The sequence below is a fragment of the Ptychodera flava genome, chromosome 2, assembly GCF_041260155.1.
Source record: "Ptychodera flava strain L36383 chromosome 2, AS_Pfla_20210202, whole genome shotgun sequence".
In the NCBI taxonomy this organism is placed as follows: Eukaryota; Metazoa; Hemichordata; class Enteropneusta; family Ptychoderidae; genus Ptychodera; species Ptychodera flava.
Genome location: NC_091929.1, coordinates 34287174 through 34349773, shown reverse-complemented (window position 1 = coordinate 34349773; position 62600 = coordinate 34287174). Strand labels below are relative to the sequence as shown.

The 62600-nt window shown below is 37.3% G+C and overlaps 1 long non-coding RNA gene across 2 annotated transcripts; it reads left to right on the top strand.

The window, feature by feature from the left end:
* The first annotated feature begins 11325 nt into the window (after window positions 1–11325).
* Window positions 11326–56147, top strand: LOC139119576 (uncharacterized). 2 transcript variants are annotated; one of them, XR_011548950.1, is made up of 5 exons: window positions 11326–11638; window positions 21710–21840; window positions 30778–30909; window positions 55373–55477; window positions 55949–56147. It is a non-coding gene; the product is annotated as an uncharacterized lncRNA (long non-coding RNA). The 2 variants fall into 2 exon arrangements; XR_011548949.1 differs by lacking the exon at window positions 11326–11638 and adding an exon at window positions 12725–12920 and having other exon boundaries at window positions 55949–56144.
* Window positions 56148–62600: the final 6453 nt, after the last annotated feature.

The following is a 62600-nucleotide window of genomic DNA, read 5'->3' as shown; positions in this document are numbered from 1 at the left end:
GCGCAGTAAGTGACAAGCTTTTCCTGAAAAAAGAAGCCAATAAGATTTTTTTTTATGTGAGGGAAAACCGTTACGAACACGATTATTAACCCTCTTATCAAGCTCGTCTTTATAAGTTCAATGTCCACTTATTGTTTTCTACGTTTAAGCTATTTCAATATCACTAAACGATTTGCTAACGTGTCAAAGGAAATGAAAAGACATATAACAGCTAGAAAAACTATGACACTAGCACCAAAATTAGACTGCTAGTAAAGTCACATGGTATGTCCCCGTCTAAATAAAAATTATATGACAGAAACAATGTATTCCATTAGTTATAAGTGACGTTATCACGTTTAGCGATTTGTGATTTGTTATTGGTCGAAAGACACACATTTTGAGCTTGCCATTGTATATGCTTCAATTATTCCTTGGTTATTTTCTTAAACCATGTCAATTTAAATTTTCAAGTAGTTGTCACTGGTTTAGTATATCGACATGACCAAACACGATTGGAACTAAATTGGGATAATTTGATGGTAAAGTAATTTCATCTATAAGTTCCAATCGTGTTATACCATTATCTGATGGACTTCATTCTCAAGAGAGGGGAGGGCATAGTAGTTAATCAGGACGAGGAACAGTTAAGTAAATGAACCAGTTAAATTTTGTGTGTCGACTTTTTGAAATGTTATTCTTCAAGCGTTTGGGAGAGAGAGAGAGAGAGAGAGAGAGAGAGAGAGAGAGAGAGGAGAGAGAGAGAGAGAGAGGGGGGAAGAGAGAGGAGAGAGATGGATGCAACTTAGAATAATCCAACACAAAATGAATTTTTCATTCCTTTTTTACATCATATATATATATTGCAATGACTTTGTGAAACTTTGAAATTGAAATTACGTTACAGAATTGAAAACTTATGTAACAGTTGGAAAAGCTCGAGCATTAGATTTTACGAGGAAATAAATCATTTTGAAAGATTAATTAGGGTTCGCTGAAGTTTTGATATAGTCCTGAGATATGGACCTAGACAATGACCTTCGCTTTGCCCCAGCTAGTACAGCGGCTGTCGACCTACATCAAGTGCTATAGTCGGCTGTGCCTGAAAATGTGAGGCATTTTTAGAAAAACACGATTGGAACTATTTGGATAATTGGATCTTCATATTTTTCAAATTTCTCTAAAATCTCAGCTGCCCTATAGCTGAATGTCTCAATATTACAAATTACTCATAAAAACAAGTGTGTAACGTAAAAAAAAAGCAGATTAGCTTTCATTTGCATATTTTAAAGACATTACTTCACCATCCAATTATCCCAAATTAGTTCCAATCGTGGTATAACGTTTTGTTCTTGATTACCGGAAGATAAGAACAGGTCTCGAATTATCAGTAACATAAATTATAAAAAAAATATTGAATTTGTTTTGAATGGTTTGAGTGTGTGAAGTCACTAGTTGTTGAATTGAATTCATACTTTACCCGGCATGTTATCGCATGGGGAAATATAAGCCATTTCTCATCAACGTAGTTATCATTTAACACAGGCTTGTGTTCCCCCCCTCTCTCTCTCTCTCTCTCTCTCTCTCTCTCTCTCTCAGCATAAGCATGCGTGAAAGACACAAAGGCAGGTATTTGTACACACGACGAAGCGAAAAAATTGATAAAAAATCGAGGACATAAAACTCCCGCAATATTCAGCAGAAACAAAGACTGAAATAAAACTCACCATGCAACAAGCACAGTCAGTGACAAGCTTTTCCTGAAGAAGTAGCTAAGCAGTTTCTTTTGTATGTGAGGGAAAACCGTTATGAACACGATTATTAAGCATCACGCCAAGCTCACCTGTGTAAGTTCAATGTCCACTTATTGTTTTCTACGTTTCAGCTATGACAATATCACTGAATGATTTGCTAAGGTGTCAAAGTAAATGAAAAGGTAGATAGCATCTAGAAAAACTATGACGCTAGCACAAAAATTAGACTGCTAGTGAGGCATGTGACATAGTATCATTCCGTTTAAAAAAATAATACGACTTAAACAATGCATTGTATTAGTTAGAAGTGACGCTATCATGGTTAGCGATTTGTGATTAAATCGAAGGACACGCATTTTGAGCTTACCATTGTACATTGGTTTGCGTTGACGCATTGGCATTAGACAAACTTGACATATTATAAATCGAGTGCCAACACTGTTAGGTGCAAGTATCAGCTAGGCGGTATTATGAGTCGATCATAAAAGGGCCAACTCTGCAAAAGTTGAAATATTGTCCAGCAGGAGGTCAGAAATAGTGAAAAAAAACACCACCACACAAATCCACGCACTGTCCAAGTCGTATCACTTGCTTTCAGGTGTAGTTGTTTTGAATATGTCTGACCTCCTGCAAGACAATATTTCAACTTTGGAAGAATTAATTATAATCCAACTTATATTCGGGCCGACGCAAAATAATTGTCCTTTCGGGAATAAATTTGTTCCGCGTCCGCACTTATCCTCACTTACCGCTACAAGAATTATGACAAACCACAGACAAATAAAAAAACAGACTAGCAACGCGGTATGCCTTTTGTTCCATTTTCGTCTCGATAGACTATGGCTTTCGTATTAAAATAAGCTTCAAATGTGTTTAACCTTTAGGAGACTTTGTTTGTGGTTGATAATTGCACGAGATTTTGCGAAAACATGCGACGAGATGGCATCGTACTGCCCGTCGCGTAGCAACCATAGTTACTTTGTGAGCTCTCAGGGCAGAAGTATCGCTTCACGCCAATCAAAACATAACACGCCAGCAGTTTCATAAACATGTCCTTCCTTGATGAACGTGTAAAAGACAGTATGACAGACCGTAAGCCAATGAGTTACACCATAGACCTTAAAAACGGAAGGACAGGCAACTGCCAAAAGACAAAGAAACTTGCGTGTTTGCCCGTACGATCTAGGTTATAATCCTCTGCGCAGTTATGTAAACGCAAAACACGTCACGTGATGACACAGTGACGTCTTGGCAGCGCTGGAGCTACACAGAAGACGCTATACCTGTGCTGTCGAGTCAAGTCGCGTTCTGTTCCGTGGTCTAGTTCACGTTGTTTTCAAGCATTGTATTACCCATTGATTTTTACAGACAATTTTGCTACCATTTTCGACAGATGAGTCACTATTAGGTATATTTATTGTTGTTGTTTTTTGTAATTCCCGTCAATTCATGATCGAGTCGGCAAAGTTAATTTTGCAATCTAATCATTGTACACCCCTGATAACTCTTCCGTTTATTTCTGATTCATGTGTAATGCTGTAAACTTTCTTTTACTTCATTATGTACTTCTTGCACTTCGGCACTGTAGTATTTTTAAAAACTCGTGCGTCTTCAATCCGATCGGCCATTGTTGTTTACGAAGCGACTTCCTGTTTCAACTGAAAATTTCCTACCCTGTCATATTTCTCTGCTGTAATGATAATGCATGTCAATGATAGTAAACGTTTCAACGTTAGGTATTTCGTCAACTGACTAGTATTTTGCGGGGCAAATCATGTTTACATTGTAAAACTTGTACCAAATTCACCAAATTTGTACCAAATTCACGTGCAGGCATCTCCAGCTCGATCGGCCATCATGATTGCTGTTGATGGACGATCTTTTTGTGCGTTTCAACTAAGTAATTTTTTTACCCTCTTAATAATGCATGACAGTGCCAATGTACGTTTCTACGTGTCTTATTTCGTGGATTGAACTAGTATTTTTTGGAGGAAGTCATGCGTACATTTGTAAAACTAGGACTATTCACGCGTCTCCGACTCAGTCGGCCATTGTTGTTTACAACACGACATTTTGTGCGTTTCCTCTGAGTAATTTTTCGTACCGTCTCATGTTTCTCTGTTGTAATAATAATGCATGACAGTGCTAACGTACGTTTCTACGTGTCTTATTTCGTGGATTGAACTAATATTTTTAGGAGGAAGTCATACGTACATTTGTAAAACTAGGACTAAATTCACGCGTCACCGACTCAATCGGCCATTGTTGTTTACAACACGACATTTTGTGCGTTTCCTCTGAGTAATTTTTCTTGCCGTCTCATGTTTCTCTGTTGTAATAATAATACATGACAGTGCTAATGTACGTTTCTACGTGTCTTATTTCGTGGTTTGAACTAGTATTTTTGGGAGGAAGTCATACGTACATTTGTAAAACTAGGACTAAATTCACGCGTCTCCGACTCAATCGGCCATTGTTGTTTTACAACACGACACTTTGAAATTAGACGCGAAAGCTTGAGCATGCGCTGATCGCAATGTTGTAGTGATTAACATAATCTCGCGTCTGACAAGCCTCTCAATCACGGGAATTTCCCTGAGCTTGCGATACGAGAGATAAACAGTTACGTTTGTTTATGTTAATGAGTGTTCAAGTTTTTCACGGATTATAACCAGGATTACATGAAAGAAAATAGCTAGTTGCCTGTCCTTCCGTTTTTAAGGTCTATGGTTACTGCAGACAGTGTCGATAAAAGACTTTCAAATTTGGTTCAAACACACTCATTATATATTCATAATTCATATATTCTGCTGTATATTTACTTGTCCCCGAGTCTGTCTGATAGCTCAGTAAAAAGCTTCGTGCTTTTCCGATTACTATATGTGTGTTTGTACTGTGTCTGTGTGTTGTCTGCTCCATGCACACTGTGTTGCTCGGTCGCGCACAGGATTGTAACATCTAAGTCGGTTGCTGTGACCAACTCTTTTTGGGTTGGAAACGGTAGCCGACTGGTTTTGTGTGAGGCCTAGCAGCTAGGCGATGTTGCTGTGAAGTGTGTGGGGGTTCGAATCCCGTTTGGGTTATAGTAAAATATCTATTTATCTATTTATTCATAAAATATGAGAGGAATTTTTAAAATGGTAAAACTCACTTTCCTGAATCTCAAAAAACTCCCGTTTTCGCCAGCACGCCAATTCCGCTAAGCACAACACGACAACAACAACACAAACTTTGCCGAACATACTTTCGCTTAAAGATTGGCAAAAATCCGAAAATTACCGAAGGATGCATGGTCGGCACTCTTCGGAAAAGACAGGAGAGAGCTACCTGAGGCGAGGCGAACATGGATGGGTAACGTAACCGCTTCACGCCTTGAGAAATACCCGTTGCTAGTCTGTTTCTGTATTTGTCTGTGGGCCAACGTAATGTTTACCGTCCTAAGTGGCCTCTGACCTGTCAAAATTCAAAATGGCGCATTTTAATAATGGACCGCTGTTTCTACTGTTCATGATTTTCCTGTGTTTTTTACGTTCAAGAAGGGCAAATATGACCACCACACGCCCTTTTAATCACTGTTTCTGTATTTGTCTGTGGGCCAACGTAATGTTTACCGTCCTAAGTGGCCTCTGACCTGTCAAAATTCAAAGTGGCGCATTTTAATAATGGAACGCTGTTTCTACTGTTCATGATTTTCCTGTGTTTTTTACGTTCAAGAAGGGCAAATATGACCACCACACGCTCTTTTAATCACTTGAGAGATGAGCGTAGCGTATATGTACGACGTCGGTGGAGAAATAACCGGTGCGCGGCATTTTTGACACCGTTTTAAACCGATGCGTCTCTTAGTATGTGCACTGTGAATCGAATGACTTGGTCTTGCGTGCGAAGACAAAGTTGATTTGAAGATATAGTTGTGTGTACATGGGATGATAAAGACTGGATTGAAAACCTTCGATAAGTGTAAACTTTAGTTTCAGAAGCCGTTTGTTTTGTGTGAACAGGGTGACTAGTTCAACTTCGATCCATGGTGACGGCCTCAGGGCCGACAAAACGTATCACACGTGAATTTGCGTCGGCGCTGAACCCCTCACCCTTCTTGCCGGGACCAAACTGCGTCGTCCCTAAGCCGACGCAGCGTCGCCACATCGTTTATCATTTTACGTCGGCCCCGTCCCAGCACCGGTTTTACACCGACGCAAAGTGGTAAATGTGAACGACAGAGATATCTATGTGATCGACTTTGATTACAACTCATCTGATAATCACACCTGACAGTGTTGGCAACACCTTAATTTAGATAATATGTATAGGTCGCAAAATGCCAATGCGGCGTCAAAGCAAAACACTGTATATGTTTTAATTATTCCAGGGTTAATCGCTTAAACCACCAGAGAGCTTTTATTTAGATCATTTTGATTTATGAATTCAACTGACCTCCTTTTTGATTTGGCTGTTGTATATATCAAGCAATGTCTTTTTTACAGTATTTTAACATAACAATAAAATAAGCGCTACCTTATCTTGAAGTAGAAATCCTTCCACTCAGAAATATTCTGCAGCCGCCAAATTGGATTTGCTTCGTCGGGAATTCCATACAGCAAATGGTCAGAAAGGTTTGCTATGAACGCTACATTAACACGAAATCATTACAGATGTAGCGCCGATTTCAATGTTTTTAAAAGTCAAGTGAAAACATTTATAGTAGCAAATGTAGAAAAGTAGCTTTTTTGTATTGTCTGTAGTCGCACCTGTACTGTTTATATCCCCTACATGTATTTTACACTTTATAATTACCTTTTTTATTTGCTTTTATTCTTTAGAGGAAACAATGGAGGATTACAACCTCATGTGGTCATTTCTCCCAATTCCGTGATTGTTAATTCGAAATCTTTAATCCGTAATAAATAATAAAATAAATAAATAGATAAATAGCCCGATGCATTTTATAATAAGAAGTTTTTCGTAAAATATCAGTGGATCGATATCGATCTTACACTTGCTGTAATGGTATACAGTCACTAAATGTCCTTAGAGACGTTCCGAAGGTATCGTCGGAAAACCTCAAGTGAGGATTGTCATCCATTTTCCCTGTTTAATGTAAATTGGAATGCTCGTTCGTCCGTTCGCATCCAAAACCAAGTTCTTTAAACTCTTTTTACTTTTCAGTGCAAATTTCAGGAAACATTATGGGGGCCATACAACATGATTGACAACATAATCTGCACAGATGCGGGCGCCCTATGATTACGTTTGAAGTACAGGGACGTCTAGCATAAACATATAGATACTGTAAATTCTTATCTTATCGTACAGATTCTTTTTTGAAGCGCGTTCCAATTGACATTACTCATAGCGTACTGCTTTGCGTGGTTGGATTTTGTGCGTTTAGTTATAGCAGTGATGACATTAAGAATTATAAAGTAAATTCTATTACATATTTCCATGACATGTAGCGTCAGAATTAAAGTCCATGAATTGATTTATGTTACAGTTCTTGTAAACTTTAAGAGTTGATAAATCGGTTATCACCGATACTTGTTTCATATCAACAATCCCTTGACGTATGCTGGGTAAGACCTAAATTTTCGTTTAGTATGTGCCTGACACAGTAAAAAAAACTGTTACTAATATTACGCAGGAGTAGGTGATATACATGCACAATATTCGTATCACCTCGTAAGGCATGAAAATAGGATATGCGAAAGATGTACCTATGATATTGGCAATCCAAGTGACGCTTAGAAGTAGGTGGAGACAACAGGTCCAATTGCAATTTCCCTTTACCACTGTGAGAATAAAGGGATTACTTTACCGACAATGTTCATGTTTTCCTGAAGAAACTAATCACATTTCGCTTTTGTGACACTTTATCTCGGCTACTAATATATCAAACCATTCACTCTTTGTCGGTATATTCTGCTTACATAAAGATTAATCCCTGTCGAAATTTGATAATGTCAACTTGACACTATTATGACTGTCCCACTTGGCCATCATAAAGTACAATGATAAAGACATTGAATTTATGACACTTAACAAATTAAGAAGAATGTCTACGAAGTGCAAAATGACAGTATAAATATTGTTTTGTGGCTGATTTTGATCCTAGGGAATAAAGTGTTTGGCGAGTACATCATTGCTTTAGTCGTTTAAGAAATTATCTTGCAATGACTTTGTTAAACTTTGAATTTGAAATTATATCGCAGAATTGTAAAACTAATGTGACCATTGAAAAGCGGAAGTATTAGACTTTAAAAGGAAATAAATTATTTTGAAATATTAGACTTCGCCGAAATTTTGACGTAGTCCCGAGATATGGTTCAAACATTGGCCTGCTTTTTGCCCCTTTGCTGGTACGACATGTAGCTGTCGGCCTACAAAAAGTGTTATAGCGGCTCTGCCTGACAAACTGAGGCTCTTTGCTTTTTTAAGATAACTAATTTCTTGATTACCAAAATATGAGACCTGTAGTCAGTAAAATTATCTGTAACATAAAACACATTGAATTTATTTTGACTTGGTGAAGTGATTCCCTTTTTCTCTCTATTTACATTCTACTCGAAATTCGCACTTTACCCTGCATGTTATCGCATTATGGCAATACACGTGATTCAAGAATTCAAGGATCAAGAATTGTTCAGTCGAAAAATTACGTGGCAACGCCATTGTTTGTCTGATTACTATTCCTCAGCGCTGAGTCCAGTAATGATGAATTCCAGTCTGAGAATTAATTAACAAACGAATAAGGAATTAAATAAACGTGATATGAAATCAAGTTATGTTAACGTTTCTTTTAGCAGTGAGCGTTAGAGCGCAGTTGACTGGCAAACCATCAAGAACGTCGATGTTTATCGTCACTGACCGGACCGTCCCTACAATTTCGATTATTTAGGAAAATACCAACAATCTTATGGTCAAATTACATTCGAGTATAAGACGGTCGATGGCTTGATGCTTAGGCATGTGTGAAAAAGAGAGAGAGACTTACTCAGGAACCTGTACACACGAAGAAGCGAAAACTGATAGAAAAAATCGAGGACAGAATATGCACGCAAAAGAAACTTAACCTTAAATGTTTAACACAAGGAAAGATTGAAATAAAACTCGCTCTGCAGGAATCGAAGTCACCACAAGTCCTCCCTGAAAAAATTGCCAATTTTATATCTGTCGGTAAAAATTATCATGATTCTATTGTTAACCATCACATAAAGCTGGTCGATGTAAGTTCAATGTCCATTGTATTTTAGATTAATCGTTAAATGTTTTTCCGACTTTTCAAACTAAGAGAAAATATGTCAATACTATGTTACTGGCACTCAAAATAAACTGTCAGTGAACCATGTGACATGGTATCTCTCTTTTCAAATAAGGTAATGTGATTGAAAACAATCAGCTGGGATTGACGTTTGCGTAACGATTAGTCATTAGTTAAAATACCTTATATCTTTGTAATAAATGTGAAATATTTTTATTAATTGTGAGAAAATCTAACGTGTGTGAAGAGATATCACATCAAAAGGAAGAGCACAAGAAACTTAATTTGCGTAATAAAATAGAAGTAGAGTTCATAGGTCACTAGACTCGTATACTAGCTGTATATAATATATTAGATAAAATGTAATTGTATGATAAATAGTAAGGGTACGGATAAAGTGTCACGGGGATGATCACACAGATTATTATTCTCCTCCATGTTCAAACGATTCTCGGCTTAATTGCTAAAACAATGCTAAATCGCACATTTCACGTAGATTCTGTTGGTCTGTATACTACTGTTAAGTAGTATACAGACCAGCAGAATGTTCTCGGTAACGTTTACCTCAACAGAGAGGATATGTCAAGAAGAAGAGAGCTAATTGAATATACAAGCTTAAATTAGATGATTGAAGCGGTCAGACAAAAGGAGAAAGAGAGAGAGAGAGAGAGAGAGAGAGAGAGAGAGAGAGAGAGAGAGAGAGAGAGAGAGAGAGAGAGAGAGAGAGAGAGAGAACGATGGTATATGAGAGCAGATAAAGAGTACTCCAACATTTGTAGCAGTTGTTTAGAAACTTGTCACAGGTTCAGTAGACCTGATATATCCACCGACAAAACTTACTTGGCACAGAGATAATAACATACTGGTTAGACAATTGTCACGCCAATGGCCACAGTTACAGCGTTGAAAGCAGTGCCAGCTACTGCAGAGACTGATCTTCGTATGTCAGCAGAAGACTTTATAGCAACTCTATCACTGTGAAGCAGATCACATATATTCTCTTCATTTCACGATATCAAACATGCCACAGCGTTTTAGACCACGTTGTCTTACAAAAGAAGCCGCCAAAATGATATGCTGAGCTAGAACGCTGTCACGTGACATAGACCATGTTATTAAATATTATACCCGATATCTCAATATCCTGTTTCTATAATTTAAAGGTAAACACATTAAAAAATTACAACGACAAAATACAGAAGCATTCCGATCACCGATAGCCCCTACCAGCGGGGCCATGAGGTTCGAAGGTTCCTTCGCTTGTATCAAACTTTGTGGAATCTTTGAATGTTTATTACGAAAAACTGTTGTCATATCCTGATTTTGCCAGAGCATGCAATAGTCTGTGAATCCGGTTCGCTTTTCCTTTCACTCCAGTGTTATTTTATCAAATGCCAGACAAAAACGAAACCGAAACTTTAATAATAGGCATTTTAGAGGTGACGAATTTCCACAAACTTTGGGAGAGGTTGTTATCTGAGGCGTGACAAAATTTAACACGTATCAAAGGAACAGGTCAAAGATCAATCATTTATTCTCCGAGAAACACTGCGTTACACATTGTAATGATCATATAATAGCTCCAATTGGTCATCCATTATAAATATTATACTGATGACTGAATATGTTTAATTCGTAAGCGGGCAAAAAACTAAATAGCTGCAGCGGTTATGTATGTCAGTAACCGGGCAAAATCTGCCAATTTAGTCTGGTTCCCGCCTCATTTTAACCACTTGCCGTGCAATGCTCAATGTGTGAGGCAGCCATTTTGTCAAGATTCAAGTTTTTTGATATCACATTGCCTTTTGAACAGTGGGGCCAAACATAATGGCTTCTTTCCAGATAATATCACCGGTTAAGACAATACTGATATCATAAACGAGTACGTCCGGTGCCTAGCTAGGAAAACATCGAAATTTCGAAATGCGGCAACTGGTACACTAATACGGGTAATGAATATCACAGAAGATGTTATCTTCCAGTAACTGTAGACAGCGCCAATCAGATTGTTCGATAAAGCTTGCCAATAATAATCAGGGATAAAATAGCGCATACCCAAACTATTTTGTGCGCGAAAAGAAGCCATCGGCAGAATTAGGACACCAAATTAGACCATTGTTGGCCAAATATATATATATATATATATATATATATATATATATATATATATATATATATATATATATATATATATATATATATATATATATGTGTGTGTGTGTGTGTGTGTGTGTGTGTGCGTTTGTGTACTAGTACTATCGAGACCATGTAGTAAGGAATTCACGTACTTATCGAGACCAGACTTGCGTAATAAAGCCAAAAGCCTGGCTTTATAATGTTAGCCTTCCAATGGCCTAAGAACTGCCTAAATAGTGCTTACTAACGTTTTTATCGACTGGCCTCATTTTTCTACGCACCGGGAAAATGAGTGTGAAATTTTGTGTGTGAGGTGCGTGCCTCGCCAGGATCTACGCACCCGTAGTTTGCCTGAACGAGCGCCACCATTCGACAACGGTGATGTCAATACGTCCGCCATATTGCTATACTGCTTGCAAGCGTACAGTTCGACACGTCTGGGATCTGCCTCTCCTGCGCTGTGTGGTGTGCTTGTTGGACACGTCGTAGGTCCAAAGAGCTTCTTTCGTTACAGGTTAGTACAACCATCATATTTAACTTGAACTAATGTTGTAAATTTCGCCGATTTTGCTTTTTTAATTAAATATGTGCCACCAGCTCTCAACCAGCGATCGATGACTCCTGACCAGCGCGATCAAGTTTAGTAGGGGTACAATTTCGGTGAACAATTTTGTCAGAAAAATAACTGAGTTTATCTCATTTTTGTCCGTTATAGCAAGTTTGATACCTGATGTGTATGTCTATATACGAGGAACTGCTCGATGTTGCATGGTCATCATTTGAGCACAGTTCTGTGACAGAACTAGCTTCTAAATATAGGACAATGCGCGCGACATTGGCACTTTGCATCAAATGCAGACAACTTTGCTTCGGTTCATTCTGCGGCTATGTCTCAACTTGATGCAGGAGTTGCAAGCATTTTATATGCTTGCTTGCAGTGTTAATGTCGTCGGTTTCGATAGACACCAAGCCCAGTTTTCAACATTGTCATATTGCCAGTACAGTCTGAGTGTTTTGTCTAAATTTGCAGACAAATGCCGATTTGTATGTGGTCGATGTATACTCTGACTTAAGCAATTACCATGTTGGACTAAATCACATTTATTTCTATGCAATACACTGTACAACTCAACAGATTTTGAAACTAAAGTTGAACAGTATTTACAGGGGTTTCGTTAAAAGCCGGCCACCGGTCATACGGCCGCCTGTTATTACCTGAAAATCGTGTAATTGTTGTGCTTCCTACAGAAATGAATAGCTAGTAACAAACAGCATGTTGCCAAAAGTTTACAATGATCTGTATCCTTAATGCTGAATTACTTGTTTTTCAACACTTTTGGGGTGTTTTCAACGAAAATTTTGTGTTCATCGTTCGCATTTGTCGATCGCGCAATGCCTCGCTAAGCTTGAAGATGTAGGTACCGATAGTACCGCACGGAATCACAGGCGCTCCTTAGCTGGGTCGTCTGCCAAGTAGATCGATTTTCGGATCGATCTATTGATCCCGTAGTCGATATGCCCGCCACTGCAACCTAAATAGGTTAACCTAATTAGGTTGCAGTGGCGGGCATATCGACTACGGGATCAATAGATCGATCCGAAAATCGATCTACTTAGCAGACGACCCAGCTAAGGAGCGCCTGTGCATGGAAAACGTCAATACAACGTACACAGCTGGTTGGAGGTTAGAGGTCATTGAGCTTGTGCCATAACGCAACATTGCGTTGGCCATGAGATGTGAGTGAAGTGATTCATTGGGTCGAAATGGAGAAATACAGACGGGTTGATGACGAAAGGTACAGTTTATGGCAATTTCTCAGATCATATTGATACTTATGCGGCGTTTTATGAATATTTATCAGGAAATGTTTCTTCTGAATGCATCAGCATTCGCCCCTACAGCGATCCACCAGCCTCGGGTTGTAAATGTAAACAACACCTTGGCATTGGTGGTCGACGTTCGCTCTCGGATTTTAATGATTTTCTTTATGTTTGACTTGCCTTAACTCCGTGGGCATATAAATTTCAAAACTGAATAAATGAAGGTGTAAACTTCAGCAGACTGTGACGTTTAGCGGTTGGCTGTAGCACAGTCGTCATACACGGCAATGCAGGAAGTCCGGAAATGGAATAAACCGGCCATGGCTGCTATAGCCTGCACCTATCACTAAAGTTCGAAGACTGCTTTCCTGCACCAAAAGCCGCAATAATTCATTCAAAAACCCCCGTATCGATGGCTTCCAATACATCTCTAAATTCATATCTTGTATGCTTTTTGTGTTGAAGACGATGCATTTTTGAGTGTGGTTTCCAAAAAACGAACACTTTCATAAAACGAACACTTTTTTACAACAGCTGCCGTTGATGATTTTAAAGTAGATCCAGGCTGTCTAATGTTGGTCCCTGATCCTTTGAAAAATGTAAATAAAGTAGAAATGCGGAGCGACTGAGGGCTAGTGTACTAGGGTCAAAGTCAAAATTCATAGAAATTTTCATTCTGTTCTACCAACAATCACTTGAAATGACTATTTTCAGTGGTGAACCATAGAGGAAAACTGCATCAATGTTGACCACCAAGTTTTCGGAGGTCACACTAGTGCTGCAAAGCTGTAAGTCTTACATTCCTCTCACAGTTTATTGCTAGGAGTATCCAGAAACAATATATTATCCTCAGAGATAGATATAGCAGTTATCTAGTAGTACACATCTTGTCTGTTCAATCACAGTCCCTCCACTTTGGTTTAATGTCAGTCCTTCAACCCCACTCCAATCTACCCAAGTGAGGCGTTCCTTTGGATAGACAATGTCTCTCTTTGTTTACTGTTTACTGCTATGATTATTGTGATTAAGTCTGCAAATGTTGCATAACATCTCATTGTACAAAACTCTGACAAAACTTCATAAGTTCAAAAAATGCAATAATTGTCATGTTATCAGCAGTAATTGTCATTTCTTGATTACTCAGTTTGTAATTCTGTCAAAACTTACAGTCAGTCAGTCACTCATGCACTCATTTCAAGTTGTGAAAATACTGAAAATTTTTCTAGTGGATTTTACTGGGCATCCAACATAGACCAACGTAACACGAGTAGCAGCATAGTGGAATGGTTCCAGAACAAGATGTCAGCCCACTATTCACCCCTATGGACCCTGACCTCCACAAGAATTACACTCTGACAATGACAATTATTTTTGACCACCAGAATTTTGCAATTGACCACCAAAATTTGAATCTGGTGGTCAAACTTGACCACCAAACAAAAAATAAATTTCGAACCCTGTTTGTAGATGATCATAATGACATATTTCTGTAAGCAATGCTTGAAATAAAACTTGTAACTTACCGTTTGTGGTTGATGAACTGTTTTGTCCAGTTTGTAAAAAGCTAATTTGGAACCGTGTATTGGTGGGTGAGGGGTGGGGGTACGTACCAAACATCCACATGTTTGCTGGTTGGTATGGCTTGGCCCCCTGTAATTTTCATATGGCCCCCTGTTTCAAAACTTAGTGAAACCCCTGCATTGTCTTTTGCAAAATCTTTTTTTAACATCACCATGATTGCTATAATACAAGAGGTCCAATTGATGGCTTTAAATATTGGTTTCACAAAGTCTGTTGTTGAAAGGGGTATTGACATTGAAATTGACAGTTTATAGAGCTCAGCTGATAGATAGCACACAGCCATCTGTGTTTATACAAGAGATGAAGTATACCGGTATGTTCACTGCGGCCCAGCAGCGCCCTGTTTTGTCCAATGCTTCGTGGAGCGTGTATACCTATATTGGGGTCATGACTGAGGTCATTTACCGTAGTTACTGTAAATCAATATGGCAGCGCCCATGTTAGTCATCGCTACAGCTGTCAAGCGTAAGCTACGCAACGCAAAGTTTGAGCTTATGAGAAGCAAGGGCGATTTCCATTGTGACCTACCGGTACATGGCCTTTTCGATGAACTAGATGCCAATGTTGACCCTGCAATCAAGAAACATGATAAAATCACAGCTGACAAGGTAAAGCTCCGCCAGATAGAGGTGTACCCAATATTTGAGTGTGAAATGAGACATTGGCGATCAGCAGTGACCCAGAAATTGAAACCCTCTTGCTCAATGCGGAATCCATGGAAGGGAACCTTTAGCAGAAATATCCCAGCAGAAGTGTTTGAGCTCATTCGGCTGTATTCAACCCGCAATTCATGCGCATTGAAGAGTCTGAAACACCGTGTACAGTAACTCTGAAATTTACCTGGTTGAACAAAGTCAACTATCCTTGGCCGTGGAGCCCGCTACGAAAATCAGCAGCTGTTACTGAGGTCAGTAAAGGTTCAGTGTATGGAAGTTATCTGTACCGATGACAAGCCCATGATCGTGCGGTATAGGAAGACATCAGAAACAGCGACGATCAACTTCCACTATGGCTGTTGGAACAAACATGGGGTTCCTCAACATGTTTGAATGGTGAGATGTCCTGGAGAAATTTTGAACTGCTGAGGTTTGACGTTCTTGTTCAAGTTTGAAATCATTTCATAGCTGTGAAGAGTTCACATTTTTTGGCCTTTTTTCAAAGCATGAAATCAGCAGATGTTTCTGCACATGTTCAATCATACAGAAATAAAAAAAAATTGATATTTCATCAAAGTTTGTGATCTTTATGACTTTGCTTGAAAGTTAACTGTGGCATACAGTAAATTACAGTCCATATTCCTTACATACAATGGTGGTTTCAGAATGAAAGGCATCCTAAATATTAACAAGATAACTTGTCAATAAAAAACACTACATGCATTTATTTCTTAACCATTGGTCAAACATGTATTCGAGTATCACCTCTTTGAAAGCTCTGCTGCAATGTTCAACTCAGCAAATGAAGTGAACTTTTGCAGTCCCATGAAGAAATTTTTTTTACACTAAATTTTACAAATTCAGACTTTACAATTTCCATTAAAATGCGGCAAAATATTAAAATTACATTACTTCAAAAACCTTTGGATATAGGCTCAGCAGTGATTGTGAAACTAAATTATGATCTCACGTAATTCTAAAAAATTGAAATTCTTTTATATATTTATCAAAGCACAAAGATCATTCTCAGACAAAAACTGAATTCAATCTTACACTTAACTGTTTAAAAATTTCATTCTCAGCTGTTTATGATTTTCTAATAATCCTACAAAATGTTTAACAATTAGCTTCTAACTTATATAGGCAAAACTTATCAACATCTTTGTATACCTATTATATCCATTCAAATTTACACTGTGAAGGCATGCACAATTTTGCATCCAAAGCTCATCACTTCAATGTATTTTTCAGAATTTTACTTATTTTCCCACTCACTGCAGACCGTTTAATTTCCCCATAAATTTGCTGCTGCAAATTTCACAAGATTCAGAGGAACACTGCTTCTCATTGCCACAAAAACAGTAACTCGGGTCATCATAATATCTGTCTGGAATATATTTGGCATTCTCTATGGCTTTCAATCCCATATGACCCCCCCCCCCCCTATAATTATCAGAACAGGGGTCTTGTGTGCGTAGCCAATACAGTAGTACGTATTCATGCCTGAATATGAGAGACCATCTGTTCTGGGGTGTTGATTTACAACTGTATTCAAGTAAGCGCAAATGCTTGGCTTCTCTTCCCTCCATTGTATTAAGACCCAACCCCATATTGAACTTCCTTTGTAACCTTCTGCTTTTTGCATGAAGCACTGTACTATATATATATATATATATATATATATATATATACAGTGTGTGCATGAGAGAGAGAGAGAGAGAGAGAGAGAGAGAGAGAAGAGAATTATCTTACCTCGGGATATAAGGGTATACATATATATATATATATATATATATATATATATATATATATATATATATATTATATATATATATATATATATATATATATATATACAGTGTGTGCATGAGAGAGAGAGAGAGAGAGAGAGAGAGAGAGAGAGAGAGAGAGAGAGAGAATTATCTTACCTCGGGATCCTGCCTGAACCTGTCTGTTTTCTGACTAAGTAACACACAGCCCTGCCATGCACAGCTTACATACATACATACATACATACATACATACCGGTACATACATACATACATACATGCATACATACATACATACACACATACATACATACATACATACATACATACTAGCTCTGCATGGCAGGGCTGTGTGTTACCGGCATTATGTGGCCTGTCAGCCTGTGGTGGGAGGCCGTATAATGCCGGTAACACAGCCCTGCCATGCACAGCAAACATGTATACATTCATACATACATACATACATACATACTGGCTCTGCATGGCAGGGCTGTGTGTTACCGGCGTTATGTGGCCTCCCACCACAGCCTGTGGTGGGAGGCCGTATAACGACGGTAACACACAGCCCTGCCATGCACAGCAAACATACATACATACATACATGCATACATACATACATACTAGCTCTGCATGGCAGGGCTGTGTGTTACCGGCGTTATGTGGCCTCCCCGTGACCACAGCCTGTGGTGGGAGGCCGTATAACACCGGTAACACAGCCCTGCCATGCACAGCTAACATATTACATACATACATACATACATACATACATACATACATACATACATACCCCCGGTACATACATATTAGCTCATGACGGGACGCTTGCATCTAAAAAACAGTGCACTTTTTTGAGCTCTTTCTGCACTGATAATATGCAATCTACAGTAGTTATATCAGATATAATCAGACATTACATAACGCTTAGTCAACAACTTCAGATACCAATAGCTTCGCTGGTACTACTTTATGCCATTGCAAGGTATTGTACAGCGAAGCGGCACAAACTCAGTCTCGTGTAAACCTTGACAACAGTATTATCATTTCAGGACATCGGAATTTGTTCCTACTTTTATTAATTTGAACTAAAATATGGCGTGTAGTATATTTATAGGTCCTATTCTGTGAAAATTAGGGTACAATGTTCAAAGAAGTTCAAGGCGAACGATTATCTGTATGAGTGAAGTGTGTAAGGCAAAGATGTCTGCCCTGTACACCCACTTAATTGCTATCTCTAATCACATATTGCAAACAGCTTACGAGATGGCAAATAACTTTAATTAGGAGCTCCATACCCCTTCAAACCCCTATTTCAAGTGGTGAATGTGCATTGAATATGCATTGTTTTTAGATGGAAACGTCCACTAATGTCTGCATGGCAGGGCTGTGTGTTACCGCATTATACGGCCTCCCACCAGAGGCTGTGGTGGGATGAGACATAACGACGGTAACACACAGCCCTGCCATGCACAGCATACATACATACATACATACATACATACATACATACATACATACATACATACTAGCTCTGCATGGCAGGGCTCACTGTGTTACCAGCGTTATGTGGCCTCCCACCACAGCCTGTGGTGGGAGGCCGTATAACGACGGTAACACACAGCCCTGCCATGCACAGCTAACATACATACATACATACATACATACATACATACACACATACATACATACATACATACATACTAGCTCTGCATAGCAGGGCTGTGTGTTACCGGCATTATGTGGCCTCCCACCACAGCCTGTGGTGGGAGGCCGTACCGGTATAACGCCGGTAACACACAGCCCTGCCATGCACAGCTAACATACATACCATCTACATACATACATACATACATACATACATACATACATACACACATACATACATACATACATACACATACATACATACACACATACACACACATACATACATACATACATACATACAAACATATACATACATACATACATACATACATACATATATACATACATACACATGCATGCATACATACATACATACATACATACATACATACATACATACATACATACATACATACTCGCATCCCACCACAGCCTGTGGTGGGAGGCCGTATAACGCTGGTAACACACAGCCCTGCCATGCACAGCTAACATACATACATACATACATACATACATACATACATACATTTAGTTGTGCATGGTAGGGCTGTGTGTTACCGGCATTATGTGGCCTCCCACCACAGCCTGTGGTGGGAGGCCGTATAACGCCTGTAACACACAGCCCTGCCATGCACAGCTTACATACATACATACATACATACATACATACATACATACCCCTGGTACATACATAGTAGCTCTGCATGGCAGGGCTGTGTGTTACCGGCGTTATGTGGCCTCCCACCATAGCCTGTGGTCGGAGGTCGTATAATGCTGGTAACACACAGCCCTGCCATGCACAGCTAACATACATACATACATACATACATACATACATACATACATACATACATACATACATACATACATACATGTATACATACATACATACATACATACATACATACATACATACATAGTTCATCGATCAAATGCGAGGTGTTTGCCGGGAAAAAGAGTCCCTGCACATACCGGTATGTCATTATCCATAATCGCTGCCATTAACATAGTATATTTCCCAAGGGACACACGGCGACACGCGTATGCATGCAGGTCTGTAAGCGCATATACGCGTGGCCATTTCGACGCGAGCACAGTAATCAAGATATGAAAATTCTTTCAGGTTAAGTTTTTTTATTTCTCTATTTAATGGCGAAATTTTAGTGTCCTTGAGTTCATTTGGGAATTTAAAACAACTGTTGGTTTCAGAATTTTGAATTTCGGCACTCGCGTTATAAAAACAACCATCTTTTCTACAGTTGGTGAAATCGATGTGTAATCTGCCATAGCCGTCAATGGGGTAGCAATATTCATTGACTGCACGGCGAAAACGGAAATTTCAGCCTGACTTGATTTCAACAAAAGTTATCAATAGTGATTGAAATTATAGTTGTAAGGATCAGAAATTATCAAACAACAATCGTATGATTTTAAAATTTTGAATCATGGCATAAAACTATCAATTTTAAACGGTTTTCTTGGGAAGGTGGTTGTTGCTATGAAGTTAGCGCTTGCCTGGTAACCGGCAATAGCAGTGAGAAATAGTGACATTTGGCAACCTGCCGAATCGAATATTGCCAGATTTGTCAAGGGAAAGTACATGTAGTTAACAAACTCTTTGAAGTATCAATGTAAATATACATACCTGGCTTCAATAATTATAAACACTCACAACAATCGGAGTCGTTTTTGCTTCCGCTGCACGACAAGTGTGGCCTAATTAATATTCATGAGCCAGAAAATAGGGGGATGTTTACATTGGACAAAGAGGGTGCCTCCTGGGCCAACGTGGCTCCTTCTAACTTGAAGTTTATTTTTGGAAGAATATTTCTGTGAAATCCATCAAGAAATGTAAATACTCAAAACTCCTTGGTTTAGATATGCTTTGTTTCAAATTGAAGTAAATTTGTGTGATTGTATTTTTGGGTCATTTTCTCCCATTTTTGAGCAAACATCTCTGAATCCTATTGACTGATTTTTAATGCAGTTCACCATGGGCTATGTGACCCAGTGCCACAGTTATTATACAACAACTCTGATCATATGGGAGTGACACCGTCTTATTGGCGGTATTTTTTAAATGTCCTCTAGGGGAGGCTGTTACCCAATACAGTCATTTCCACCAACTTTGAATCATAGGGTTTCCGTAAAATCATAAAAAACGAATGCTTTTGCTGGGCTTCTTAAACGTCCTGTAAAATTGAATCATGGGAAAAATGGCTCCATTGAGCATGTCACAGGTCTAAACCATTATATAATCTTGCAGGTAAAAACACTGAAGACCTTGTGACAGTTCAATGACCAAATGCCAAAGGAAAAAAACTAAAGACACAGGTCCTATTAACTGTAATGTGTATTAAGCGGACCCTCAATGCAAACAAAAGATATACAAATACACAGTGTTCAGCTTGTGAATTCAAAGTGTATGTGTGTAGAATGCATTGTTACTGTTTACATTTTAATTTTAGTCCGGACTAAAATTTATTTATCAATAACAATGTTCATTATACACATATGAGCTGTGCTGATAAGCTATATAGTGGACATTTCTACATGATTTATACGTTTAACAATAAACTAGTTCAGTAAATACCGGTATACAGAACAAAAATGCTGAAAATCACCAAAAGTTATAGCTACTGTGGCTGTAAATCTGTTTCATGGCTGAAAGGCATTTCTTTTGCCAAAAAAATAGCACTGTGTCTGACCGTTCACCAATGTGCAGTTTTCTGGGTACAGAAACAATGTGAGTTATAAGTTGGTTTCCTTGGGATTCTCTGACAAAATGTAAGCACCACACTAGCCTTTTTGGAAGAATCTGAATAGAATGATATCATCCAGGGCTCCAATAATGTACAAAGTTTAATAGAGAAGTATTGTTGTGATGAATGCTGTATATTTACCTGAGATATCTCCCCGATATGGATGGGGATAATTACAGTCACCAGAAACTTCATTTGGACAATCTCACATCTGATAGAATTACATGTGTTGTGAATTTGAATAATTCTGTGTATGTTGTAGTCTATTCAGTTTCTGTTTTTCCAACCACGCTAATTCAGCTACCCACTTAGGCCAGTACTTTCTCACTGATTTTGCTTTTTTCTCGGGAAGGCTATTCGCAACCTTCCTGTGCAGGTTGACAGTGTAGACACTGTATTGGATGATGTCTCCTTGTCTGAATCCAGTGTAGTTATCATCCGGTTATTACAATTTGTCATCCCGATACTCCGTTCAGAATTAAGGTATGTATAAATGTTTAATTTGATTGTGTTAATTAATGAGTACAATGAAATGAAGGTAAAGTGATATCTTAAAAAAACTCGCATGATTTAGTTAGATCAAAATTTTTTGGAATAACACATGTTTGTTAAAAGGTATAATTTTATGTCATTGTTGTGAATAATAGTAGTGACAACTACAGCGACACATAAATAATATTTCTATCTCACTGGAGTTTCCTCATATAATTAAACAACTAACAGTTATATGTATAAAACAACCATGTAGGGTTTAGGGTTAATTGAATATGTATGTAGGCCTGGTGTGATGTTCAGTACTGTATGGTCACACACATCTTGACTTACACAGCATATAGAGATAATGAGATTTGTGTAGGCCTGGTGTGATGTCCTATGTGGACACACATTTTGACCCCCACATTAAACATGTAGAGATTAAATTAGATTTGCGTAGGCCAGGTGTGATGTCCTATGTGGATACACATCTTGATTACACAGTATACATGTTCAGATAATTAATAATATTGTGTAGGCCAGGTGTGATGTCCAATGTGGACACACATCTTGATTACACAATAAACATGAAAGATAATTAATGTTGTGAAGGTTAAGTGTGATGTCCTGTGTGGCCACACATCTTGACCCTCACATTAAACATGTAGAGATTAAATTAGATTTGTGTAGGCCAGGTGTGATGTCCTATGTGGATACACATCTTGATAACACAGTATACATGTACAGATAATAAATAATATTGTGTAGGCCAGGTGTGACGTCCTATGTTGAAACACATCTTTACTCACATAATAAACATGTATAGATACTTAATATAATGCTGTGTAGGCCAGGTGTGATGTCCTATGTGGACACACATCTTGACTCACACAATTAATAAACATGTAAAAATAGTTAATGTTGTAGGCTAGGTGTGATTTCCTATGTAGACACACATCTTGATTACACAGTTACCATAATTGATGTTGTGTAGGCGTGGTGTGACTTCCTATGTGGACACCCCTTTACTAACATTATAAACATATAGATATAACTACATTTGTGTGTAGGCTTGGTGTGATGTCCTTTGTGGTCACACATTTTGACTCGCACTGTAAACATGTACACATTCCTTTTGTGTTGGCCAGGTGTGATGTCCTATGTGGACACACATCTTGATTCACACAGTAAACATGTATCTAGAAAATTACATTTGTGTAGGCCTGGTGTGTTGTTCTATGTGGATACACACATTTTTACTCACACAATAAACATTTTACAGATGGTCAGATTTGTGTAGGCTTGAGTTGATATCCTATAACCATGACTGCAAATTCAAAATACAGGACAGCTGGAGAGATTGTAGTGTTCATTTAGATAGTTGTGTCAATAAGTGCATATATGAGAGACCATGACTGCATATTCAAAATATGGGATAGTGGAGTGATTGTCGTGTGCATGTGGATAGTCATGTCAATAAGTGTAGATGAGAGACCATGACTGTACATTCAAAATATGGGATAGTGGAGTGATTGTTGTGTGCATGTAGATAGTTATGTCGATAAGTGTAGATGAGAGACCATTACTGTACATTCAAAATATGGGATAGTGGAGTGATTGTTGTGTGCAGGTTGATAGTTATGTCTCATAAGTGTAGATGGAGAGACCATTACTGTACATTTAAAAATGGGATAGTGGAGTGATTGTTGTGTGCATGCAGATAGTTATGTCAATAAATGTAGTTGAGAGACCATTACTGTACATTCAAATTATTGGATAGTTTGAGAGATTGTAGTTTTGTCAATAAATGTAGTTTAGGGACCATTACTGTAAATTCAAAATATGGGATAGTGGAGAGATTGTCGTGTGCATGTAGATAGTTATTTCAATAAGTTTAGATGAGAGACAATTACTGTACATTCAAAATATGGGATAGTGGAGTGATTGTTGTGTGCATGTAGATAGTTGTGTCAATAAGTGTAGATGAGAGACCATGACTGTACATTCAAAATATGGGATAGTGGAGAGATTGTAGTGTGTATGTGGATAGTTCTTTCAATAAGTGTAGATGAGAGACCATATCAGCACATGCAAAATATCCGATAGTGGAGTGATTGTAGTGTGCATATAGATAGTTATTTAATAAGTGTAGATGAGAGACCATGACTGTACATTCTAAATATTGGATAGTTAGATTGATTGTTGTGTACATGTAGACAGTTATGTCAATAAGTTTAGATAAGGGACCATGACTGTACATTCAAAATATGAGATAGTTGGATAGATTGTAACGTGCATGTGGATAGTCATGTCAATAAGTGTAGATGAGAGACCATGACTGTATGTTCCAAATATTAGTTAGTTGGATAGATTGTAGCGTGTATATGGATAGTTATGTCAATGAGTGTAGATGAGGACCATGACTGCACATTCAAACTATGGTATAGTTGGGGTGATTGTCATGAGTATGTGGATAGTTATTGTCAATAAGTGTAGATGAGAGACCATGACTGTACATTCAAATATGGGATAATGGAGCGATTGTTGTGTACATGTAGATAGTTATGTCAATAAGTGTAGTTGAGAGACCATTACTTGACATTTAAAAATGGGATAGTGAAGTGATTGTTGTGGTGCGTAAATATAGTTATGTCAATAAGTGTAGATGAGAGACCATGACTGCACATTCAAAATATTGGATAGTGGGATGATTGTTGTGTCAATAAGTGTAGATGAGAGACCATGACTGTACATTCAAAATATTAGATAGTGGAGTGATTGTTGTGTGCATGTAGATAGTTATGTCAATAAGTGTAGATACTGTACATTTAAAATATGGGATAGTGAAGTGATTGTTTAGTGCATGAAGATAGTTGTGTCAATAAGTGTAGTTGAGAGACCATTACTGAACATTCAAAATATGGGATAGTGGAGTGATTGTTGTGAAGATGTAGATAGTTGTGTCAATAAGTGTAGATGAGAGACCATGACTGTACATACAAAATATGGGAACGTTGGAGTGATGTACCGGTAGTGTGTATGTATATAGTTTTGTCAATAATTGTAGATGAGAGACCATGACTGTACATTCAAAATATTAGATAATTGGATAGATTGTAACGTGCATGTGGATAGTCATGTCAATAAGTGTAGATCTACTAGATGAGAGACTGTGACTGTACATTCAAAATATTAGATAGTTGGATAGATTGTAGCCAGTATGTGGATAGTTATGTCAATAAGTGTAGATGAGGGACCATGACTGCACATTCAAACTATGGGGTAGTTGGAGTGATTGTCGTGTGTAGGTGGATAATTATGTCAATAAGTGTAGATGGAGAGACCATGACTGCACATTCAAAATATTGGATTATGGAGTGATTGTTGTATGCATGTAGATAGTTATGTCAATAAGTGTAGATGAGAGACCATTACTGTACATTCAAAATATGGGATAGTGGAGGATTGTTGTGTAGGTGTAGATAGTTGTGTCAATAAGTGTAGATGAGAGACCATGACTGTACATACAAAATATGGGATTGTTGGAGTGATGTACCGGTAGTGTGTATGTATATAGTTTTTTTCAATAATTGTAGATGAGAGACCATGACTGTACATTCAAAATATGGGATAGTGGAAAGATTGTAGTATGTAGGTGGATAGTTATTTCATAAGTGTAGATGAGTGCATATCAGCACATGCAAAATATCTGATAGTGGAATGATTGTAGTGTGCATGTAGATAGTTATTTAATAAGTGTAGATGAGAGACAATGACTGTACATTCAAAATATGGTAAGTCTGATTGTTGTGTGATGTAGACAGTTATGTCAATAAGTTTAGATAAGGGACCATGACTGTACTTTCAAAATATTAGATAGTTGGATAGATTATAGTGTGTATGTAGATAGTTGTATCAATAAGTGTAGATGAGAGACCATGACTGTAAATTCAAAATATGGGATAGTGGAGTGATTGTCGTGTGCATGTAGATAGTTATTTAATTAGTGTAGATGAGAAACCATGACTGTTCATTCAAAATATGGGATAGTGGAGTGATTGTTGTGTGCATGTAGACAGTTATGTCAATAAGTGTAGATGAGGGACCATGACTGCACATTCAAAATATTAGATAGTTGGATAGATTATAGTGTGTATGTAGATAGCTATGTCTCATAAGTGTAGTTGAGAGACCATGACTGCACATTCAAAGTATGGGATGGTTGAGTGATTGTAGTGTGCATGTAGATAGTTATGTCATTAAGTGTAGATGAGAGACCATGACTGTACTTTCAAAATATTAGATAGTTGGATAGATTGTAGTGTGTATGTAGATAGTTATGTCAATAAGTGTAGGTGAGAGACCATGACTGTAAATTCAAAATATAGGATAGTGGAGTGATTGTCGTGTGCATGTAGATAGTTATTTAATAAGTGTAGATGAGAGACCATGACTGTTCATTCAAAATATGGGATAGTGGAGTGATTGTTGGGTGCATGTAGACAGTTATGTCAATAAGTGTAGATGAGGGACCATGACTGTACATTCAAAATATAAGATAGTTGGATAAATTATAGTGTGTATGTAGATAGTTATATCTCATAAGTGTAGTTGGGAGACCATGACTGCACATTCAAAATATGGGATAGTGGAGTGATTGTTGTGTGCATGTAGACAGTTATTTCAATAAGTTTAGATAAGGGACCATGACTGTACATTCAAATATTAGATAGTTGGATAGATTGTAACGTGCATGTGGATAGTCCTGTCAATAAATGTAGATCTACTAGATGAGAGACCGTGACTGTACATTCAAAATATTCGATAGTTGGATAGATTGTAGCCAGTATGTGGATAGTTATGTCAATAAGTGTAGATGAGGGACCATGACTGCACATTCTAACTATGGGATAGTTGGAGTGATTGTCGTGTGTAGGTGGATAATTATGTCAATAAGTGTAGATGGAGAGACCATGACTGCACATTCAAACTATTGGATTATGGAGTGATTGTTGGTGCATGTAGATAGTTATGTCAATAAGTGTAGATGAGAGACCATGACTGCACATTCAAAATATTGGATAGTGGAGTGATTGTTGTGTGCATGTAGATGGTTATGTCAATAAGTGTAGATGAGAGACCATGACTGCACATTCAAAATATTGGATAGTGGAGTGATTGTTGTGTGCATGTAGACAGTTATGTCAATAAGTGTAGATGAGGGACCATGACTGTACATTCAAAATATAAGATAGTTGGATAAATTATAGTGTGTATGTAGATAGTTATATCTCATAAGTGTAGTTGGGAGACCATGACTGCACATTCAAAATATGGGATAGTTGAGTGATTGTTGTGTGCATGTAGACAGTTATTTCAATAAGTTTAGATAAGGGACCATGACTGTACATTCAAAATATTAGATAGTTGGATAGATTGTAACGTGCATGTGGATAGTCCTGTCAATAAATGTAGATCTACTAGATGAGAGACCGTGACTGTACATTCAAAATATTCGATAGTTGGATAGATTGTAGCCAGTATGTGGATAGTTATGTCAATAAGTGTAGATGAGGGACCATGACTGCACATTCTAACTATGGGATAGTTGGAGTGATTGTCGTGTGTAGGTGGATAATTATGTCAATAAGTGTAGATGGAGAGACCATGACTGCACATTCAAACTATTGGATTATGGAGTGATTGTTGGGTGCATGTAGATAGTTATGTCAATAAGTGTAGATGAGAGACCATGACTGCACATTCAAAATATTGGATAGTGGAGTGATTGTTGTGTGCATGTAGATAGTTATGTCAATAAGTGTAGATGAGAGACCATGACTGCACATTCAAAATATGGGATAGTGGAGTGATTGTCGTGTGCATGTAGATAGTTATGTCAATAAGTGTAGTTGAGAGACCATGACTGCACATTTAAAATATGGGATAGTGGAGTGATTTTCGTGTGCATGTAGATAGTTATGTCAATAAGTGTAGATGAGAGACCATGACTGTACATTCAAATATGGGATAGTGGAGTGATTGTTGTGTGCATGTAGATAGTTAGGTCAATAAGTGTAGATGAGAGACCATGACTGTACATTCAAAATATGGGATAGCCGAGTGATTGTTGTGTGCATGTAGACAGTTATTTTCAATAAGTTTAGATAAGGGACCATGACTGTACATTCAAAATATTAGATAGTTGGATAGATTGTAACGTGCATGTGGATAGTCCTGTCAATAAATGTAGATCTACTAGATGAGAGACCGTGACTGTACATTCAAAATATTCGATAGTTGGATAGATTGTAGCCAGTATGTGGATAGTTATGTCAATAAGTGTAGATGAGGGACCATGACTGCACATTCTAACTATGGGATAGTTGGAGTGATTGTCGTGTGTAGGTGGATAATTATGTCAATAAGTGTAGATGGAGAGACCATGACTGCACATTCAAACTATTGGATTATGGAGTGATTGTTGGGTGCATGTAGATAGTTATGTCAATAAGTGTAGATGAGAGACCATGACTGCACATTCAAAATATTGGATAGTGGAGTGATTGTTGTGTGCATGTAGATAGTTATGTCAATAAGTGTAGATGAGAGACCATGACTGTACATTCAAAATATGGGATAGTCGAGTGATTGTTGTGTGCATGTAGACAGTTATTTCAATAAGTTTAGATAAGGGACCATGACTGTACATTCAAAATATTAGATAGTTGGATAGATTGTAACGTGCATGTGGATAGTCATGTCAATAAGTGTAGATCTACTAGATGAGAGACCGTGACTGTACATTCAAAATATTAGATAGTTGGATAGATTGTAGCCAGTATGTTGATAGTTATGTCAATAAGTGTAGATGAGGGACCATGACTGCACATTCTAACTATGGGATAGTCGGAGTGATTGTCGTGTGTAGGTGGATAATTATGTCAATAAGTGTAGATGGAGAGACCATGACTGCACATTCAAACTATTGGATTATGGAGTGATTGTTGTGTGCATGTAGATAGTTATGTCAATAAGTGTAGATGAGAGACCATGACTGCACATTTAAAATATTGGATAGTGGAGTGATTGTTGTGTGCATGTAGATAGTTATGTCAATAAGTGTAGTTGAGAGACCATTACTGTACATTCAAAATATTGGATAGTGGAGTGATTGTTGTGTAGATGTAGATAGTTGTGTCAATAAGTGTAGATGAGAGACCATGACTGTACATACAAAATATGGGAACGTTGGAGTGATGTACCGGTAGTTTGTATGTATATAGTTTTGTCAATAATTGTAGATGAGAGACCATGACTGTACATTCAAAATATGGGATAGTGGAGAGATTGTAGCGTGTATGTCGATAGTTATTTCAATAAGTGTAGATGAGTCCATATCAGCACATGCAAAATATCTGATTGTGGAATGATTGTAGTGTGCATGTAGATAGTTATTTAATAAGTGTAGATGAGAGACAATGACTGTACATTCAAAATATGGGATAGTCTGATTGTTGTGTGATGTAGACAGTTATGTCAATAAGTTTATATAAGGGACCATGACTGTACTTTCAAAATATTAGAATAGTTGGATAGATTGTAGTGTGTATGTAGATAGTTATGTCAATAAGTGTAGATGAGAGACCATGGCTGTAAATTCAAAATAGGGATAGTGGAGTGATTGTCGTGTGCCATGTAGATAGTTATTTAATAAGTGTAGATGAGAGACCATGACTGTTCATTCAAATATGGGATAGTGGAGTGATTGTTGTGTGCATGTAGACAGTTATGTCAATAAGTGTAGATGAGGGACCATGACTGTACATTCACAATATTAGATAGCTATTAGATAGTTGGTTAGATTGTAGTGTGTATGTAGATAGTTATGTCTCATAAGTGTAGTTGAGAGACCATGACTGCACATTCAAATATGGGATGGTGGAGTGATTGTAGTGTGCATGTAGATAGTTATGTCAATAAGTGTAGATGAGAGACCATGACTGTACATTCAAAATATTGGATAGTTAGATTGATTGTAGTGTGCATGTAGATACTTTTCAATAAGTGTAGATGAGAGACCATGACTGTACATTCAAAATATGGGTAGTGGAGTGATTGTCGTGTGCATGTAGATACATGTAGTTATGTCAATAAGTTTAGATGAGGGACCATGACTGTACATTCAAAATATCAGATAGTTGGATGGATTGTAGAGTGTATGTGGATAGTTAAATCAATGTGTAGATGAGAGACCATGACTGCACATTCAAAATATTAGATATTTGGATAGATTGTAGTGTGCATGTAGATAGTTATTTCAATAAGTATAGATGAGAGACCATAACTGCACATTCAAAATATGGGATAGTGGAGTGATTGTAGTGTGCATGTAGATCTATAGTTATGTCAATAAGTGTAGATAAGAGACCATGACTGTACATTCAAAGTACAGGATAGTTGGAGTGATTGTAGTACAGTATTTGCTTTACTCATGCAGTGATTTATTTTGTTTTATCAACATTATCGGTTAAGTGAGACTTGATTTTTTAGATAGGTATTGTTCCATTCATCAGGCAAAAAGTCAGAGCCATTTGTTCATGCATAAATTGGCAAGTTACACTGTTTATCAGTTGCTCATCTTAGGCCCCAAGCCAAAAGTACCATTCATTTAAAACTTGCTATATAGGTATCTAAAGATAATGTCAGTCCGATAAGAGGAAATGTTGTTGAAATTGGATAATTGTAATTTTTGCTCAATTTTCCCTGTTTTTTGGTAAAAAAGCCTTTTTTCTCTGAAACCGCAAGTCCAAATTCCAATTCATTTGAAATGTGGTATCACAGTTCATAGGGGTGATCTCAGTCTGATTTGTCAAAATTGTTGTGAATTTACAGCTACCCACTTAGGCCAGTACATTCTCACTGATTTTGCTTTGTTCTCGGAAGGCTATTCGCAAGCTTTCCAGTGCAGGTTGACAGTGTAGATACTGTATTGGATGATGTCTCCTTGTCTGAATCCAGTGTAGTTATCATCCGGTTATTACAATTTGTCATCCCAATACTCCGTTCAGAATTAAGGTATGTATAAATGTTTAATTTGATTGTTTAATTAATGAGTACAATGAAATGAAGGTAAAGTGATATCTTTCAAAAAATCACATGATTTTGTTAGATCAAAATTTTTTGGAATAACACATGTTTGTTAAAAGGTATAATTTTATGTCATGTTGTGTATAAATAGTAGTGACAACTACAGCGACACATAAATAATATTTCTATCTCACTGGAGTTTCATCATGTAATTAAACAACTAACAGTTTATGTGTATAAAAACACCATGTAGGGTTAATTAAATGTGTATATGTAGGCCTGGTGTGATGTTCAGTACTGTATGGTCACACTGTTTATCAGTTGCTCATCTCAGGCCCCAAGCCAAAAGTCCCATTCATTAAAAACTTGCTATGGAGGTATCTAAAGATAATGTCAGTCAGATAAGAGGAAATATTGTTGAAATTTGGATAATTGTAATTTTTGCTCATTTTCCCTGTTTTTTGGTAAAAAAGCCTTTTTTTCTCTGAAACCGCAAGTCCAAATTCCAATTCATTTGAAATGTGGTATCACAGTTCATAGGGGTGATCTCAGTCTGATTTGTCAAAATTGTTGTGAAATTTACAGCTACCCACTTAGGCCAGTACATTCTCACTGATTTTGCTTTGTTCTCGGGAAGGCTATTCGCAACCTTTCCTGTGCAGGTTGACAGTGTAGATACTGTATTGGATGATGTCTCCTTGTCTGAATCCAGTGTAGTTATCATCCGGTTATTACAATTTGTCATCCCAATACTCCGTCAGAATTAAGGTATGTATAAATGTTTAATTTGATTGTGTTAATTAATGAGTACAATGAAATGAAGGTAAAGTGATATCTTCAACTCTTCAAAAACTCGCATGATTTTGTTAGATCAAAATTTTTTGGAATAACACATGTTTGTTAAAAGGTATAATTTTATGTCATTGTTGTGTATAAATAGTAGTGACAACTACAGCGACACATAAATAATATTTCTATCTCACTGGAGTTTCATCATGTAATTAAACAACTAACAGTTATGTGTATAAAAACACCATGTAGGGTTAATTAAATGTGTATATGTAGGCCTGGTGTGATGTTCAGTACTGTATGGTCACACTGTTTATCAGTTGCTCATCTCAGGCCCCAAGCCAAAAGTCTATTCATTTAAAACTTGCTATGGAGGTATCTAAAGATAATGTCAGTCAGATAAGAGGAAATGTTGTTGAAATTTGTATAATTGTAATTTTTGCTCAATTTTCCCTGTTTTTTGGTAAAAAAGCCTTTTTTCTCTGAAACCGCAAGTCCAAATTCCAATTCATTTGAAATGTGGTATCACAGTTCATAGGGGTGATCTCAGTCTGATTTGTCAACATGTTGTGAAATTTACATAATTGTGTTTTTGAGGCAATTTTTTGCCACTTTTGGTCAAAAAATTGTTTTCCCTTAAACCACAAGTCCAGTTCATTTGAAGCTAGGTATAGAGGTTCCCAGGTGTGATATCAGTCAGATTGCCTGAAATTATGGTGAAATGGTTTTTTTCTTGATTTTGGTAAACAGTCTTTTTCTCTGAAAGTGCAAGTCCAATTCATTTAAAACTTGGTAATGTGGACCTAGGGGTGATCTCAGTAGGATTTGTCAAATTGTAGTGAAATTTATATAAATTATAAAGTTACACATAACATAATGGCAAATGTACATAATTTTCATGAATTTTCATTCAAGATCTTGTTTGCTATTCGCATCTTACATTTCTAATTCATAACACTCGTGAAAAATGTTCAAAACAAATGTGGGAACAGTGTCCATGACGCTATTTTTTAAAAATACACTTTAAAATTACTCTAAAGCTTCAGCTTTCGATGCAAAAAATTTCACCAGCAAGTTGAAAGATTGTGTTCTATCTGAACTCGCGGCTTGCAGCATTTGCCCTTGTTATCTGAACACCAAAGTTAGTAATTACTTAGCAACTTGGCAGAGCATTCAGCTTTATACCAAGACATTTGCCAAAACAAAGTCTAGTGTGTGGGTGTGGGAAGTCTGATACAACTCAGTAGGCAGCCCCTCTGAGTAAACGATCTATTTATGTTGGTCAAACCATTTTGACTGGCAATATTACAAATGTAAATGGAAGAATTTTTGAAGGGGGAAGTAAATACTGTGAGTAAAACAATAATTTGTGGTTACTTTGAGAATACATCATCCAATGCTCAACTGTGTTTGGACTGTGTAAGTGGTAAATGGTTTATAGCAACAGCCGCTTATCAGTTGACTCAGTAGGGCTTACCTGCTGAGTTGTCTAAAACTCTGAAGCAGTAAAACAGACTTTGGTTTAGGGAACTCTGCTGCATATTGCTAAGTGCTCAGCCAAGTTTCAGGGTATTTTGGTGTTCAGATTCAACTGTAACAATTTAAAATTCAAAAGCTACCTAATCTCTGCTAACATTGTAGCACTTTTGACTTGGTTTCTAGTGAGGATTATCGGGATTTTGAACAGCTAATACCTTTCATATAATACCTTTTTTGTTGATGAGAGCATCACACTGCATGCCCTTGGCGGTATATTTTTTTCTGTACGTAGCATAAACCAGTTTCTTGTTCTGCTCCCTGAAGCAGACTTGAAGGCATATTAGTCTTCAAGCCCAAGCAATGCCAACTTTTTGCTATTTTCTCAGTATTTTTCTTACATTGTCTCAACTCCATTTTCTTGTTCTACTATTGATACCTTACAAAAGCTTCAATCATAAGTTTCTTAAGAAAGCCTGTACATGAGTAATGGCCACTATTATTATTGACAAATGAATTTTAGTCTATAGACTTTAATTCATTTTAGATCTTGTAATGTCATGCGTCCGTCCGTTCACACAGATATCTCAGACATGCCATGGTCAATTTCTTTTCAAACTTTGCACAAGGATATTACCCTACCCCATACAGATGCACGTCAATTAATTTGTTTCACAATGGAATTAAATTTGGCCGTGTTAGAGGACTCTTTAGTTTTACTCTCCATAGACTTCCATTTATCAGGCAGTTCTCCATAGACTCCTATGTATAAGACAGTTCTCCGTAGACTTCCTTGTATAAGGGCCACAAAAAATAAAAATTTACTTTCTCATCGTATTCATATTGGAAAAATGATGCAGTGACACAGTTTTATTACCTCAATTTTTAGAGCAAATAAGGCTAGAGTGCTAATTTTGGTACACATTGCGAAGCATGGTGTCAAAACATTTCGCCACCATGTCAACTGAGGTCAAAGGTCATTGGCCTTAAATATCACACAAATGTGAATTAGCAGATAACTTAAAGGGCCAGATAGTTCATATTTGGTAGGTTACAGCACCTAATGGTTAACTATCTCATACCTTATTAAAGGGACATTATTTGCATCTTTGACCTCATATTGTTGCAAACAAGCAGTAGCCGACCACAGACAACTTCCATCCCATTTGCGTACACCTTTAAAAAAACCCTTGGGTCTGAGGTTTATGGAGGTTACTGTTAACCTCAGAGTTGGCAGGTTGACCTGCGATCAGTAACCACACTGCAAACTGCTATCTGGGCCACTGTAAGCATCCGCGTGTAAAAAAAATAAACCACACGAAGTGAAAGTCAAAAGTGCAGTATTGCAGTTTCGGGATTCCCTATTACTAATCCAGTTTGCTCAGTTACATTTTGACGGTCAGTTTTTGATGGAGATCTTGACGGCCAATCCTGCTCTTAGATACACCATTCTTTACTGCTACAGAGCACATTTTAGAATGGGCATTTCAAATGCCTACCAGTACCAGCTGACAACGACAAGGTCTATAATTGCGGATCTTTTTCATCTCGTTTGTTCCTCCATATGCATATGTAGACTTGCCCAAAGCCTTTGTGCATAGAAATGTGAAACAGAGTAAAATGACGGGATATTTAACTTCAGTAGACAGTCATGTTATTGTCGAGGTGATTGCGAAATTGAGCAATGTACCGGTACTTTGGCGACTGACACTTACATTATGTACCGGTACATTGTTGGGTGAAAGCTAACTCTGCGTGGCAGGGCTGTGCCAAACCGCTGGCAGCACCTCGGTTGCGGCGTGCAGTTTTCTCCACCAAAAACAACCCATTTTAATCCAAAACTTGCATTGAGTTTGTTTTCAAGCACACCCACCTCGCCTGGGTGCACGATTAGCCCTGCGTACAGGTCTGTGTGTTCCCAGCGTTATAGGGCGTGGAGGCCGTACGGAGGGCTTTACTCATGTAGGTACATGATGTGCTCAGCTGCGCTTCTTACGTAAAGTCCACTTTTGGGAGTGGGTCGGAGGCACAGAGGCCGTAAGCGAATGGGTCTAGGCAACTGTAACTGTGATGTACTCACTTTTGGTTCGAAATGCGATTCAACTGATACAAATAATTACACGATGCACAGAGAATAACAACTTTCAAACAGATCTTGTGTGTCGAGAGGTGACTCCAATCGCGAGCAGTATCAATGACAGTACTCGCCCGGCGCGGTGTCACAATGTCACCGATGCTACACACCGTGCAGTGTTCAGTCCGAGTGTGATGTTTCCAGGTTCAACAAGTGATCATGTCGTGTTTGTAAAACGAACCAACGTATTGACAAGAAAATGTCCTAAAATCTTAAAATTGACGAAGTTTTGCTAATGATCAAATGCACAGGAAATGCATTACATTGTACCTGTTTCACTATTACCACAGCAATCTGACATCGATCGTTTTAGTTTTACCATTGAACCAATTGCGTCTATGGTTTCATTTGTTCCACAGTCCGTGTCATCGATACTAAAATGAAACTTAAAAGCAAATGCCCTGCTTAGTTTCACTATTTGACAGTAGTTTGTGATACGTGCATTTGTTTATGCACCGTGTGCTCCTCGATATCCATTGTGCTGAAGTTAGTATGTAGGTCACAGGCCTTTTATGTTCCAGCTGTACTTTGATGGTTGACGTATGCGTAGTAATATTGGTTATGTGCAGGGGTTCAATCATGGCGGTTGGTTCAAATCGTGCTGACACCCTTACCAACATTGAACCTTGCCGTAAAGAGCAAGAATGTGGTTTTACATATCCTTGAAGCCATCCATAGTCACAATTTAGGTCTTCCATTGATTTGACAGTTGATTTCAGTCATCGAAAAAATGAAAAAAAAGTCAAAAGATACAAATAATGTCCCTTTAATTATTATGCATATATCTAATTCTAGGCTAACCAATAAGGCTACAGTGCTTATTTTTGGTACACAGTGCGAAGCACGGGATCAAACCATTTCGCCGACATGTCAACTGGGGTCAAAGGTCAATGACCCTAAATATCACAAAAATGCGAATTACTAGGTAACTTAAAGATATACTGTCACCTGTTCCAATTGTGCAATAGTTACTATGCAAAGAGAAAATCTAACCAACCACAGAGTTTAAGCGGGTGGCCACTTTTTAAAAACAGCGCCCTCACATGGGCATTTTGAATACCAAGGAATGCCCTGACCATACATGGGGATATTTAGATTACAGGTGGTTGTAATACCTTTAAAGGGCTAGATGGTTAATATTTCATAGGTTACAGCACCTATTGCAAATTAACATATACCTCATAGATTATGTACATACCTAATTCTAGGCTAACCAATAAGGCTAGTGCACTAATTTTTGGTGCACATGCAGACACTCTCGAATCTGGGTCCGAAATTTGCATATTTCTAAACTATGCAAATAATATGTTAATGAGGTTTGGTCATCCGCAGGTACAATCCAAGCATTAGGGAACGCTCCATTAACTTAGAAGTACCCGACTAACCCGAGCTTGTTATCAGAGGATTAATCTCTATGTCAACATATGCGAACAGATTACCTTTTAGTGTAAACAAAACATTAGCACTGCCTGAACTACTTTTAGCATGGCCAATGCCAGTCGGCGCCTGACTTGATGATGGCTCCCTTGTCCGGCATTCTGGATTTCCGACCAGCGTTAAAAGTGCCGTCTAGCACTTGCTGTTACTTTGAGGTCATCATTTAGTTCATAAAATTGCATGAAGAGTTTACAAAAACAATGGTACTATAGAATCCCTTTCAATAAAATGCTGTTAATTAATGTACGCTGATTTTGCATATAGAAAGCTATTTTAGCTGGTTGAGGGTACGTTCACAAAGATCATTGCCCTTTGAGCTAAAGTTTTCCTGTCGCACAATATCTCTGTACGATCGAAAGGAGACAACTGAAGATTTTTTGCTTTGTATGAATGTTTATTACCCTATAAAAGAAAGTACGGTAGCGAAAATCAGCACAACAAAACAGGACTTTTACTAAAACGTACTCTTTCAATTTCAGTTCAGACTCAATGAGTGGTATTGCGGAAAGGTGCATGCAATGCAATGAAAGTCACGAGCAAACTTTGGTGTCAACGGATCCAGTCTTTGAATTATCAATGAACACTCACTTATTTTTCTGGTCAAAGAGCCAAGGCTACTTGTCCATCGCAACAAGCCCCTCTGTTTGCAGCGTGTTCACTTTTAGCCAGATGCCGGCCAAATTGACCGGCTACTTCCGTATTTTGGCCAGCTACTTTTCAGCGATGTTTCGCTCTCTAGCCCCGAAATTCTGGTTTTGATGATAATATTTTGATATTTTTGTTGTCTTGCAAGCCGGAGATAACATTTCAGAAGTGCCGATGTGGCTATATGTAGTCTAGCAATTTACGCCCACGAATAGCGGACCATTGCCGAATAAAGTCGACATTTGTTTCTCTCAAATGCGAAAGAGAAGAACGAGTCTCAAACGCGGAAGAGAAAGTCGACGCTTGAGAGCTTTGGTTTTCTGCGTAAGAGTAGGGCCTTGTCTGATGGGTTTGGTAGGTTTTTGATCAAAAGTAAAGCGACCAAACGTTACTGAGTCTCATTTTTATGTAAAACTGTGAAAGAGGCTCCCCACCTAACTATCCAACTATCTTGTGAATTTTTTGCGTACGGTCTCTCGCTGCTGCCTCAGCTGAACTCGGCTACATACTCGGGTATGTAAATTTGGTTTTATCCCCAAGTAAATCGTCTTGTGCAGAGTTCATAGTTTGTATACATATTCATAGTGTATATCTGCATTCTGATTGGAAGTTTGAATGCTTTCTGACCTTGCCAACGAAAACGACGCAGTGTTTAATGCTGGCGTGCAGCACTGAGTAGGGGCAAATGCGGAAGTAACTTGTCTACGAGTATTTTGCTCTAGCGACTGTTTATTTGAAGATACCAGGCTATCATTCTTCACAATGATACTTGTTTTGCTATTTACTTCCTTGGTAGGAAGTATTAGTGAATTTATGTCATGAAACCCGTTTTTATACCATTTGTGCACGGCAACATCGCCGAGGGAAGTGTACGCCGTACAGCATGTACTGTGTGGGTTTCACACTGTGTTGGTATACCGTACCGGACTATCGGCTCCATGCGTGAATACGTGATGACATACCTATTAGACATATGAATTTATTAAGCTTAGAAGCAGTCATTTTTCAGTCTAAATTAAAATTGTTTAAATTCAATGAGAACGCAGTTGAACTTTATGTATATACACATGTGTATCATTTGTTTTAATGATCAGCCACCTTGGTGTTAGTAGTAACATGGATGTACATCCATGGTAGTAATTGTACAGACAACAGTTTGTGAATGACAGAAAATTGATCAGGATATACATCAGTCATCGGAACTGTCTCCATCTTCTTCTTCGTCATCTTCATCTGTGTATTCTACTACTTCAACCATGTTTTCTTCAGCAAGATCATTTGATATTGATCTCATCAATTTCTTTGATTTCCAATGCTTCTGTGGTTTGCCCTTTGTTGGTTTTGTCAAAAACAATGTCATCAATTAAGCTGTCACTCTGATCTCCAGTATTGGCACAATTTAAACAATTGCATGCACCCTGGGCCACAAGCATTATTTGACTTTGTACATTTGCAAAATTTATTTTTGCACCCAGATTTTTAACATTACACCCTTTGGTATAGAATGCCATCCTTTCCTGTACTTGGGACAAATTTTCTGGTGAATCCCATATGGGTGATAACTTGTTACCATTGACAACATAGCCAGAGTTGTCATATCCACGTAAGACAATCTGGCCCCTTTCTGACTGTGACCATGAATCAGAGATGAAACAAGTTCTGAGCCAATGGTATTTTAAAGCTGTTGGGTTTGGAATTAGATCCTCCTCCCTCTGAATTCTAACTTGGATGGTATTTCTGATTTTTTCAAGCCACTGAATATGTAATTCCAATTCAGTGTCAAATGTTTCATCTCATTTCATGGCTTTAAACTGGTCATATGGCTGTCATGTTGTGATTCAAACTCACTGTGATGTTTCTGGTAGTAAATAGTTCCAATTAAAAGAAAGAGAGATAGGCCTTTCTCCCAGATGCCACTCTCTGTGTCTGCAAGAGTGCCTGAGGTCGCGGTGGCAATTCCACCAGAAACAAATTCTGAATATTGGAAAAATTCTTTCTGAAATGCTGCTTTTCCACAGCCAACAAAAATGACAAAAAAGTCACAACCAGATGTGATATAGAGAGTTTGGAGACATTTTGCTCTTATGTCTTGATCAATTTAAGCAAGATCTGGATCATTTGCTAAGGCTTTAATTAATTTATTTAAATGTACATATGACTGATCATCTGCACATGCACTGAGCTGTATAAAGATGTTTCTGTCTGATAGCTCAGATGCCATCAGAGGTAATCCGATGTGGTAAACATCTGTATCTGGCGAGTATATAAGTATGTTCTTTTTTACTGAAACAGGGACATGGCGCCATATACGTGTATCAGTTTCTTCATGATTTGAAAATATGCAGGGTATTCATGAGAAGGGTAATTTCCACTCACAATTATTGCTTTGTCTTTCTTTTGCCCATCAAAACCCCCCTGCAATGACAAACTCCTTGTCAACTCCAAGGTAGGGCTTCAGAAAGTCTGGAATTTCTTCACACAGAAAATTCACCAATAACCGCTTAGTTTTTCGTCACCAAAAAACCATCCAATTTTCTTTTGGAAGTACTGTTTGCAGGTCAATTGATTCATATATGCTGTACATTTTTTTTGCTTTACCATCTCTACGCGCTCTTTCCAAGTCTTTAGGACTTGGTAAAGTTTCAAAAAATATAATATTACAATTGATCGGATCTTCAACGTTCAAAATTTAGTTGGGGATTTACAACACACGGCAAAATAGATGGACACCAGCAAGGGATGTCAGCAAATTTTTTATTTGCTTCTGCTTGTGACAAGAACAAGTCTAGATATGGATGTCAGCCTTACCTAAGAATACTTTCAATGATGTGTCAGTCACATTTGACCAGCATGGGTAAAACTAATCTTGTAGACAAAAATCTGGATAATTCTATGCTATAGATAAGTACTTTTAATAAAAGGGAAACCCTGATTCTCTGCCTACACAATATGCATTTTGATTGTTATGATAATGGTTTAATATACTGTTTAACTCTTACACTGTTTAAACTTAGTAACCAATCACCAGATAAATGAGTACTGGTATTCTTATTTCCATTTTGGTAGGGGCGGATTGTTCTGGGGAACACCATAGGAAACACTCTATGATTAAATTAATTCATTGTTTGATTTACTGCACAAGTTTGATGAAATTCTCAATTTTCCATGTTGTCAGCACACTTGTAAATGTGGAACAAACCACAAAAAAAAAACAGTTTAAGACTTCACTGGACACAAATAATGACACCACTGCTCAAGTGTCATCAGGCTAGGCTGACAAACTGAATCAATACAGAGCATATCATGCTAAAATACAGCAGCTAATACTGAAAAATTCTGAAATCTTATGCATTTATGTAACTCAGAACTGCAAAGTAAACAACAAAACCAACATCTTGTCCACACCATTGTTAAAAATAACAGTGACTGACAGGCAAAAATAACAAAACAGCAAACATGGAATTTTATCCATTTTCATATTGGCCATTAAAGGGACAAAGTCACTCATTTTTGACCAAATTTTGGTCCTTTTAATTTCTGTTGTATATATGCTTTTCTGCTGCTCACTGAAATAGGCTAAACTGCAATCTCTGGTTGTCACAGCTCAACTCATATGCATGCATGGAAGGTATTTACCAAAAATTTTAACATAGTTAATTTCACATGTTAATGTGTCTTATTAAAGATGAAAATTGAATTGCAATAACCAGAGAGTGAGCATATTTCAGTGAGAATAATCCATCAAAAGAAATTTAAATGGCAAAATAATGTCAAAAATGAGCAACTTTGTCCCTTTAACTTGGAACATATCTAGTACAGATTCTTGTAATTCAAGTGTCAAGCAGCATGACCATTACACTATTGAAGTATTAAAATGGTGGCAATGAATATTTTTTTAAAATTGGTGCATTGACAGACAGTACTGTAAAATGTTGACAAAAATAGCTTTGTCCAAAGTATCATAATATTAGCCATTTCTGAACAGGATGTAAGATTACACCACCATGTGAACTCACAAATATTTTCAATGAAAGTGCAGTCCTCTGATGAGTGACGCCGAATCATGTACCAGTATGTTGTACACCATGGAGGCAGACACCAAGCATAGCATTATGTGAAAAAATTTAAAGTCTTTGTACTAGATCATGACTGCTTAACAAGATTGGCAGTCTGCTTGTTTCAAAGCTATTTAAAAGCTTTCTTCTGGGCCTATTTGATATCATACTTGACCCTCTGGACTTGACCTGCAAGCTTGGTACGTACATTGTATTCTGGAAATGCCAGTAACTTTTACATTATTTTAAGTCAGAGATTCGTCATACAAGTCATTAATTTCACTCAATTATTTCTGTCTGTTCTTTCTTCCTGACTGTCAAAATTGATTGAGGTCTAAGTATTGAAAGTACTTAATTTAATGATGATTTTCATAAATATGTTTCACTTACAACTGGACTAAATTGTCACAACTTCCAAGTGTGACTGTGAACATCATTCTGTATATATATACAAATAACTTCAACGCATTCAAGTTTGTTTACAAGTGTCGCGCTGTACCAAGAAGTTCTCTGGACGTACACTGTACATTTTAGCCTATCATTTTCAGGAAATAAAGGTCTGTATGTTTAAATGATTGACTTCTTGGTTTATGAAAAATATATTAAGGATCAAGTTGTGTGTTCGGCGTTATACAGCCTCCTACCACAGGCCGTATATTTGGACTTTATTTCCTCTCCCAGCAGCAGCTTCATCCAGTGTTTGGTGAGTTTTGCAATTTCTGCTTTACCACACTCCTTAAGTGTGTTGTTGAGCAATAAAGTAAAGTATAACGCTGGTAATTAACGCACAGCCCTGCCAAGCAAAGCTAGGAGCTACCACACTCTTTTGGTAGTACCGTGGTATCATATATTGCCTTACGTAGCTGCAGTTTCGAAGCTGAAGGTTTTGCCTTTTTTCAAATTTAAGCTTTTAGTTTTTTAGGATTTGATCAAGTTGACGTCCTACCTAAACACCAGTCCAAATATTGAGGTACAACAGCAATATTGCCCTATGCTAGAGGATACAGTTGTACCGTATGTGCACCACTGTCGCTACGCGAAGGCTACATGTACTTACCCAGAAGAGCTCTCCCTACTGGGTGCATAGGCCTTTACGTTGCGATTGTGGTTGCACCTGTGTGTGATGAGTATGCCATTGTTGGAGGCAATCAAAGCAGCCAATAGCTGAATACTCTAACCTTCTCCTAGGGCTTAGACTGCTACACCAAGTCAATGGCATATATCATGTAAAGTAGGCAGTAAATATGTGCCCTTTCACTTTGGCTTTGAAGTGCAGATGTGGAATGCTGTGATTCAATAGGCTGTCCAACAATTCATATAATGAATGCCCAAATTGGCTTATAATGGAGTAGAGCACACTTATACTCCACTAAGAATGATTGTAATAAATAATGTTCTTCAAATGTTTTCTTTTATATTAATGCACAATTGTGCCTGCCATTTTTTCTTATGAATTATAATTTAACATTTATCAAAATATTAGTGAAATTCATAATTTTGGAATGTATCACGTTGACCATTGAGGGAATACTGCAGAAACACGATGTGACATATTGATCTCCACAGCAATATAATTTGTTCAATGTACAATATATTGAGCAGTTTAATCTCTACGTGGGGAGGAAATAATGGAAAGTATGTTTAAAATGTATTCCTGGTACAGATATACAACTACATGTGTGTGCATGACCCCATTATTCACTGAATTTATTATATTTCCAATAGACCTGTGTAGTCAGAGAACTGAAAATACATGTACATGTGCTCATTGCACTCATATCAAATCCAATTTTACAAAATGTACTATGTGTTCGAGTAGACAATGAAAGTTTTGTTCATGTTGCCCTGTTTGTGGGGAAAGGTCAACAGAAAGGCTATTCCTATTCATGCAATATTTTAAGCAAACAATTCAAAGTATCGTAATAGATTGAATGCTATAGTGTGAAATTATGATGTTTTAACATTGAAAATACTTTGTCAATTTTTTGTGCCTCATTTCTTTGCATTTTAAACATATCACAGAAAGCACAGCCTAGATAAGAGAGGATAGACTGATCCTGATTTGACACAGAAGTGGCAAACACTATTTCATGATAATCAAGTCTTCTTTGTCAATTTTTTGTGCCTCGTTTCTTTGCATTTAAACATATCACGGAGAGCAGCCTAGATAAGAGAGGATTAGACTGATCCTGATTTGACACAGAAGTGGCAAACACTATTTCATGATCAATCAAGTCTCCATATTCTGAAATGACATTGGGATTTCACCATATTTAACCAAGTTCAATCTGAATAGTGATCAACATGGCTAATTCACTGTATAAATTACCCACATTAAATTTCAACAAATGTCATATATCCTGCCATCAACAACACAAATGAACACTATCCATTCCAAAGATAGTACCCACGTAGTAAAGCCAATATAAACTTGAAAAATGCCACAAGTAGCCATACCAATCAGATGACTGTACCTAAATATTTATTTTACTAAAATCATTTTTCTAGAATCAAAATATCAATTATCACACCAAAGCTTGCTCTTAATTTCAAACGATAGTATCTCTAAAAACTAAATTCATGTACCTAAAAAGTGACTGATGCAGGGTGGAGCTTGGCCTTAAACTTTAAAGGGAAGTGACTTATGCAAGAGAGGGAACTTTGTTGATCAACAAAAGTGGAATGAGAAATAATATTGTCAAATAGAGTTCAAGATTGACTACATCAGTAGAACAATGTAAGATATTGTGGTAATATCCAGCAGTGTTTTTGTTAAGGGCGGTACCTATAGGTAAATGTTACCAGGGTTCCCCAGTCATTTTACCAGGGTTAGCCTTGGTATATCTGTGCAGTCTTACTAGAGGACAACAGAAATTTATCCAGGGTTCCCATTGTTCCCCAACCTTAGCAAAAACACTGTCCAGTGTTTATTAACAAAACCCACTACATGGTACAATGTGCAGCCAGAATGCCATGAATCATAATATCCTTTTAATATGGTGGGTCAGCTGTGAAACAATAGATTGGATTTGCTATAAACTTAATGGCGATAAGAATGGCAACAAGAGAGACAATCCTGTTTAAGATAATGGTGGGGAAGAGATACACAGCGAGTTGGGAATGAGCACTTAATAAAAAGTAAGAGGCAGTGTGTGAGTGATGTCATGTGACCATAATTGCCTACACAACAATTTTTTTTCTTCTTTTAGTGCACCGACAACAAGCCCAAAAATTTGTGTCCCCCCCTTAGAGGATTCAAAAAATTGTGACCCTCCCCCAGGCTCAAAAATTTGTGACCCTCCCCCAAATCCCCCTGGCCCTCCTCCCTGCTAATTTACGTCCAGTCCCTTATGGTATAGATTAAGTAGTCTTTGAATGTTTGATGATGGGATCTTACAGTGTTTTTGTTAAGGCTGGTACCCCAGTAAATGTTACCGGGGTTCCCCAGCCATTTTACCAGGGTTCCTCTTGGTATCAATGCAATCAGATCAGGGGACACAGAATTGCTACCGGGTTCCCAAATCATTTACCTCTTTTCCCCAACCTTAGCAAAAACACTGTCTTATTGGCGCACACTGAATCAAAACATACCTTCAAGTATTACCATTTCAGCTGTCCAATTCTCAGGCAGTGCCTCACTTATGATGCTGCATGTGTCATATCTTTTTTGTAATACTTAAGTTGTGTTTGATTTTGAGCTTTGATGGTGCATAGACCCATCTGCATCACAGATTGCACGTGGGAGGGGAATAAATTGCACAAAGCCTTCTATGGCACACCAGATTTTATTGAGTGAGCAATTTGCCTTTTTAAACAGGCGTCAACTATTTTTTTTGTCAGCATCAGCTGTACGTGTTCTCCTTTTTACTACAACCTTCCCTGAAAATGTTTTTAATTTTCTCCTCCTCACAGGAGCTTCTGTACTAGGTTTATGTAAAAGCCTAGTAGAGATGTAGTCTGCTAGAGCTCTTTGACCTACTTCATAAAATGTCATCAAGTCTTCCTGAACAACTTTTCCAAAGATTTTTTTCAGGGTTGCAGCAAAAACAGAGCTCTCACAGATTTTTTAGCTCCGCTGTCAGCGACGCAGAGCTTATCAAATAGGTTGATTTTCCGTCGTCGTCCGTCGTCCTCGTCGTCGTCCGTCGTCGTCGTCCGTCAACAATTGCCTTCTCCTCTGAAACTGCAAGTCCAATCGCTTTGAAATTTATATGCAGTTCACTTGGGGTGACCACACTTAAGTTTGTTCAAATCGTGGTGAAATTTGCATATTTGTATTTCTGGGGCAATTTTGGTGTTTTTGGTAAAAAATCTTCTTCTCTGAAACCGCTTGTCCGATTGCTTTGAAATTTGATATGCAGTTTACTTAGGGTACTTCAGTCAGATTTGTTCAAATTATTGTGAAATTTGCATATTTGTATTTTTAAGGCAATTTTTGTCATTTTTGGTAAAAAAATCTTTAAAAATCTTCTTCTTCAAAACTACCAGTCAGATAGCTTTGATATTTGGTCATATGTCCCTAGGGATGATCTATTTCAGATTTGTTCAAATTGTGCAGAAATATGCAAATTTGCATTTTTAAGGCAATTTTTGCCATTTTTGGTCAAAAAATGTATTTCTCAAAAAGTACTGGTCTAATACTTTTGAAATTTGGTATACACTTTTGTATAGATGAACTGAGTAATATATATTGAATTTCTGATGAAATCTGAAATTTTGTATTTTTGGGGCAATTTTTGCAATTTTTGGTCAAAAAATGTGTATTTCCAAAACTATTTATTTGATAGCTTTGAAATTTGGTATACAGGTTCCTACAGATAAACTACATGATATTTATTGAAATTGTGATGAAATCTGCAATTTTGTATTTTTGGGGCAATTTTTGCCATTTTTGGTCAAAAAATGTGTATTTCCAAAAACTACTCATCTGATAGCTTTGCAATTTGGTATACAGGTTTTTACAGATCACCTTAATGATATTTGTTGAAATTATGATGAAATCTGCAATTTTGTAATTTTGGGGCAATTTTTGCCATTTTTGGTCAAAAAATGTGTTTCTCAAAATTACTGGTCTGATAGCTTTGAAATTTGGCATACAGGTTTCTACAGATGAGTTCAGTAATATATAAGAATTTCTGATGAAATCTGTAATTTGTATTTTGGGGGCAATTTTTGCCATTTTTGGTCAAAACGTGTATTTCCAAAACTACTCATCCGATAGCTTTGAAATTTGGTATACAGGTTTCTATAGATGAACTAAATGATATGTATTAAAAATAATGATGAAATCTGCAATTTTGATTTTTTGGGGCAATTTTTTCCGTTTTTGGTCAAAAAATGTGTTCTCACAAAAAGTACTGGTCTAACAGCTTTGAAATTTGGTATACAGGTTTCTATAGATAAAGTTATGAACTAAATTTGATCTCTTGAAATTATGATGAAATCTGCAATTTCATTTTTTGGGCAATTGTTGCCATTTTTGGTCAGAAAATTTTATTCTCAAAAAACTACTCATCAGATAGCTTTGGTTGACATGTTCTTAGGGATGATCCGATGTGATATATTCAAAGTATGATTAAATCTTCAATTGTATATTTTTGCAGCTTATTTTAGCCACTTTTTTCTGGCCTCTGCATTGAGCTATCAAAGATTTCCACCTTCCTCATCAACATGTGTAAAAAATAGTTATTCTCTACATAACACAGCGGAGCTATATCGGCCGCTAGTCGCTTGTTTATAATACACTCGGCACAACCCTTCATCAGTCTCCCTCATTCCCTTCTGCATTTATCTGTATCTGTACACTTTTGCCACTCTTTTCGGGGGTTATTTCAGAATGCAGATTTTTAAGGCATGAAGCCCTGAAAGGCAAATACTTTGCCATGTTGTCAAGCAATTCAGGAGAGGGCTTATGAACTGCAGTTTTGACACTTAAATTGATAAGTTGTTCATGGGCTTCATCAAGTGCAAGCTCTCTCCAGCTGAAGCCAGTTATGCTTGTTGTAAATCCCCCAGACTGCAGGTGATCTAGGATGCAAGATGGTGCTTGCAGCAAATCATGGAGATGCCTTGGTAGGAGACGAAGATACTAGGTTGACCAATCAAAAGCATGATACAAAGGGGCTAGCTGCTTGATTGATGCCATTCTCAGTTGCCAATTACTGCTACGGAAAGCCATGTAAAGAGAGATATAAGCAAACAACCTCTGTGCTCAGGGAAACAATATCTCACACAAAAAGATCTCATTCATTTTACTTTGTATCACCTGCAGTCCAGCCAATCTGGCATTAGCCTGATACCATGGATTTAAGGGCATATTTTCATTGTCAAGGTCACAGAGGTCCTAGTCACTATCAAGCCATTCTGTGTGTAAAAGCAATGAATACAGACCATCCCCTTGTCAAATGATTCGAAAAGGTTCAACATTCTGATACTTTGAGCCAAATGTGTACAATAGCATTTTGTCATGGGTATATATATCTGAACAGGACATTTCAGGGCATAGCATAGACAGAGCAGCTCTGCGTAATCACCAGGTACTGTACTGAGTTTGACCTTTTGTGACCTTTCAAAAAAGTAAAAAAATCAATGGTCAACAAGATGTTTTGTTCATCGCTTGGCAATATTTTCTCAAAATACGTGTCTCATCACTAGCTGCCAAGCAAGACAGCAGTATAATTTCTTATCACAAGTTCTAGCTATTTCAACACAGCTAGACTTGTAGGATCTTGCTTTAAACTGCCCTGATGGGCTAGTTTTCTGAGTACAGGATGTGCAGCTATTGCAAAACACTAAAACAGTGAAGTGGACTGACATTGGGTTGACCTACATCAATATTTTCAAGACTTGTTATGACAAAACTATCTGGGGTGAAGCAACCGGCAAAGTTTTCCTTGTGGGGTACTCAAACTGTCCTATTCATGGTATCTCTGGCCTTAGACTTTGAACAAATCATGCCAAAAGAGTTGCGTAGGGTAATTAGGGAGCCGTCATTATTTATGGCCCGGGGGGGGAGGTCGGAGGAATCTGAGATGGGTTCACTCAAAAAATCGTAAGTTACAAGGGTAGGAAAGACACTAAGGGTTGTCCGATTGCCCAGGGCAAGGGAAAGTCACGTTCGGGCAATTGAACCTCCGATGCCAATTGCCCTACGGGACAAGTGGAAAAAAGTAATTACCTAGAAATCGAATTCACGAGAGCGATTTTCTAGCGAGGGAACACGGTATCATATTATGTCATTGTGAACATTTCCATAAGATTTTTTCGTAAAATTGCATGAAGAATTGATGAAAAGAATCATATAATCACTTCCAATAAAATGCAATTCAAACAATACCACCGGTTAAATACCGTACGCTGATTTTGCATATGAAAAAGCTGTTCAGCTGGTGGAGCGTACGTTCACCATAGTTCATTGCATTGACTGTGAGTTACGGTGTCTCACAATATGTCGATACGGTAAAAAAAAGAAACACACAGCAGTTTTTGTGCTTTGTATGAGCGTTTATAATAAGGTAAAAATAAAGTGCAGTGGTGAAAAATCACCACAAAAATGGGACTTTTACTAAGACGTACTCTTCAATGTTAACTTGTTGAGTGACAGTGGATGGCATCGTGGCAAGACCGCATGCAATGAAAGTCATGAGCAAGCTTAGATGTCAACGGGTCCAGTCTTTGAATTTTCAATGAACACTGACTTAATTTTCAGGTCAATAAGCCAAAAGTTACTTGTCCGTGGCGACCATTGTAACCTCTCTGTTTGTGAATTTTCCCATTCTAAATGACTGTCAAGAAGCAATGGGAGCGAGATTGACATCGACAAATTCAGCTTCCAAAATACATTGAAAAACACCGACGCCTTAGGTTGCTGGTTTAAATTCTATTTAGTCTCTGTATGAGCATTAAAGACCACCGAGGTTATAAGAAAAACATAGCCTCTAGCCTCTTGAAGAAGGACAGACTCTTTTCTAATAATTTTAGCGCAATAAAAAGTGACATTTTGTTCAGGGCTATATCAGTGATATCAGTTGTATTTTTGATACTGGAGGCAATGTCTTCAATGACTTGCTAAAGGTCATTATAAGTCTTGAGAGATTGCACTTGATGTTTTTTTTCATTTTTTCAACAATATGGTAAGTTGCATGTACATTTTCCACACAGTTGACTTTTTCCATCAAAACTAAAATTCATGTAGTCACCATGATCATGGGAGAAGCCATTGATTAAGTCAACATTTGACGGAAACCGCACATTCGATGTAATGCGCTTTCTACAATCTGGCATGCTGCAGTATTTTCAGTTTTTTTCCATCCATGTATTGAAGTGTTCTGGACAAAGACACACTATGTCAGGAACGGAAGTATCGATATCACTGGAGTAGAGATTAAACTGTGTGAGAAAGAGGTTTTTGTCATCAACATCAGTGGAGTGTAAACCTGGGCCAGTTAAAGTACAGATTAAACAATAGGCCAAACCCGGAATTCGAATCGACCACGTACAAACAAAGCCATGTGCGCAAACGCGCACAGACGTACGTGTATTTCTATACGCGTTCAGTACACATGTGGGTTTGTTTGTACCGGCATCACGTGATTATTTGGGCGTTCTGAGTATGTAGAATGGCGTATGCATCGCGTCCTTTTTATTCCGGAGTAGAACCATTGGCCTCTGTGACATCAATTATTGGTGCTTTCTCATCATCCCCTCCATCTCTTCCAGAAATTCTTTATCTATATAAAGCTAGGCGACACGCATTGCAGAAACAATACTGTTCATTCATGCCCCTAGATTTTAACCAGCTCGGACATATTCCTCTGGTTTTCCCACAACATGGTACCATCTGTTTTTTTTTTTTATCCCACATTACCACATGGACCACACTTATTCTTTCTGGATGAGTTTTTGCTTTATGTGACCTCACATCTCCAAGTCCAGAGATATTGATCAAAAGCACTTTCTTGTGCAATGTGTGTGACTTGAAACAGCAATACAATGGCTGGTCTTCTGAGAATAACTTAAAACTATGGTAGTCTCCTGTAAACCGAGACTGTGGGCCACCTCTTTCTGAATATCACATGAAAGCGATGATTTTAAAGGAAGAATAAATTCTTTGCCTTCTAGCACAACAGTTACATGGTGCTTTTCAAATTTGTGGCATCTTTTTAGCACATACTGGCCAAGTCTGGACAACCGTATTTCAATATCAGAGAGCAGGCCAATGTTACTTTTACTTTCCATGACATAACTGCATCAATCCTTTTTCAACAGTATCATTTCTTTGACAATGAATGTGCTTTTTTGTGCACTGAGCATCCTGTTTCAAACTTAAACCCCTCGACTATGGAGTTTCTGACAATGTGAAACAGCTTTTGAAATCTTGACCCAGGCTCTGTGTACACTGTTTAGATTTCCCAGGCTCTGTGTACACTGTTTAGATGTTTTTTCAGGGACAAAGAAATATTCACATGGTTCAACCTTTGTGCTGTTGCATATTGCAGTCTTTGAGTCACAAAATTGGCAAAAAATTAATATGCCACTTTTGCGATTGGCCTGTAATATTATTAAGTTGCCCTCCATTTAAGAAGACTTGCTGCCGCAAGTTTTACTTCTGTCAGGGGCAACCTTCCATGCTCTGTGGCATATGGCATACCGTAGTTTATGCAACTTCTCAATAAAGCATCCTTACTTGCACTGCTTGATATGGCTAAGGATCCAAACACTCTCCTTTTTTCAACAAAATAGATTTCTTTCAAACATTTAATTCTTATTTTTCAAAACTATGACAAATGATTTCAAAGTACGTGAATTTCTTGTGGCCAAACGTTACCATAAACTCAAACTGTTAGTAAACATAGATACAGGTACAAAATACCGGTGAATATTGTAAGCCATGTGCCATTGCCAGAACGGGCTGTGGTAGGTTATCAGCCACAGTATATCTGCAACAAAATGTAAAGACACATGTATTTCGGTAACTGGATCATACTTAAACAAACAAACCATCATTATATATATTCTTGATCACAAATTTTGCTCAAAAAATAAAAGATTACAACAACTGGGATACTGAAAATACGCAATGATATGTGATACCAACGCGTCTCAAGCTGTTTGCGTGTGCATGGCCACATATTTATTGGATTTAACGGTATTCAACACCGAACAGACCTCATTTCAAAGGCGTGTTAAATTCATATTTGTCCGTTTTGAACACCAAAACTTTGCAGAAAATCATAGTCATGAGATTCAAATCCGACCAAACCTGGTTGCAAATTAAATTAAATGTCTTGCCAACGCAAGCGACGCAGTGCTGTATAAGGCGAGGTCAACATGTCTACAAAAATCGTATCTGGTGATTTCTACAAAAGATTTGCCCTGATTGTTGAAAAAATTACATAGGTCACGACTGGAGGCAATATAAATGGCAAGGATATGGAAAATTTCCATAAATACTAACCTTTTGCAGTGTTTTTTGCCGATTTTTCTAGCCGTGAAACATGGTGTAACGGTCATCGAAACTAAAGAGAGGGCGCCCTTCATTTGAAGGAAATCCCTTATTATGCATGAAATGAAGGACCCAACTTCGAGAGTGCGGAAACGTTGGATCAAACCATTTCGCCAATATGTCAACTGGGGTTGAAGGTCATTGACCGTAAATATCACATAAATATGAATTACTAGGTAATTTAAACGGCTAGATGGTTCATATTTGGTAGGTTATAGCACCTTATGATGAACTGTCATACACCTCATCAATTATGCTGGGGTCAAAGGTCATTACCCTTAATATCACATAAATGTGAATAATTAAATAACTAAAAGGACTAAATGGTTCATATACCGGTATGGCAGGTTAAGGCACCTAATGGCACACTATCATATACCTCATTAATTAGTCCCCACAAACGAACTCCAGGGACTTATAGATTGAGTTCCGTCTGTAAGTCCGCGCACATGCATGCCTTCCCCTGTTCACGCAGATATCTCAGACAAGGCTTGGTCAATTTCTTTCAAACTTTGCACAAGTATAGCACCAGACTCCATACAGATGTACGTTGATTTAATAGTTTCACAATATGACCCAAGATGGCCACCTAGCAGCTAGTTTTTTACAAGTTTTTCATGTCTTGAGCCGTAACCAAGACATGTGTCAACTGATGTCTTTCAATTTGGTGCAAGGACATTAACCTATGTCGTACATATGCTTGTAGATTTTTCTTCTGATACAATCCAATATGGCCGCCCAGTGGCCATTTCATTACAATTTTTTCATGTCTTGAGCCATAACCCAGTGTGTCTCAACTGATATCTTTCAAATTGGTACAGGGACATGGACCTATGTCAACATATGCATCTCTATTTTGTTAAAATACAATCCAATATGCCCTCCAGGCAGCCATTTTGTTACGATTTTTCATGTTTCCAGCCGTAACCCACAGCGTAACCCAAACATGTCTCAACTGATTTCTTTTGAAGTTGGTACAACGACATAGACCTATGTTATACATGTTCATGTTGATATTTATTGTGATACGACCCAATAGAGTTACCAGGCAGCCATTTTGTTATGATTTTTTTCATGTCAGAACCCTTTTCCTGCCAAGTCCATATTTCACCATCAGGTCAAGATGGTTAAAATTAATGAACACAACATATGGCGTATTTTAACATAATACTGTACATCAATTGAAAGCTGTTGAAAACATCAATACTATAAACTTTATTTTTTTTACTAAAGATGCTATAACAGACCAAGCCAAGTGTGTGAAAATACTTCATGTTTTTGGCTCAATACCGCTTTTACTGACTTGGCTGATGGGGAAGTAATATTTAGTCTTAATACTGTCTGGCAGGAAAAGGGTTAAGCCATAACTCAGACATGCCTCAACTGATTTCTTCCAAATATGGTACAAGGACATAAACCTTTGTAATACATGTACCTCTCAATTTTGTTGTCATATGATGCAATTGATAGCTGCCAGCTGGCCATTTGTTATGATTTGTTTATGCCTTTAGCCATAACTCAATACGTCTCAACTGATTTCTTTCAAAATTGGTACAAGGATATTAACCTGTGTCATACATTTTTATGATACAATCCAATCACACTTATTTATTGATGCCTCGACATGAAAACAATCACTGGATTCACAGTACAATAGCCGGCTATTGAACCACTCTTTTTTGGGAGTGGAGATTTAGCCGACTGGTTCTGTCTCAGGCCTCTCAGCTAGGCGACTGATGCCGTATGTTGTGGGTTCGCATCCGATTGAAAACTATCCGTATTTTCTATCCTGGGTCGGTAACACTGCTGGTGGACAGAATTGTCCCCGAGGTTATTGTTCGCCCAGTTAAAGCGATGAAATTTGTTTCTTAGCTTCGATAAAGTGTGTATGTGCGATGTATGATAGTGAGCATGCGAGCGTGAGTGCTTCACGAACTCTACAACGTGTTGAAAGGTCTCAGTCAGAAAAATGTAACAACTTAGCCGGCTATTGAACCACTCTTTTTTGGGAGTGGAGATTTAGCCGACTGGTTCTGTCTCAGGCCTCTCAGCTAGGCGACTGATGCCGTATGTTGTGGGTTCGCATCCGATTGAAAACTATCCGTATTTTCTATCCTGGGTCGGTAACACTGCTGGTGGACAGAATTGTCCCCGAGGTTATTGTTCGCCCAGTTAAAGCGATGAAATTTGTTTCTTGGCTTCGATAAAGTGTGTATGTGCGATGTATGATAGTGAGCATGCGAGCGTGAGTGCTTCACGAACTCTACAACGTGTTGAAAGGTCTCAGTCAGAAAAATGTAACAACTTAGCCGGCTATTGAACCACTCTTTTTTGGGAGTGGAGATTTAGCCGACTGGTTCTGTCTCAGGCCTCTCAGCTAGGCGACTGATGCCGTATGTTGTGGGTTCGCATCCGATTGAAAACTATCCGTATATTATACAGACTTCATTTGAATGCTCTATGAAGACTGATGTCACAATTCTGAATGGGGACTATGTCATTGACAATGACTTCAACAATAACAATGGTGATTACTACAGAATGGGTGTGTTGATAAATTACATCAAGCAATTGTTTGCAGAATACAACGAGGGCCACTGTTATAATACACACAAAACTGAGACAATACACCTTGAAATTTTTCAAGAGTTACTGGGGCTTTAATCTTCTTGACACAGATCAGGTCTGAAAAATTATCATTCCAGATTTGATGGCATTTGTAAATGAGAACAACGAAACTAATATATTGACACAACATATGTTGACTTGTAAAAAACTGGGTATGTTGGAATTCACTATGGAGAGCAAGAAAATGGCATTGCCACACACACCCACAAAAACTGAAAATACCAAGCAATTAAAGGTAGTGGCCTGCCTGTTAACTTTGATAAAAAAATAAGTGCTGCCCTGTGCTCTACTTTGTGAGGACTAGGTGCCATCTGCTTCCAATGGTAACAGAATTCACGTATTTTAACTTCAGTGCCTTCAAAAATAACAGTGTAATTGATTCTAGCACTTATAAATTGCTTTGATTGATTGATTGGTTGATTGATAGATTGATTGATTGATTGACATATCAATTGACAGCTAAATACTTCCATAAAATACAGGGATATACAGAATCTGTGGCAGTCATATAATTGGAAATTAATTTGTGACAGCATGATTATCTCTCTCACATATATGATTACTGTCGGAAAGATGGCAATAAGAAATTAAGATTTCATCTTGAATATCCTTTGTATACGGCTAGTTTTCAATCGGGTCCGAACCCACAACATACGGCATCAGTCACCTAGCAGAGAGGCCACAGAGAGAGCCGCTCGCTAGTGCAAATTATCTGCAAAAAGCAAGTTCAGTATTATGTGTTGCATGGTCTTACATGATGGTGCTCTTTCCTATGATTATTAGTTGCGAGTGAGAATATGCAAAGGAACACTATCCACCCAGGGAGTCATATGGAGTCCTCTGCAGAAAAGAACAAGAAGCAATGTGAACATGATGAAACTTCTGAAGGTCAGTGATAGTCAATGATATACTGACATATATGTACCTGTAACCAGTAAACATCTATTGGATGACTTGCCATGAAGGTGACATCACAAATCTGTTCCTTGAGCATGTAACAGTAGATCAACAGAACATCATGTGCATAGCATAGAGTTTAATATTATTTGATTGTCTTCCTTGTGTAATACCTAGGGGGAAAATAGCTTTCCACATGAACCTGTGACCCCACAACTGTTAAATCAGCTAAAGACAAACAGATACTGGTGTGCAGCATATTGAGCTGCCTTGTGGGGTTTGTTTGTATTTATGTAGGGATTGCGTTAACCCCAAATTTTGCTTTGCAGACTCCCTATTTCGCACTAGGACCCCTACAACTTTTTAGTGAGGAAGGGTCCCATTCTTCAGAGAAATACAGATATTTGAATTTTGTTAAGGCCTGATTTTATGAACCATTTTCTCTATATTTCCTCACTATAGTTCGAAAAAAGCCTGTTGGCCAGTAAGTACCGTGAACTGAAGCAGAAGGAGCCGCCATTGACAGCTATTTCATGTCTCACATCAGAGATAATTAAACAGTCACAAAGGCCGAAGCTGAACAGTATGCTTAGCAAATGAGAAAGTCTCAGCAACAGAAATTTGAAATTGCTGCAACGGCATGTAAAAAGCAGAGCAATAGCATATGAGAGGAAAGAAGAAAAAATTGTAGAAGACGTATAATGATAGCTGTTTTGCTTTCAGATTGTTAGATTACCTTGACACTGAGTTTCTGTATGTAAAATGTTTTTCAGAGTTAATATTGTGGAGTTACCCCATGAGGTTAACCACATGGTAAATTCCTAGCTCCGTTGCTTTCGGTGTGTTCGAAGACAAACGAGACATTTTTCTGATATAAAAAGTGAAGATATGGTACCATATATATTTTTCTTTTCGAAATTAGCCTTTTTGGAGTTTCCTCATGAAGGTTCTTTTTGGCCTTATCAGAACCCAACAAAATTTGGAATTTGACATGCAATGACTCTCATAAGGTAACTCCAAAAGTGTAACTTTGAAAAAAAAATATATAAATACCATATTCTTCACTTCTTTTCTTTCAAAAATATGCAAATGGTTGTTTTAAGCACATCAAAACAAACAGTGTTAGGAATTTATCATCTGATGATATCTTACAGCAACTCCAAAATTTTAACTTTGAAAAAAATGTCAACATGAAGCACCATTAGTCTTAAACTTGTTATCTTCCAAATATTCCCAACAGTTTCTCTTTGAACACAGCAAAACCAACAAAGTTAGAAATTTTATATGTGATGAACCTAATGAGGTAATGAAAAAACTGTAACTTTGAAAAAAAAGTATCTGAAGTGCCATACTCTTCACTTGTTATCTTTCAATAATGTCCAAACAGGTTGTCTTTGAACACAGCAAAACCAATAGAGTTGGGAATGATAGAATCTCACACCCCCAAGGACCTTGGATCAGATTTTGTCTCACACGAGCCGCAGGCTCGTGTGAGACAAAATATCCCCAACTGGTGTGAGAAATCTGATCCCAGGTCCTTGGTGTGTGAGATTCTTTTTCTCACATGACCACAAAATGCGTTAAATTCACATTGGACATGTACAACATTTTCCAAAATCGTGACAAGTCTATCATTTGCCACTGTACTTTGACCTGCTTACTTTGTAGTTCTGTCTGTGTGTTACTCGTCGTGCCATTGGATAACATTTTGCGCGTGGAACAAAACAGACTGTTTATCATCCAATCAGAGCTCGTGTAGTATTTACTGCAGAGTGTGGACGGTTTCTGAGAGTGTGGGATCAATTTTTCCCACACTGTCGATCCCGCACTCCCAGCGGCCAGAAATGTGAGAATTTACCATGTGATGAACTCTTGAGGTAACTCCCATAATTTTAACTTGGAAAACTGTTAATTTTTTTTTCTATCTTTTAATTTAACATGTCCAAACAGTGTGTATTTGAACACATCAAAACCAGCAGACATAGGAATTCATAATGTGATTATCTCATGTTGTAACTCCAAAATTAAATTTTTGGGGGTAAAAATACATGAAGTACCATATTCTTCATATACTACATTTGTTGGCTTTGAAAAATGTCCACTGTTTGTATTTAAACACATAAAAGCAACAGAATTCAGAATTTACCATGTGAAGAACCTCATGAGGTAATGCCATAATATTAATTCTTGACAAAATGTTTACAACAGGTACCATTCTTTTCAACTGTTATTTTTCAAAATTTCAAAATCCCACCACTTAGCCCTTGAACACAGCAAAACAACAGGCTGGGAATTAATTACCAAGTGTTAGCCTCATTAGGTAACTCAATAATTTTAACTCTGAACTAAAATGTTTACATGAAGTACCATACTTTTTACTTGTCGTTTTTCTAAAATGTTACAAAAAGTTTGTCTTTGAAAACATCAAAACCAACTTATCTTTCATAATTTCAGAAGTTCAAATGGTTTGTCATTGAACACTGCAAAACCAACAGTGTGAGTAATTTACAACGTGATGAACCTCATGAGGTAATTCCAAAATTTTAACTGAAGCAGAAGAAGCTGCCATTGACAGCCATTTCATGTCACACATTAGAAAGAATAAAATAGTCACAAAGGCCGAAGCTGAAAAATGCTTAGCAAATAAAAAAATGTTTTGAGCAACAGAAACTTGAAATTGCTGAAATGGCACATGTTAAAAGCAGGGCAATAGCATATGAGAGGAGAGCAAAGAAACAGTTGTAGGAGATGTATAATGATAGCTGTTTTGCATTCAGATTGTTAGATTACCTTGACTCTGAGTTTCTGTGTGTACAATGTTTTTCAGAATTAATGTAATTGTGAAGTTACCCCCTGACGTTCAACACATGGTAAATTCCTACTTGGTCTGTTGCGTTTGGTGTGTTCGAAGACAAACTGGATATTTTTGAGATAAAAAAGTGAAGTTATGGTACCACATTTTTTTTCAAAATTAGACCTTTTTGAGTTTCCTCATGAGGATTCTTTTTGGCCATATCAAGAACCCAACAAAATTTGGAATTTGACATGCGATGACTCTCATAAGGTAACTCCAAAAGTGTAACTTTGAAAAAAGGATATGAAATACCATTCTTCACTTCTTTTCTTTCAAAAATATGCAAACAGGTTGTCTTTGAACACTTCAAGACAAATAGTGTTAGGAATTTACCATGTGATGAATATCTTACAGCAACTCCAAAATTTTAATTTTGAAAAAAATGTCAACATGAATCACTATTAGTCTTCAACTTGTTATCTTCCAAATATTCCCAACACTTTCTCTTTGAACACAGCAAAACCAACAAAGTTAGAAATTTTATATGTGATGAACCTAATGAGGTAATGAAAAAAACTGTAACTTTGAAAAAAAAGTATCTGAAGTGCCATACTCTTCACTTGTTATCTTTCAATAATGTCCAAACAGGTTGTCTTTGAACACAGCAAAACCAATAGAGTTGGGAATGATAGAATCTCACACCCCCAAGGACCTTGGATCAGATTTTGTCTCACACGAGCCGCAGGCTCGTGTGAGACAAAATATCCCCAACTGGTGTGAGAAATCTGATCCCAGGTCCTTGGTGTGTGAGATTCTTTTTCTCACATGACCACAAAATGCGTTAAATTCACATTGGACATGTACAACATTTTCCAAAATCGTGACAAGTCTATCATTTGCCACTGTACTTTGACCTGCTTACTTTGTAGTTCTGTCTGTGTGTTACTCGTCGTGCCATTGGATAACATTTTGCGCGTGGAACAAAACAGACTGTTTATCATCCAATCAGAGCTCGTGTAGTATTTACTGCAGAGTGTGGGACGGTTTCTGAGAGTGTGGGATCAATTTTTCCCACACTGTCGATCCCGCACTCCCAGCGGCCAGAAATGTGAGAATTTACCATGTGATGAACCTCTTGAGGTAACTCCCATAATTTTAACTTGGAAAACTGTTAATTTTTTTTTCTATCTTTTAATTTAACATGTCCAAACAGTGTGTATTTGAACACATCAAAACCAGCAGACATAGGAATTCATAATGTGATTATCTCATGTTGTAACTCCAAAATTATAATTTTTGGGGGTAAAAATACATGAAGTACCATATTCTTCATATACTACATTTGTTGGCTTTGAAAAATGTCCACTGTTTGTATTTAAACACATCAAAAGCAACAGAATTCAGAATTTACCATGTGAAGAACCTCATGAGGTAATGCCATAATATTAATTCTTGACAAATGTTTACAACAGGTACCATTCTTTTCAACTGTTATTTTTCAAAATTTCAAAATCCCACCACTTAGCCCTTGAACACAGCAAAACAACAGGGCTGGGAATTAATTACCAAGTGTTAGCCTCATTAGGTAACTCAATAATTTTAACTCTGAACTAAAATGTTTACATGAAGTACCATACTTTTTACTTGTCGTTTTTCTAAAATGTTACAAAAAGTTTGTCTTTGAAAACATCAAAACCAACTTATCTTTCATAATTTCAGAAGTTCAAATGGTTTGTCATTGAACACTGCAAAACCAACAGTGTTAGTAATTTACAACGTGATGAACCTCATGAGGTAATTCCAAAATTTTAACTGAAGCAGAAGAAGCCGCCATTGACAGCCATTTCATGTCACACATAGAAAGAATAAATAGTCACAAAGGCCGAAGCTGAAAAATGCTTAGCAAATAAAAAAATGTTTTGAGCAACAGAAACTTGAAATTGCTGAAATGGCACATGTTAAAAGCAGGGCAATAGCATATGAGAGGAGAGCAAAGAAACAGTTGTAGGAGATGTATAATGATAGCTGTTTTGCATTCAGATTGTTAGATTACCTTGACTCTGAGTTTCTGTGTGTACAATGTTTTTCAGAATTAATGTAATTGTGAAGTTACCCCCTGACGTTCAACACATGGTAAATTCCTACTTGGTCTGTTGCGTTTGGTGTGTTCGAAGACAAACTGGATATTTTTGAGATATAAAAAGTGAAGTTATGGTACCACATTTTTTTTCAAAATTAGACCTTTTTGAGTTTCCTCATGAGGATTCTTTTTGGCCATATCAAGAACCCAACAAAATTTGGAATTTGACATGCGATGACTCTCATAAGGTAACTCCAAAAGTGTAACTTTGAAAAAAGGATATGAAATACCATATTCTTCACTTCTTTTCTTTCAAAAATATGCAAACAGGTTGTCTTTGAACACTTCAAGACAAATAGTGTTAGGAATTTACCATGTGATGAATATCTTACAGCAACTCCAAAATTTTAATTTTGAAAAAAATGTCAACATGAATCACTATTAGTCTTCAACTTGTTATCTTCCAAATATTCCCAACACTTCTCTTTGAACACAGCAAAACCAACAAAGTTAGAAATTTTATATGTGATGAACCTAATGAGGTAATGACAAAACTGTAACTTTGAAAAAAAAAGTATGTGAAGTGCCCTACTCTTCACTTGTTATCTTTCAATAATGTCCAAACAGGTTGTCTTTAAACACAGCAAAACCATAGAGTTGAGATTTACCATGTGGTGAACCTCTTGAGGTAACTCAATAATTTTTATTTGGAAAAATATGTTAATTTTTCACTTGCTATCTTTAAACATGCCCAAACAGTTTGACTTTGAACATATCAAAACCAACAGGAGATAGAATTCATAATGTGATTATCTCATGGTGTAACTCAAAATTATTATTTTTCGGGTAAAAATACATGAAGTACCATATTCTTCGTATACTACATTTGTTAGCTTTCAAAATGTCCACAGTTTGTCTTTAAACACATCAAAAGAGTTCATAATTTACCATGTGATTAACCTCATGAGGTAACGCCATAATATTAATTCTTGACAAAATGTTTACAGCAGATACCATACACTTCACCTGTTATTTTTCCAAATTTCAAAATCCCACCACTTTGTCTTTGAACACAGCAAAACAACTGAGTTAGGAATTTACCATGTGATAACCTTATTAGGTAACTCAATAATTTTAACTCTGAACTAAATGTTTACATGAAGTACCATACTTTTCACTCGTTTTTTTTTTAAATGTTGTAAAAGTTTGTCATTGAAAACATCAAAACCAACTTATCTTTTCAAATTTCAGAAGTTCAAATGATTTGTCATTGAACACTGCAAAACCAACAGTGTTAGTAATTTACAACGTGTTGAACCTCATGAGGTTATTCGAAATTTTAACTTTGAAAAGAAATGTTTACCAGCGGCACTATAGTCTTCACTTGTTATCTTCCAAAAAATTACAAACAGTTTGTCTTTGAACACATCAAAACAATAGAGTTAGGAATTTACCATCTGATATACCTCATGAGGTAACTCCACAATCCTAAGTTTGAAAAACAAAATATGTGAATACCATCTTCTTCATATTCTACATTTATTATCTTTCAAACTGTCTGAACAGTTCTTCTTCCACAAAGCAAAACCAACAGAGTTAGGAATTAACCATGTGATGAACAAAATTAGGTAACTCCAAAATTTGAATTCTGATTAAATGTTTAAATTAAGTACTGTACTCTTCAATTTTTTTCGCTCAAAATTGTTCAAACGCTTTGTCTTTTAACACAGCAAAACCAACGTTTTCAGGAATTTAGCATGTGATGAACCCTCATGTGGTAACTCGCAATTGATAACATAGACAAAAAATATATGATGTACCATACTCTTCACTTTTTTTTTCAAATAGGTTGTCTTTCACATGTAAAACAGTTTTGAGAGTTACATTTAGCCTTATCGAATTCTTGTTCCTTCATTTTTATGTATTAGAGTTCATGGAGTTGATGAAGATTTTATAGCTTACTTTTGCTTTACCAATGTGAGCTTATTGTATAGGCTGAAGTTGGCATCAGTATGTATGTATGTCATGTCTGTCCACTCAAATAATTTGAGAACCGTAGTACCTATAGACTTGATATTTGGAGTGTGAATGCAAGATGTGTAAATGCCCGGATGATATTTTCGTTTTGGTGATTTCTTCAAAAATATGCAAATTAGATTTTAAAAATGCCATTTTTGGTAAAAAGATTCTTCTCTGTTATCGCAAGTCTGACTCATTTGAAACTTGGTATTGAGGTCCCT